This window comes from Rosa rugosa, chromosome 4 (assembly GCF_958449725.1).
Source record: "Rosa rugosa chromosome 4, drRosRugo1.1, whole genome shotgun sequence".
Taxonomy (NCBI): domain Eukaryota; kingdom Viridiplantae; phylum Streptophyta; class Magnoliopsida; order Rosales; family Rosaceae; genus Rosa; species Rosa rugosa.
This window is the reverse complement of record NC_084823.1, coordinates 47,586,771-47,655,571: the sequence shown is the minus strand read 5'-3', so window position 1 is coordinate 47,655,571 and position 68,801 is coordinate 47,586,771. Positions and strand designations below refer to the sequence as shown.

General features: G+C 38.6%; 9 protein-coding genes and 1 long non-coding RNA gene across 13 annotated transcripts in view; 6 read left to right on the top strand and 4 right to left on the bottom strand.

Moving 5' to 3' along the window:
* Positions 1-3,128: 3,128 nt before the first annotated feature.
* LOC133742584 (SUN domain-containing protein 5) lies at positions 3,129-6,186 on the bottom strand. The gene is made up of 4 exons (XM_062170270.1): positions 5,808-6,186; positions 3,772-5,123; positions 3,577-3,662; positions 3,129-3,484 (listed from the first exon to the last, which is right to left on the bottom strand). Exons 1-4 carry the CDS (start codon positions 6,022-6,024, stop codon positions 3,250-3,252), a joined length of 1,890 nt encoding a protein of 629 aa, XP_062026254.1. The 5' UTR covers positions 6,025-6,186; the 3' UTR covers positions 3,129-3,249.
* A 150-nt stretch (positions 6,187-6,336) lies between these two features.
* On the bottom strand, positions 6,337-11,622 carry LOC133742583 (probable inactive ATP-dependent zinc metalloprotease FTSHI 1, chloroplastic). Its single transcript, XM_062170269.1, has 15 exons — positions 10,733-11,622; positions 10,567-10,651; positions 9,743-10,177; positions 9,583-9,636; positions 9,420-9,485; positions 9,192-9,287; positions 8,986-9,114; positions 8,701-8,753; positions 8,420-8,615; positions 8,081-8,195; positions 7,735-8,009; positions 7,320-7,403; positions 7,121-7,233; positions 6,791-7,040; positions 6,337-6,687 (listed from the first exon to the last, which is right to left on the bottom strand). The coding sequence occupies exons 1-15, from the start codon at positions 11,416-11,418 to the stop codon at positions 6,499-6,501; spliced, it is 2,826 nt and encodes a 941-aa protein (XP_062026253.1). The 5' UTR covers positions 11,419-11,622; the 3' UTR covers positions 6,337-6,498.
* A 5,676-nt stretch (positions 11,623-17,298) lies between these two features.
* LOC133742585 (E3 ubiquitin-protein ligase SINAT3-like) lies at positions 17,299-19,467 on the top strand. Its single transcript, XM_062170271.1, has 3 exons — positions 17,299-17,750; positions 18,214-18,600; positions 18,987-19,467. The coding sequence occupies exons 1-3, from the start codon at positions 17,553-17,555 to the stop codon at positions 19,311-19,313; spliced, it is 912 nt and encodes a 303-aa protein (XP_062026255.1). The 5' UTR covers positions 17,299-17,552; the 3' UTR covers positions 19,314-19,467.
* Positions 19,468-19,866: 399 nt separating this feature from the next.
* Positions 19,867-28,673, bottom strand: LOC133742582 (uncharacterized protein At4g10930). Its single transcript, XM_062170268.1, has 15 exons — positions 28,518-28,673; positions 28,256-28,364; positions 27,933-28,024; positions 27,420-27,510; positions 27,123-27,172; positions 26,849-26,918; positions 26,310-26,419; positions 26,172-26,237; positions 25,060-25,598; positions 24,856-24,939; positions 24,642-24,717; positions 22,449-23,718; positions 22,285-22,359; positions 20,414-21,523; positions 19,867-20,233 (listed from the first exon to the last, which is right to left on the bottom strand). Exons 2-15 carry the CDS (start codon positions 28,325-28,327, stop codon positions 20,009-20,011), a joined length of 3,930 nt encoding a protein of 1,309 aa, XP_062026252.1. The 5' UTR covers positions 28,328-28,364; positions 28,518-28,673; the 3' UTR covers positions 19,867-20,008.
* An 841-nt stretch (positions 28,674-29,514) lies between these two features.
* Positions 29,515-30,827, bottom strand: LOC133742536 (uncharacterized). Its single transcript, XR_009862612.1, has 4 exons — positions 30,742-30,827; positions 30,415-30,589; positions 30,128-30,196; positions 29,515-29,829 (listed from the first exon to the last, which is right to left on the bottom strand). It is a non-coding gene; the product is annotated as an uncharacterized LOC133742536 (long non-coding RNA).
* Positions 30,828-31,602: 775 nt separating this feature from the next.
* LOC133744926 (uncharacterized) lies at positions 31,603-33,031 on the top strand. The gene is made up of 3 exons (XM_062172949.1): positions 31,603-31,993; positions 32,082-32,861; positions 33,021-33,031. The coding sequence occupies exons 1-3, from the start codon at positions 31,603-31,605 to the stop codon at positions 33,029-33,031; spliced, it is 1,182 nt and encodes a 393-aa protein (XP_062028933.1).
* Positions 33,032-41,944: 8,913 nt separating this feature from the next.
* On the top strand, positions 41,945-45,166 carry LOC133743938 (calcineurin B-like protein 7). 4 transcript variants are annotated; one of them, XM_062172022.1, is made up of 10 exons: positions 41,975-42,034; positions 42,578-42,650; positions 42,776-42,906; positions 43,013-43,095; positions 43,311-43,370; positions 43,570-43,678; positions 43,834-43,886; positions 44,220-44,300; positions 44,379-44,491; positions 44,783-45,166. In XM_062172022.1, the coding sequence occupies exons 3-10, from the start codon at positions 42,807-42,809 to the stop codon at positions 44,835-44,837; spliced, it is 654 nt and encodes a 217-aa protein (XP_062028006.1). In that variant the 5' UTR covers positions 41,975-42,034; positions 42,578-42,650; positions 42,776-42,806; the 3' UTR covers positions 44,838-45,166. The 4 variants fall into 4 exon arrangements, with proteins under 4 accessions (XP_062028007.1, XP_062028006.1, XP_062028009.1 ...); XM_062172024.1 differs by lacking the exon at positions 41,975-42,034 and adding an exon at positions 42,053-42,458; XM_062172023.1 differs by lacking the exon at positions 42,578-42,650 and having other exon boundaries at positions 41,945-42,034.
* Positions 45,167-48,091: 2,925 nt separating this feature from the next.
* Positions 48,092-49,930, top strand: LOC133706567 (uncharacterized). The gene is made up of 2 exons (XM_062132100.1): positions 48,092-48,137; positions 48,809-49,930. Exon 2 carries the CDS (start codon positions 48,819-48,821, stop codon positions 49,713-49,715), a length of 897 nt encoding a protein of 298 aa, XP_061988084.1. The 5' UTR covers positions 48,092-48,137; positions 48,809-48,818; the 3' UTR covers positions 49,716-49,930.
* A 3,958-nt stretch (positions 49,931-53,888) lies between these two features.
* On the top strand, positions 53,889-55,825 carry LOC133743939 (calcineurin B-like protein 7). Its single transcript, XM_062172026.1, has 8 exons — positions 53,889-54,166; positions 54,292-54,374; positions 54,553-54,612; positions 54,714-54,822; positions 54,903-54,955; positions 55,124-55,204; positions 55,302-55,414; positions 55,535-55,825. The coding sequence occupies exons 1-8, from the start codon at positions 54,097-54,099 to the stop codon at positions 55,599-55,601; spliced, it is 636 nt and encodes a 211-aa protein (XP_062028010.1). The 5' UTR covers positions 53,889-54,096; the 3' UTR covers positions 55,602-55,825.
* Positions 55,826-67,486: 11,661 nt separating this feature from the next.
* The window catches only part of LOC133743937 (uncharacterized), a 2,286-nt gene continuing 971 nt past the window's right edge, over positions 67,487-68,801 (top strand). Inside the window, exons 1-2 of the mRNA XM_062172021.1 lie at positions 67,487-67,537; positions 68,621-68,801. The exon at positions 68,621-68,801 is cut by the window's right edge and continues 971 nt beyond it. Coding sequence (XP_062028005.1) covers positions 68,631-68,801 — 171 coding nt within the window. The 5' untranslated portion in view covers positions 67,487-67,537; positions 68,621-68,630. The remainder of the gene's footprint in view (positions 67,538-68,620) is intronic.

The window sequence follows — 68,801 nt, the reverse complement described above, 5'->3', positions numbered from 1 at the left end:
AGGCACATTTCACTAAGCCTTCTTGCAGGGCACCTGGATTTTCCCCAGGAGCTTTGGTAGTTTGTTTCATTGGTGGTCTCAAGGAGGATATAAGGGTGGATGTGCGAGCTTTGAATCCCAAAACATTGTTGGAAGCTTATGAATTGGCAAAAATCTACGAAGAAAAGTATGTTGGTCACAAGCATCAGTTCAGGTCAGCTGCTGCAAAATTGGTACCAACTATCAGCAGACCTGCCAATAACACTTCTCTTACCCCCAAGTCGAGTACAAGAACCCCCTTGGTGGTCAACAACAATGAGTTGGGACATAAGAAATTAACTCAGGCCGAGTATCAAGAAGGAAGAGCTAAGAACTTATGTTTCTTTTGTGAAGAACCTTTTAAGCCTGCTCATAATTGTCAGAAGGTAAGAGCATTTCTCATTGAAGTATGTTCAGGAGATGAGGGAAATAAGGATAACAATACAATTGATGTTACAGAAGAGTTAGTCTCTGATCTCAACAAATTGGATGAGCCCTTGATTCAATTGCATGCTGTGTTAGGTGAACATTCTGAAACAATGCAGCTAAAGGGAGAAGTAGGCCACAAGAGGCAAGTACACGTTCTGATAGATTCGGGAGCAAGTCATAACTTCATTCACCCTTCAGTTTTAAAAAGGGGTAAGTTGCTTTATGGTTCAAAGTAGGGGTGGGCGCGGGTCGGGCCGGCTCGGTTTTGGGCCCAACCTGAGTTCGACCCGCATTGATCGGTTGGGCTAAAATTTGGACCTACAACTGTTTTATAATGGACTGGGCCGACATATTCGGGTTACTTGAATTTTCAGTTCGGCCCGGTGCAGTTTCGGTGTTTGTTGGCGACTGTGGCGCTGTGCAGAACTGCAGATCGAAGGCAGGTTGAAGGTCGGCGTTGTGCTGATCGAAGGTCGAAGGCTGAAGGTTGGGCTCGACGTTGTGCAGGTCGGCATCGTTGTTAGGCGGCCTTGGTCTCGTTGGTCGGCGGCTGTGAGAGGGTCGTTTGAGTCTAGACCCGAGAGAGATGAGAACCCGAGAGAGAGATTAGGGTTTTCTTGAGAGGAATCAGGTACAATAGATTTTATGTGCAATGTGATTGCATCCAATGAGAATTCGACAACTAATTTAAATAAAAACTAATGTTAATTTAAATAAAAATTAAAGGATTAAATACTTGTTACTCCTCAAACTTTTACCTGAAAAACAGTTCAGTCCCTCGCCTTTTAAATTAAACTGGATAGTCCTTATTCTCTCTAATTCTCACACAACAGGTCCAAAATGATCCAAAATGACTATTATACCCCTCATTTCCTCATTTTATTTTATTTTTTTATTTTTTTCTCTATTTTTTAAGTTTTTCTCCCCTTTTTTTATACTCTCTCTCTCTCCCCCTCCTTCCTACGAGCTTGACTGTACCCATTTATTCTCCCCTAAAACTCTCTCAGCTTTCTCTCTCGCCGGAGCCATTCTCGGCCTTGGATCGGAGCTCAACAGTAGGATGGGGAGGTTGGGGTGAGGATTCAAAAGTAGGATGGCTGATGTTTGCTGGGTCGAGTGATGGTGGCAGCGTGGCGAGGCGGTGGCCGGAAGTCGAAGAAAACATGAGCAGAGGCGTCGAAGTTTAGAGGCGAGCCTGTGGAGGCTGGGATCTATGCCATGCATCGATCCTGCCTGGGCTTGAGTCACCTTCGACCCATCTTTCTTTTGGTGGTGGCGGTGTTTTGAGTGGCGGCCGGACGCCGCACTTTCTGGCGTAAACCCTTTTTTTTTTTTTTTTCTCGATCTTCAATCCTGGGTTTGCTAGTGGAGTTGGGGAGGTTGGGGTGGAGCTGACTTCAAGAGCAGCTTGTCGAGATTAATCAACCTCAATTAGAGCCTTGGACCTATCAAAATCTGAGCCAGGCGACGTAATTTGGCAGGGGCTTGGCGGTGAGGAAGGCGTAGTGGTGGGGATGGGTGCCGTCGAGGAGTGCGGCGTTGTTTTGAGTGGAGTGGCATGGCCCATCAGAGAATGGGGCAGGGCTGTCGCTGCGGAAAGAGAAGAGATGGGTCGCCGTCTGTGGATGAACTCGAAGTCGGATATGAATTGAGAGAGAGAGAGAGAGAGAGCTAGAAAAAAGGAAAAAAGAAAAAAAATAAAAAAAGAGAAAAAAAATATTAAAAAAAGGAAAAAAAAAGAGAAAAATAATATAAAAAAGAAGTGAGGGTATTATAGTCATTTTGGACCTGTTTTGAACCATTTATGTGAGAATTAGAGAGAATAAAGACTATCCAGTTTAATTTAAAAGGCGAGGAACTGAACTGTTTTTCAGGGAAAAGTTTGAGGAGTAACAAGTATTTAATCCAAAAAAGAATTAATTGGGTATTAGGGAAAAAATGGGAAGAAATCTGCTGTCCCTAATACCCTGTGCCAAATCTGTCCCCATGCATTCATTGGTCCATAAAGATTAAGAAAATATTTTCTTAATCTTTTGTTCCATATTTTATTCTTTGTGGACCAATGAATGCATGGGGACTGGTTTGGCACAGTATTTTTGGGGACAGCAGATTTCATCCCTCGATCCCTTAGAGTGTTTTGGGTAAATGAGGTTAAAAAACTGTTGGTAGAGCAAGTGGGCAATTTTTAAGCTGAAATTGGGTAAATGATCATTTCCCATTAGAATAACTTAAAATCGTACATTTATTTTTAGCCGTGAGATTTACTTATCCCTCAAAAGTCAAAATCTATCACCTAAGTGAGTATGCCTCTCTGTTATTGTGAAGAATTTTAGGTATTGTCCAAATTAATTTGGAACACCTTTCTAAACTCTATGATTTCGGTGTTGTAGACTTGTAGTAACATGATGAGAACCGTTCACTCTTTAAATCACCAAAAATCATGTGTAAATGTTCACTAAAACACATATGATATCATATAGTCATCCAACTAATGTTGTAGATTGCTTTGCAACAGCTATCATTCTTTTGATGAACTATCCATTTGTACAACTAGGATGACTATAATGATTAAGTGATTTTCAATTTTGATTAATTTTAACAGGTACGATCTTTAAAAGACTATTTCCAAAATGCTTATACGAGCACTTCCACAGTTCCTGGAGTAGTCCAAAGTCCAGAAAAATTATAAATAAAGAACACATGGAACTTTTTGATAATACCATTCTTCTATACAAAATCTATAATCATACAGCTTCCACAAAACCTATGCTACTGCTCCAATTTGCACTAAAGGAAGAGAAACTAGCTATATATCAAAGTTATGAATATTGTCATACTGCTGCTAACAATGACTAAAACCCAACCTCTACTTTTCCTGCATCCGTTGTCAGGCTGAGAGGTTCTGAAAAATGTCAAAATTTGAAATGAAACTAGCTGGAGGATCGCGAAGCACAAAAAGAAAAGACTAACTGCTAAAATAGCAAGCTCTTTGCTTTCAAGACTGGCTTGATCATTTACAACCTTTTCAAAATCTAATCTGCAGAAACACAAATTTGATATAGTCGGTCAAAATATGAAGCAACAACTGTTGTGAAGAAATATACTGAAAAGTTGAGACATATTTCTAACCTCAACAAGTTATTTTCCCTGACCAATGCATTCAATTGAGACGAGACAGCAGCTTTCCATAGTTCAAGGTCACTCATTTGTTTTTCCTGAAGAATTTGAAGGATGATAAGCAACCAAGCATCATATGACCAAAGCTTCAGTTCCCAAAAAGTATTGTATCAATTGTATGTAATAAAGGAAAGAAAAATGAAGTACCATAGTTTCCTTCCATTGCATGAGATCTTTAATCTCCATTTTGCTTTGCTCCAACAGCAATGATATTCTTAATATCTCTTTACCAAGCTCTGGCAAAACATCGCCTTGTCTTCGGTTCAATTCTTTGATAAACTCCTCCAGCACGGACAAGTTCAGCTCAAGTGACCGCACCTTCTGCATCAAAATCTTCAGAACAGAATCACCAGGAATTCTTCCATTTGGCTGCTGCCTAACTGTCATAACCGGATCAGGAATCTTGTTAGTAGTTACTGAATTCTTGGAAGCATCTGAATTGGCTCGTTGCGCTTCTTCAGTGTTTTGTATCCCTACAGCTGCACCAATCCCATTTTGACTATCGCTGCTTGTTTTCCGGTCAGTTGGACCAACCTCTTCCTTTGTAGAAGATATTACAGTTGCATTAGGCTCTGGCAACTTGTTGGTTGCAGATTCTGCAGACTCCACAATGAGATCTTCAAGCATTCTTTCGATTGCATTAATACCATACACCTCTAGAACACTAAGTGTGCAGTAAAACTCTGCTCCATAGTGGCTTAGTAAATCCAACTTTAGGTATCTCACCCATTTGGGTTCAGGAAGCTTAAAGGTTTGAGCATGCTTACTATTAGCAGCAACAAAGCTACCCAGCGGTGACCATGCTTCTGTTGGATAGCTTAAACTGCCAGACAATTTAAATTCCTTGAAATTAGAAGAGTAGTGCTCAAAATTTGCAATTTTGACAGCATCTACCAGAGTCTCCTCTGCGAGCTCAATTATAACAAACTTTCCCTCTACGGAACAAGGGTTTCTGAGGTATTTATCGTGATCCTTGCCTAATATGTTACTTGCTCCTTTTGCTTCCTTGTTGTGAGACACCACCTTTGCCCCCTTGGATTCCGAGGCATAGTTGTACTCCGTTCCATCAGGTTCGAGCCCATGGGTAATGTTAACAAGCTGACTAGGCATTACACGGTCTTTCTCTTGCTTTGTTATGTTTCGAAATTCATCAAGATTGAGATAGGTAGAGTGAGAAGTTCTATTCACACATTGTCCTGGACAGTTTCTGTTATGCTCTTCTTGTTCTTGGTTGAGTTCACAGACCAAACTGCTATAACCCAAAACTCTCCAAACTATCTTCTCTAATCCATTTGTCTCCGGCAGTGAGTACTTCGAAACTGGCAAGTTGTGACCAACAGCAGTACCATTACAACTTTCAGACGAATTATAATCTAAAAGCATCCCATTTGTCTTATTTTCGCCTCCATTTGCCACAAATGAATATGCATGCTCACCATGCTTACCCTTGTAAACACCAGGACAATGTGTAGTTCTGTTACTCGGACCTGAAATATTCCCTGAAAGAGGATCTAGTTAATTCAATTCTTCCCGAATAAATAGACCAGGGTAAAAGCTGGAATGCCATTTAATAGCTTATCCCCCAAAATCACCAATCCAAAAAACTAAATGGTGATTCCTATAAGAATTGTCACTCATCCCAGCTACAATATAAGATTTGGTAAAATCATCATCATTTCTCCGAATGAAGGCACCAGAAGAGATTTTTCACAACCGGATACCAGTAAAGGAAGCCATCAAATGAACTATAGCATAAGAGTTGCATACCAGAAAACCAAGAGACCAGATATATAAAAGAAGAAAAATAAGAAAATCTACATGAGATTGTAAACCCCATATAATCTCTAGAGATCATTCTCACTGAATAAAGAAAAAAGCATTCAAAACCAAACTGTGAATTGGAACACTTAATTTCACCTATCTAGTAGTGTCCAGAACAATGTCAGCCATCTACTGAGCTAATTACAGCCATGTGACATAGGCATGTTATTATAATACCATTTTCTAAAGCCATTGATTTGCAACATTGCAAGATTAAAGGCTTCAGCTTTCTCTAACGATTTGATGCAAAACTTCTATATGGGTTTGCTAGGAAACTCAAAACTGCAAATTGGGTATTTAAAAACTAGAATCTAGAGAGTGAAAAAAAGAGCCAAAACCCAGTAAGTGAATGAAGAAAGTACCTCCATTGCCATGGCCAAGACCAAGCTTAGAGTAGAACAAGACAACAAGACACCAGAGAGAGAAGATCAAAGACAGAGAGAGCTCATAGAAGCTCTTCCCTTTATTGTTGTTGTAGTGGTTGCTGCTCTTGTTGTTTTTGTCTCCTTTGTCCTTGGTGTCAGAGTTGTCGTTGCTTTGGATTTTGATATGTAAGGAACCGTGGCGAGGCTTCTTCATCTCTCTCTCATGTTCTGAACAGCCAAACGAGAGAATGAGAATGAGAATGAGAATGAGGAATAGGGGCTTTCTTTTCCTTAGGAATTGGATCCCCCCAAAAAAGTCGTGTCTGATTTTTGTGGCTAGAACACTCCTAGTGTTGCGGAAACTGCTTTCTCCCGTTTAAGGCCGCATGAAAAATAGAATCAAGTTTAATTTTAGGTCTCAATCTTTTTTTTTTTTTTACTAAGGTTTCAAAGTTTTATGATCCAACGGCCACTGCAACAGTTTGTGTGGTTTGGATGAGCCACCTGCCCCAATTAATAAGGAAAATTGTAAATGTGAGACTAATCTCATTACTTTGTTGGTCAACAAAATTTTTCAACAAGTACATTTATACTATTATAGCCTTGTAGCTTATGGGGGTGCACCAAAAATTACAGGATGTGAATCTCATTCATTGTGTTCCAAGGGAAATGGAGCCTCGTGGATTGTTTATAAGGTTTCGCCTTTTTGGCGGGTTGGAAGGGCAAACCGTAACTCACGTTTCTCTTCCTGTTTCATGAAGTCCAGGCTACCAGGATTTTCTTCCTCTAATAAAAGTTTCACGGGTGTTTGGGGAGGATACTTGTTCAGTATAAAATCAATTTCTTCACCGCTGATTTCCTTGTGTTCGAGAAGAACCTGAAATGAAAGTCAGTAAAGCCTGTTAATACCGGTGCTTCAGTGACAACCGACCAAGTGTTCAAAAATATCAGAAATGCAGCTGGAAAGTTTGCATGCTTACTTTCACGGTTTTAAGCAAGGCTGCATGATGCCGCTTTAGCAAAGAAAGCGTTTTTTCATACATGCTCTCTACCAGCTCTTCAGTCCTTTGTGCAACCTGATCATCTAAATTGAAGTTCACTGGTGGTTCAATCAGGCCATAGTCATCGTACAATGATCCCTCAAAGTCCAGACGAGGGCCGACAAACTTGGGTTTCTTCCTCCAAGGGGGTGGCTCTCCATGTATGACCATTGGATTCTCCAAATTCCAACTAAAGGAGACAATTAGACCATTACAACATCACCGAAGCAAAAAGCTAAAGAAAAAAATGTACGTGGACAAGGGACTAACACAGTTAAGATTTTACGAGCAAGCCAAGATGCATCAGCAAGGTAGTCAACTGATGCCCTTGATGTGTCCCGTCCATATATGACCTCTTCAGCAGCCCTCCCTCCAAGTAAAACCTGCATAAAATAAAATTTAAAATAACATATTCAAAACAAAGAAAGGATGCAGTATAAAGAGATTAAAAGATACAAAATTAGCTAACCTGAAGGCGATGCAACAATTGTGGCCGACGCTCAAACATGTATGCTTCATCATCAAGACGATCAAATACAACTTGCGACAGTGTCTGGACAAATTACTTGACAAATTTAGACCATAAGTGGAGCAGATATACCAGTCAAATACTTCTATCAACATTATATCAAAGAAGCCACTACATACAACTAATATCAAAGTAAATCTAAAAAGACAACTTGCATGTTTGAAGCAATTTTAATTTGTCGTGTTTGAAATCATAAAGTGTTCCCCAATATGCCAATGCGCATCAACACAGCAACAAATCAACAATGAACCACATAACAATGGCTATTCCATCAGAAAGTGGTGAAACAAAGTAACAAAAACTTGGAAATCAGTCTCTAAACAAAAAGAAGAAGATGAAGAAGCAGAAAGAGCACCTGGCCACGAGGAATGATTGAAATGCGATCACAGGACTCAACTTCTGCATTCTCATATTGCCTAAGCAGGTGAGAAGTCAATGCAACTCCAACTTCAGTAGTAGCTCGACGGCATTGTCCCTGATGACCCAAATCGATTCCAACCCGTTTCGGTCCTACTGTAAGTCTATCAACTGCATCATCCAAGTCTGACCGATAAATTGAATCATGCCCCTTCCTTACTGCAACAAGTGCAGCCTCTTGGACCAGCTGTGCCAACTTTGCCCCCGTCCATCCTGATAAATAGCGAATTGGATTCAGGCATTCAAATAGCAAAGTCTACGGAACCCCAAAGATGGATGCATACCAGGTAAGTTCAATGCATAGCTGGACAAATCAACAGATTCTGACATTTTAACTTTGCTTGCATGGATTTTTAAAATCTCCAATCTTCCCTTTGGACCAGGAGGACGAATCTTTATCTGTAGAGTAGAACCAAAGAACAATGAGTTGCTAGATTTCATTCAACAGTTCTGACAAATATAAGAGCAGGGCATGCCAATTCTGACATGCTTTACAATCTACTCACTAGTTCATTACAAGTCAGTCGACTCTCCATTATAGATATGTAAGAAAAAGAATTAAATTATATTAACAGTGGCCCAGGTTGAGTTTTAATAGTTACTACTAAGAAAGAGAAACAAACCTTGCGATCAAAACGACCTGGACGTAGAAGTGCAGGGTCTAGCAAATCCCGGCGATTTGTAGCAGCTAAGAAGATAACACCTTTACCAGTATCAAACCCATCAAGTTCTATTAAGAGCTGGTTTAGTGTAGTTTCCCTCTCTTGAGTGGCTGCATTATACAGTTGGTCGCCGGATTCTTTGAAAATCCCTTGACGCCTGAGATACAGCGAAAAATACATATCATTACGTTTACAGGCATCCAGATTAAAGTTATGTTTCTCATAAAGCGAAATATGCACACCTGGTAGCCAATGCATCAATTTCATCAATGAAAATAACTGATGGTTTGTTCACCTGCACCAAGGACAATAACAACCGCAGCGAGGAAAATATACCATTAAAGTTTAAACAATGTTCATGATAAAGGAGCATGACTCGTTTCTCAGTAACACATTAAGATAATAGGGGGTAAGCCTGTGTGGTTAACCCCATAGTGTCCCCACAAATCAGTTGCCACATTAAAGTTACACTAAAGGAATGCAATCACAATTAACAGTATTCAACTACAAATGGGAAGTAAGATCACCTTGGCTCTTTTGAATAGATCTCTAATACGAGCAGACCCAACACCAACTAAAACTTCAACAAACTCAGATCCTGCCATTTGGTAAAATGGAACACCAGCCTCCCCGGCTATGGCTTTAGCAACCAAGGTCTGAAAACAGGATAGAAAACTGAATAATTACTACAGTGTAATATTACACACATTAAACATATGGGCAGATACCACACCTTGCCACATCCAGGTGGGCCCTCTAAAAGAACTCCATGAGGAGGCTTTATTCCCATTTTATCAAACAGTTCTGGGTTCTTCAAGTACTTCACCAACTACACAGCAGAATATCATATATATTAACAAGTTTTCATTTTGCATCATGGGTTTATAGCTACTAACTTAAGACTGAGGACAAATGGCAATGTACAAGCAATTCATTCTCAAAGATTAGTGATTAAGAATACCTCCTGGAGTTCCTCTACTGCTTCATCAATCCCTGCCACATCACCAAACTTGACTCCAGTTGATCCCTACAACATATCAATATAATATACAATTATAAGAACCTTGTGATGAACTTCTACAAAATAAGAAAGTTGCACAAATCAGTAGCTATTAGAAACTAACATCAACACGAGCTTCTGCTTTAGACCGTGAAAAATCAATCCCTTGCCACAGATCCTACAAAATTAAGTGCTCTTAGTCATCAAATGCACTGCATAAAATAAGGCAAGGGATTAATGCAGATGAAACAAGGCAAGAAATTGCAGAGATAATGCAGCATTACCCACTTCCTGAAGTTCTTAGGTCTTCTTGAGAGTGTGAAACGGACAAGAAGGACCATAGTCAAAAGGACAATTGTAATTGGCTTTAACATCTCAAGGCTGGCAGAGACACCACCAAAAGTGTAAAAATCATATAATTTAGAGAAAATTCCTCCATCACTGAAAAAATCAACCATATTTTCCCATACTCTCTCCAAAATACCAAAGACGAGACCAAGAAAAAGCCTGATAAACGGCTTGACTATAGGCCACACAACATATACAGTTGACACAAACACGAAACTGGTAACAGCAAATACTGCAGACGCCAGGAATCCTCCAACAACAACTGCAGCAGCAACCATTAAGGCTGTTACCACTCCAAGCTCTACCATCATTCTGCTCGATATGGAAGACGCCACCGGATGAGGGTACTGTGGTAAGCTTCCAACGGAAGACTGCAGCAGCAGAATCAAACCATAAGGAAAGCTTAGCAATTTATATGAATGAAAAGAAAGCAGATTTGTTCGACTCTTTAAATCATTCATATGGTTCCAAGTCTATGCCATCAGTACATTGTGTTCTATAATACAAACCTCAAGTCCGGAACATATACAAGAATAGATATGGTCCCACAAATTGAAGTCTAAGGAAACAGAAATTCTAGAACCAGATGATTCGAATTCACAATTCAGCCTAAACAATTGGAAATTCAATGCAGCCATGATCACCATTCCGAGCACTAATACCAGAACCTTTAACTGAAACGGGACTACATATGAGACACTATAATTGCACACCACGAAAATAATTAACTAAGCTCAGAAGAGTTCAAAGAGTTGATCACCGTGGTATGTCTTTCTATCACATATCTTGGACCCGTATACTCCTCCAAAAGAGCCAGAGCTTCACCCTCATCCAGCCTCATTGCCCTAAAATATTATAAACCATATCACTAAACAACCACAAAAACGCATTACTCTTCAAGTAACAAAATGATCAGTCAACTATACCATTTGGTTCTATGCAAGCTCTTCTCTCCTGGGATCTCCTTCAAATCAACAATGAAATCCCTGGACCCATAAGAAGCACCCTTAACTTCCTTAGAAGTCAACAAGTCAACCTTATCATTCTTCATAGCTTTCTGAAAATCCTCAAAGCTCATCTTGGGCAATGCCTCCAAACTCTTCTCAAATTCATCTTCCTCCGGCAACTCCGTTCCGAAAATTTGCTCAGGCACATAGAGCTTCCCCTTGTACTCCCTCAAAATATCATTCAAAAACACAGCCTCCTCATTCTTCTTCACTCCACTACCACTTTGAGCCTCACCGCTCTGTCTCTTCAGCTCTGCCTTATTGAAATTCAACCTCTTTGCCAAGAGTTCAGCAAAACCCACATTGGATTTCTTGCTCAAACTCTCTTTTTCCTTCAAAGTATAAAACTTTTCACCAATCAAGTACCTGGGTTCAATCTGGCTTGGGTTCTCCTTCAAGACCCTGGTCACAAAATCATCGTCAGGGGCTTTGCTAGCGTCACCGGACAGTGAGCAGAGGACGGTGAGTGACCGGCGAGGGAAAGCTGGCTGCTTTTGAATTCTTGTTATCAAATTGAGGTGCTTTGAGTGAGCTAGAGATTTGAAGTGGCTGTGGGGTTTGGGAATGTAAAGCCTGGGTGAGTTTAGAATGTCAATGGATGCCATTGCTGGGAAGATAGAGAAAACATGAGCAATTGGGGTGTGGTTTAGATGGAAATGTGGGAATTTGTGCTCATGTTTTGTTAGGGTTTAATCACATTCAAGGGTTTATGATGAGACTTATCGCTCCTGCATTTGTGTTGTGGGAATTTGAGCTGAAACTTGAAAGTTTGCGACTTTGAGAGCTCCAGTTGTGTTTCAGTGTTATCCGAAGCGGGTTTGGTTTATCACTATAAGGGCACGTTTACTTATTTGGAAGGAAAGAGAATGATTACGGGGTAAAAACATTCCTGCGTTTACTAACACATAAAGGAATCGGAATGATTCCGGGTAAAAGAAATCCTGCGTTTACTAACACATGAAGGAATCGGAATGGATGTAGGTCCCACCTCCTTATCAGGAATCGATTCCTGAATATTCAGGAATTCGATTACGAAGGGGGGAGATGGGTTTATGAATCATTCCTCCGGAATCAATACCGATTCCTTTCTTCTCCCATTCCACTTGTCTCCGATTCATGATTATTTTCTATTCAAAGTAAGTAAACGTGCCATAAGGGTCTGACAAATGAACCAGTGTTACAATCTGAATGGAGCCCAAAGGCCCAAAAAGAAGAGAAGGGAGGTAACCTGGTAGGACAATAGTTGTATTTGCCCAGTTTGGCGACGACCTTTCGACGGTAAAATAAGATTTTATTATTGGTGAGATTAAGACCATTTGAATAGAAATGAAGTTTTGCATGGTCTAACACATTGAGAGGTGTCATGAGGGGCACCCGTTGAGTACAGTAGCATGCCACAACATGCTAAACCTTGTTTAAACCATTTATTCTTGAAATAATAAGCTCACCATTAGTAAAGCATGATTTTTAGAACATCTTCTAATTGACGGAACACCAAAACCTCGAAAGATTTTTTTTTTTAAATGAATTTTTAAAAAATCGTAATACAACACTGCATTGTTATTTTTGAGTTCTATAAGTTCCTGACATTCTTATAAATTATTATTTACACAAACATTCAGATTATTACGAACAATCAAAACTAGGGGTCTGAGAGCACGAGCGACAATAGCTGTCTGAGAGCACGAGTTGATATTCCATCCCTGTCCGGCAGCGTGCCCTCTTGTCGTCGTCGGACTGACCTCGTCGGCCCGTGAGGGTCTGGAGTAAGCTGGATCTCTCAATCGACATCCTTGTCTGCATCGGGGGTCTTTGGTGCTAGTGTGCAGATTAGGATAAGGGGAAATCACAGTGGCTGTCGAGATTTGGGCTGTTCATCGCTGGCCTCATCAGCAAAGGGGATGGGCGGCGCGACTCCGGAGGCTGCTGGGTGGTGGAGGGCTCGTGGCGGCGCGACGTTGCACTGATCGATCTGGTTCGATCTGGATTGGATCTATTGGATTTGATCTGGTGAAGGGGCTGGTTGATAGTAGCGTGCATCCACGGCGCAAGGGTGTTTCCGGCATGGTGGTGGTGGCGGTCTGGAGTTTCAGGCGAGGCGGCGCTGGTGGTCATTCGCCGGCGGCGACCGGTGGTGGATTGGGCCAGGCTTGGCTGGCAATGTGCAATTCTCTTGCTTCCTGTATTAAGGCTTGGGCTAGGGCTCCCTTTCTGGGCCCAGTCTGGGCTACCTATTTTATTTTTGTTGTTCGCTTTATTTTCAGCAGCTGTTTCATTATGTCGCGTCTTTGGCGTGTAATAAATCTCTACACTTGTTGTGTAAGACTAGTCGGGTCTTGTGCCTGTGTATGCACTCAATGTGCCTTGTCTGCTCTAGGTAGGCGGCGTTTTTTTTTGCTTTGTCAAATGGTCGCTACTGCCTAGTGGCAGGATGAGACTAAGTGTCGTCAGATTTATTTTTCGGCGGCAACATCGGAGGAAAGCTGTGCTAAAGCTGGTAATTATGCTATGTTGTAATCGGGTTACATATCAAGTTATATTTCCGCTATGTCACTGCTATGTTAAAGCAAATGGAGTAGCTAATTGTGCACTCTTTGCTAGTTGGTGCTTGTTAGAATACAAGTCTCCTGTAGAGATTTCTGATATTATTTCAGAAAAAACTCTAGATGCTTATTGTAATCAGGGGTTTAGGCTCAATGTCCCCCCCTTGTATTTGACAGTTTCATTAATCAAGGCTTGAGGGCAGCCGCACCAGCCCTGTATCTCAAAAAAAAAAAAAAATTATTATATAAGGGTGGAAGAATTTTTGTGAGAAAATAAGAACATGCAATTTTTGTATTTTGTTAGAATACATGTATTTTGTAGAGACTCCTGATATTATTTCGGGATGTTCTCTAAGTGCTTACTGTAATCAGGGGTTTAGGCTCAATGTCTTCCCTTATATTCGGCAGTTTCATTAATTAAGGCTTGAGGGCAGCCGCACCAGCCATTCTTTTAAGAGAAATTTTATTCACACATTTCTAAATACTAAATACACATCCCTTTTTTTACACACCTAACATCAGATTTTATGAGTACATCAAATTACTAAATGAGACATTAAAAATGAGAGAGGATCCTCTCTTGACCTAATTTTTCACCTAAGCTTCCTAACCTTTTCATCATCATAAATCACCACATATCCAATAACACATCTAACGGTCTAAGATTTCACCTGTCTTTGTCTTTTGTCCGTTCAACTGCAAATTCAACTCCAGCTTGAGGACCTTATAGGATCTGTGTGAATCGGTCCGATCAACAAGAAAAGTGATGATAAATTACACTACTATGCGGTAACAAATTCTTCTGTGCGGTAACAAATTTGCAAAATATAAAAGGATGACAATCATAAATAATGGGTTATTTGAGATTGCAATCAAATACAAGTTTCAATCTCTATTCATTAATAAAAACCAACAGAGTTTTTCAAACTAGGGAATCCATTCAAGCTAACAAGCAGAAGATAATTATTTCTGAACATAATGGTCTTGGTGGTGTGAAAACCAAAGAACCAGATCCGGAAAAATAATCAGATTGAGAGAGAGAGAGAGAGAGGATGCAGAAGAAGAAGAAGATAGGAATTAGAATGTTTTGATCTTGTTTCAGCCGTAGGATTAAGCTCCAAGATGGTATAAAAAAAATTGGGATGTGTATTTAGTGAATTGGTGGGTGTATGTGAATGAGGATAGTTTAGGAAGTTTGGGGTTGTGTTTCTAGTAAAATGTTAAAATAAAAAAGTAATTAGATGGTGTATTAAGTAGGGAATGTGTATCTAGTATTTAGCAATGTGTGAATAAAATTTCTCTTCTTTCTAGAAAAAAAAACATGCAATTTCTGTTTAAAATCGTGATCTTGGATTTTTTTTTTAAGTTTTTTTTTTTTTTAGGAAACTATGGGGCTTTAGTATCTGCAAAATTGGGACATGAGCTATAGTAGTCATTAGTCAGTTTACAGTTTTTAAAGTTTCTATTTTTTGTACCTCGAAAATAAATAAATAATTTTATATTTAATGTTATGGATTACTATTTAGAGCCTAGGTCATGTAAAAATAAAACAATCGGTTGTGTTTGTTACGTGGGACTATTATCCCCCATCTTATTTCCTATAATAGTCTAGGACTCTTCTAACCTGGGATATGCTATGTTAATACCTGATCCATGTTTGGTACTGCTTAGGACTAAAGAGCAGAATAGTCAAAATAGTCCTATCCCATGTTTGTTTGTGTATTGGACTAAAAGTTGGTAATTTGTAGAAACATGAACGATTTTCAACAAAGATTCTTCTTCAAAGCTGGTCCATACACGCCTTGACTTCCCTTGCTCTGTATTTTCATCACCACTTTCCATTTTCTGCAAAAAAAATCAACATCTCATGGTTAAAGAAGCATAAATATGATCAACCAAATGCAATTCATTTCTGGTTCCAATTTAGTTTCCACTCACTATCAACTTTTCTTCTTTCCAAAACTAATCCTAATCTCAACAGAATATTTTACTTTTTTTCTTAGGCAAACTGCACATTTTCTCTCCTACTCTGCAATGTTCCCAGTTTAACAAACTGCCACCCATAATTGATCAATTTTAAATACATGCTATGTGACTATGTCCATGTTCAGTGTGAGCTTTCAACTGCAACAATAATTTGCAATGCAATGCCAAAGCAAACAGAAGAAACAATGCAAATAAACTAATAAAGTACCCAGAAAACTGAATTAGAATAAGGGCAAGTATATCAATCCCACTAAAAATATCAACCATCCAGAAATTGTATCCCTCACAAGTCACAATCCATAAAGAGGAACTAATTCCTATTATCTCTTTTCTTTCTTTTTAGACAAGACAATAAATTAAATAAATGAAAGTTACAAGTATTATGAGATCGAGAAAGTCTAGATTTCCAAACTTGCTATCCATATTCGAATGACCAAGATTTATAAAGACATCAACAATAAAGTTTGTCTCGGATGTGCATAAACCGAATTAAATCAAAAGAGTGAGTATCATCAGTCATCTAATCTTTTTACGCCAACCATTTGTGTTTTCAGAGACTATCAAGAAAAGAAGCCAACATGATACATGTGTTCAGCCCAACAAAATCCAACAGAAAACTTGTAAACTAATTATCCAATGCAACAGAAAAACTATCCATTTTTCTGGTGGAAGACAGCAACAGGAGTATTATAAAGACTAGTTTTTCAGATGCGGGTTCATATCAAAACACTAATCTTATATTTCAATAGTCATGTACAAGAAAGAAGATGACGATATCCCAATAAACCGTGAAAATTGAAAAGCCAAAAGGCACCTTTCGTATTATAATCTGGTTAAAATAGAGATCATTAAGGTCTGGAGCGTATAATATATATGAAAGATTCATAGCAATTACCACATCATGCACAAAGGTTGATAGCAAACCAGAAGGTCCATAGTTTAATGATATATGATCTAGAGCAGCAAAGGCATAGACAAAATAACAAACAACCAAAGAAGAAGATAAAAACACAGACGTTGTTAAAAGAAAGAAAAAACCCAGAATTGATCAACATCCAAAATCAATGAAAACAACCAACCAAAGAAGAAGATAAAAACACAGATGTTGTTAAAAGAAAAAAAAAAGCCCAGTCTTGAAATTGATCAATTCTTAGCAAATCAAGCTGCCCAGACACCAATTGTTACAACCTATAAACAATTGTTAATAGAAAATCAATCCATAGTCTTTAATTTAACAAATCACAGTAGATACATGAGAAGAAGAAGCTAGACGGGGTCGAAGGGAAGAGGGAATTAGAATCAAAGCAAAAGGAGCATGACAGAGAAAATAAATTGAACCTGGAAGTTCAAGGAGGATGATGCGCGATGGAGAGTGGAGAGACGAGGCTGAAGCGCGAAAGAGATGGAGAGACGAGGCTGAAGCGCGCGAAAGGGAAGGAGAGACTAATGCGTTGTTGAAGCTCGTGCTTCCACAGTCCGATGAGATTTGGGGGTTCTATGTAAGAAGGTCGGGAGCTGATGCAGGGACTCTCTAATCTCATTTAATTGAGTCCTCATGTGTGCCAAACGTGAGATGAGAGTATTATTTTCTTATATAAGTTACTCCAATCCAGTCCAGTCCCACGTAACAAACATAGCCAATATATTAGATGCACCGGAAAATTCCTGTTGGAATTGCATTATACCAATCCAAATATACAAGTTGTTTTCATACTCATTTTTCTCACAGGATCCTCATACATTCAATACACATTAACACAATGAAAAGTTTCAAAGTTCACATTTTGAAACAAGAGGGATCGATTAGCAATAATGTTGTTCTTATCTTCTTCTTCTTTTGCTGTTAGGACTTAGGAGGTAGGTATTAGGTAATAATTTTCAAATAGGTGCAGTTGGTCCTTGTTTTGAGTATTAACTGCATTAATACCAGTCGAGTAGGGGAGAGACATTTATATTTTAGGCCAGTACGATGGCGACTGGTCTGTCTCCTTCAGCAAATACTACCAAGAAAGACAGCTCTGCTCCCTGTTCCTTTTCCTTTACTCTCTTCTGGGTACAATCAAACCTCATTCAATTCACTTACCAAGAAGCCTGACTAACAATTAAAGCAAGAGACAAGGAAGAGTCACACTAGTACTATAAACTAGTTCTCTCCACTCTTGTATGGCTCATTCATACCTGCAGTGCATGAGTTATTAAGGCTATTAGCAATGGAGGATGATGGTGTGGAATGTTTGTCAACCTGTGATGGGATCTATAAGGAACACATTTATCACCGCCGCCTCTGCCGCCGCCGTCGTCACCACCGTCTTTCATTGGCCTCCGCCAATAAGTCTCGGGCAACAAACCTCCATGAACTTCTGCAATGCCCTGTCTGCACAAACTCTATGTACCCACCAATCAATCAGGTCTGTTCATGTTCATTATCTGGTTTTGGGTAGAATCACATTAAACATGTTTTTGGGTAGGATCATTATTGCTTTTAGCTGATCTGGAGTGTGTTTTGGGTTCAAATGTAAATCTTTGATGTATAATTCCTTACTGAAAGTTATGACTCTTTCTTGGAGATGAAGTAGAGAAAATGCAGCTAGGAATCATAATCATTTCCTTGTTCGTAAAGAAAGAGTCTTTATGGATTTGGTTTTCGATTTGAAGAGTTTTGTGGGTAAAATGTGAATTGATGTTGTGAGTTTTGGGTTTCAAACCCTAGTTGTTAGGGAATGGATCAACAATGCTTGTCAACTCATCTAAGTGAACTACTTTCGAGATGATGCGCATGCCACTACTAGAGTTATTTTGATTCACTTCTACTTAAATTAATTGGAACTTGGAAGTAGTTGATTGAGGTCTAGGTTGTGTTAATTTCTGCAGTGCCTAAATGGGCACACTCTGTGCTCCATTTGCAAATCGAAAGTAAAGAACTGCTGCCCAACTTGTAGAGAACAACTTGGAGACATCAGATGTCTGGCATTAGAGAAAGTCGCGGAGTCACTGAAACTTCCTTGCAAGTATTGCTCTTTGGGATGCATGGAGATCTTTCTTTACTACAAGAAAGTTAAGCATGAGGCTAAGTGTGACTTCAGACCATACAATTGCCCCTACCCTGGATCTGTGTGCTCAGCAACCGGGGATATTGCTTTTCTGGTTGACCATCTGATAGTTGATCACAAGGTTGATATGCACAATGCATGCAGCTTTGATCATCTTTATGTTAAGTCCACTCCCTGGGAGACAGAAAATGAAGCCAAGATGCTTATGGTAAGTGGAGTTTCACTTTTTAATTTGATTTTGTGTTATTTTTTTGGTCAATTTGAAGGTATCAAACCAGTGGCCTGTCCTAATCCAAACTCATTATCCACACTCCCTGAATACTTGGGCTAACCCCAGCGTTCTGATATTGTTTTGTTGATTCTGCTATAAGAATTCTTAAGACTTGTGAAGACCTCTCTAACTATATAGGCTTGCTAAACTTTTTGACATATTCTTTGGCTATTTTCGTTACTGAAATCTAGGTACTTTGAATCTGATTTATTGTTGTTAGCCAACTAGTTAATACTCTGAATGAATGAGTACTGTAGAGTAAAAGTGATATTGAAGCGCTTTACCTAGATGCTGATCACCTTCACTATCTTCATATTTGCTAGGTATTTAACTGTTACAGCCATTACTTCTGCCTGCATTTTGAAGCCTTCCAGCTGGGCATTGCACCAGTTTACATTGCATTTCTCCGTTTCATGGGCAATGCGGTTGAAGCCCGAACCTTCAGCTACAGACTGGAGGTTGGAGCACATGGAAGGAAACTAATATGGGAAGGAACCCCTCGGAGCATACGTGAGAGCCATCAGAAGGTAAGGGATAGCCATGACGGTCTCATAATCCAGCGTAACATGGCACTCTTTTTTTCCACTGGAGAAAGGAAGGAGTTCAAGCTTCGGGTCACCGGACAGATATGGAAGACCGAGAGCACCTAGATTAGAGCATCTCGAACCCTTTGCTGTCACATATGTTCATTGCTTCTTTTTGCATGTGTCAAATTTTGGTGTTGTTTGTCGAACGCATATGAATTCTGGATAGGTATGCTCACCACTGAGCTAAAGTTCATGGACGATAGCAGTTTTGTGGGTGTTCGTATTCAAATTGTGCAGAGAAGAGGTGTGGTAAATTTTGCAGATTATTTATTTTCAGTGAATAGGGAAATGCACTTCAAGACAAGGAGGCCAAATAGGACTTGCCAGGATGGCGGTCCATGACTGATTCTAGTGATACGATTGGATTTTCTGCTGAATTTGAGTTTGCAGAGTCCACTAGACATTGCTCCATCGTTATTAAGCAATTAATTCACTTTTACATTGCATAATTCAATAAAAACCATTAATTATACCATATTTATGGTAAGCCCCAATTTCTTATCATTTGATAGTAGTCAAAGTCCTGGATTTCTTATCCACTCCACACTTCAATCATAGCATTTGGTTCCATGAGGTTTTCAGAATGGCCCGACTCCTGGTCACCTATATCGAAATGTCATGCACAATAATCTGTGTATTGATATTGATGTTGAGGGCCTGTACTATGCCTTTCATGAGTTAATAACCATTACGATCCACATATTACAACCAGAAGAGTGGAAGCTCTGAATAATCGAAGAGCTGAAAGATGACCACCGTTATAAAGGGTCACCTTTCTCCTTCTTTTGGGACGTCTCAACATACTGCTCTGCAAGTTTCTTCACCTTCTCCCCTTCTTTGATTAGGAAACTTGCGCTCTTGGCTTTAGAATGGTATTTCATGACTTTCTCAGTTGTTTTCGCCACAGCCCACTTATATTGTTCAGTTGTAATCACACCGCTCTTGCATAGTGGTCTGATATGCTCTTTGATGTAGGCTTCAACCTGTAGAGGATTGGAATGACAGGTTAGTCGAAATCACGTATTGGGGAAGAAAACCAGCTTTTAACTCCCAATAAGTCACATAAAGTTCACACATAGTAAAATGTTTTCAGATGCATCTGAAGAATGACAAAAGAACAATGTAAAAGATATATGATTTAGGGAAAGGGTGCTGGGAGAAACCTTCTTGGATATAGAATTGATGCTGTTGGACTGATCTTTTGAATCCGTATTAGATTTCTTCTTCCTTTCACCACTTCCATCTGGTTGGGAATGGTTTGTTGAATCTTCTCCACCAGAGGAAGTGCAACCAAGACTAGCAACTGATATATTTTTTCCATGGTTCTCATTACCAGATGGAGATGTTATTTCTTCGGTTGGCTTTGGTCCACAACTTTCATTCTCTTTTGGATAGTTGTCTTTAACCAAACCTGCATCTATTGATGCATATAGAATTTCTGATGCTCCTGGAAATTCCTTGATCAGTGGTTCTTTATCTGGTCCATATAATTCTTCACATTCTGCAACAGAAAGCTCTTCACCTTCTTTACCAAATATGGATTCCAATGGAACACAAGACTTGTCAGTCTCACACTCCCTGGTTGAATTTTCCAGACCTGAATGAGTATCATTCTCGAGCATGCAGGAAGAATCTTTTTGTACTTCAACCACCTTCTCAGTACTGCCAAGATCTAAAGTATGATTAGTTGTTTCAGGCTGAAAAGTAGAGAAAACAACTCTAATTTTTGATGCCCCTTCCTCTGGTTGTACATTAGAGACTTTTGTAGCAGTGGCACCAATATAGTCTTCATCTTCCAAATTATACTCAAAATCACCATAGATGTCCAGATCTGGATTTTCATCCATTTCAAATACATTATCAGGCCCCTCCTCTCTGATATCTAATGAGGGATCATCTTCTTCAGCAGGAACTTCCATATTGGAACGTGGACTGTTTGGAGGAGAATCGGACAGAAGACCAGCATTTCTCAGTGCTTCTTCAGTTACAGGATCAGTTGAAGGTTCATGCACAGCTTCCCCTGATCTATCAGCATGGACTGAAGATGGGGAGGAACTAAGAACTGGGGTTCCACTAGCTTTGTTACCTTTTGAAAGATGCAAAATCTCCTGGGAACATAGATTCAGATACACTAGCTTGCTGTTTGACCTATCCGCAATCTCCTTTTCTATATTAATTGCATCTGCAACAGCTAACTCCGTGTTCGCAGTTCTACGAATCACCGGCAGATTAGCTTTCCTCAGCAAGTGCTCTGTCAGACGGTATAGCTGCGTCTGCACAATTGAAATTCAGAAAAATCCAAACCAAGAAAAACATGATGGTGTTGAAAAAGAAACTATTACAAGTTTTACCAAAGTATCATAAGAAAGTGATTTTCACATTTGCTGAGGAGAAACTGTCACGATCCAGAGGAACTTCAACCCTTTACAGGTGTCTTTGACAGGTGTGTTGGATTTGAGTTAAAATAAGGTGTATTCGGGTAATGATGAAAATGGCATAAGTTTCAGAAACTCAATTTCCTGGAGTTCATTAATCTTAGGTTTACAGTTAATGGATCTATTCTAAGCAATAAATTCAAACCTATTTATAAATAAATAAACCATATAACAGACTATAATTGTGGCAATCAATTCCAGTTCTAGGGCTCAAATTCATGAAACCATACAGCCCAAGTTAAATTTGAAATATTGTTTTATAATTTTTATATGTTGAGGAGTTGGTCTACTTGGACGTAGTAGCCTTTAAAGATTTAAGTGATGACTACATTGTCATAGGATTGACATAGAGGTTGAAGCAGTATGTACGTGCTCAGTGAATCACCCCTCATGCAGGATTATGAAATAGGGTGAAAGGTCCTTTATGGAAGTTTAAACCACTTATACCTTTCTAAATTTGCGTTAAAGCCTGGGAAAACACCTTTTTTTTAGTCATTCAGAGCACATTTCCATGTTTAAAATCTTTTAGTAAAGCGAAAGATAATTAATTAGACATACAGCACATATCCATCTCGGTTACTAGAAGGGGAACTTCATACCTGCCTCACTGACATTGGAACTTTATTGTGATGACTGGGCGACAAAACTGGTTTCATGTCTACTGGTAACTGAGCCTGCTCACAGCAACCACAAAATAGGATTATATCACCAGGAGAACCAAACAGCATAAATGAAAGGTTTTAATAGTAGTGTTACTACATACTAGCAAAGGGTAATTTCCTTTGAGCACAGAGTTGCCTTCTTGTTTTTCGTTTGTTGTGTTCCTGCCTGTACCACTCATTTTCCGGGCAAGAACCTCCAGAGCCCATTTCCTTTTATCAACTTTTATATCACCAGTTTTATCAACTACATCCTTCTTGGTTTTCAATTTAGAACCACCAGATGAAGAAACCAAGGACCCTTCTGAGTGTCTATCTTCATGTCCTTTGTTAGAAGCAGCACTATTGTCTGAGCTTGGAGAATCGTTTTTATTCCCATTAGTTTCTAATAAAGGAACCCCAACTTTTGATGAAACCTTAGTCGTTTCTGAGGAAGTCGAAGTGACATTATCAAGAGAAGGCTTTGAACACAGTTCCATTGTGGTGAGTTGTTTATCATTCTGCTCAGAATTACCAGCAGCTTTAAGAGCTAGAAGAGGCTTAATATTATCTTTCCTTGGAAATACAGACGTATCTGCTAAATACAACCTGGAAAGAATTGGACTTGTGGACTGCGTATCAGACTCATGCTTTGTATCTGAACCCTGTGAACTCCCATTGAGAAGGCCAAGAACTGACTTTAAAGTCTCAATCTTTTCAGGCTCTCCAATGCAACGATGCTTCCAAAATTCAATTTGACAGTCCCGGTCCCATGCACGTTTTCGTCTTCCATTGGATGTTCCATAGATTTTCTTTGTTAAATTCTCGCGTACTTTTCCCTTCTCCAACATTGACTTCCTTGCCTTCAGTGCTAACTGTGATAGCTTCTTTACAGGTTCAGTTTTAGATCCTGCTAGAGCTGCCCTAAAGGCATCAAGAAGCTTTGGATCAAACTGGTTTTCACCAATATCTTTTGAAGATTTGTTGCGGACAGCTTCTCTTATTTCCTTTCTTAGTCTCTGAACAACCATAGATGATTCCTTGTCCTCAGCATCTCTCCTCATTATCTTTTTAACTCTCAAACTAGCCATTGAATCTTGTTCTTCTGATGATTTGACAGATTTAGGGCCCGCAAGCCCCTTGGAAGACTTACGGTTTGTGGTTCGAACAATGCTCAATATTTCAGAAGTAGGGTTCAGTACAGGATGACATTTTAACTCGCTATCTTTGGGAACTACAGTCAGGCTGGAGCCATTTCCAGAGTCTGAAAGACATGCTTTGGCTTGGTCCTTGGAAGCAATCTGTTGAATCTTCTCCCCATCTCTGATTTTCTTTACAGCAACTTTGTTCTTAAGCTTAGGGTTTGTATCTCTATCATCAGCACTAACGCCATCACTATCATTTAAAAAAAAAAAAAAACCAAGAAGGTGAACTAAAAGTCAGAACTTATATTCTACATGGCATGAATAAACCCATAAAAAGTTTCAGTTAAATTACGATCTTTCAGGCAATTGACAACAAGCATATAAAACACAACTTCGAGATTTGCACACTTTGTTCAACCATTTGAATTCACTTATGCAGACATTTTCTCTAATGTTTCAAAAATATCTTTGATATTTTACTAATGAGGTTAAGCTGAATATAAGGGCTATTGGGGAAAATCCCATAGGAATGCAGAAATTCAAAACTGAGTTTTGCGTGAATGCTTGTGATGTAGCATAATAGGTTTATGTATCCATCTTTAATAAATATTGTTCATGGATTTAGCGGTTCGTGTACATTCTCTAGTCCTATCAGTTTATTCAAACTACAAATAAAAACATCCAGTGAGTTCTTAAGTCTATCTTTTGTTTTCCTATTTTTCCCTTGAAGTTCAAGGTCCTTCTAGAGAGAATTTCTCTACAACCCTTAGTTTTCTGAGGAACCTACATTAGCTTGTCTACAAAAAACAATTATTTGACACCCCTAAATCCCTGGTTCAATTTTATTAACACCCCACCATGAATGTATTGGTATTAGCAAGCTTAGTAACCACCATAACAGAACCAAACAAGATATAAAGAGGAGATATTCCCTATAAAACCCAAAATCTACTACAAACCCCCAAAATGAACCAAGGATTTCTATGGAGAAAAAGAAAACAATAATCCAACAAAACTTAGGAAAACTAGAGTGGCACTGTGGCAGTTACACAATTGATGCTGGGAGATTATGACACGAGGATAGCAGTAACAAAACCTGAGGCAACATAGTTATGAGCATTAAGTGCGGAAAACCGTATAAGAATCAACGGATATATTTGGGTGACATGAGACCTGCAATCTGTGCGTTTTCTCTTTCCACCAGTCATGGCAGGAGCATCTGAACTAGCATCCGGTACAATCCTGTCAGCTGGAAACAGTTTAACAATGAGGTAATGTGCATGAGTGGCTGTGGAACTGATTCAGTGAAACATTTATTTCCCTCCCCCCACCCAAGAAGAAAATAAAAATAAAAAAAGGAACAATGAAGCCTTAAACAACTTCATACCTTTTGGCAAATATTCTTCTGAAGGATTATGCTGCTTCAGATCTTTAGTGTCGTGGTGTTCAGTTCCGGTACTATTCGTGTCAACTAGAGGCACATTAAAATCAAGATGAGTTGAACACGTACAGCATATGAAAACTTCAAATTCAGGCAATCCCAATCGTGAAATTATTCATCCTTTGTAAAAGTCAAAATAAGTAAAATTACCTGACAAAAACGAACCCCCACATAACCCAAGATTTAGACCCATATTGGATTGGCTGTCAGATAGTTTTTTACTAATATGTGATTCATTAAGCTTCCCCGAAGAACTTTTGAGGCCATCAAAGCTACAGAGGTCATTCATTGATTCACCAGTACTCGACTTAACCTGCTTATGTGCTAAAGCATTTGAAGGTAAACTGAAGGAGGTATCACAGGATAGGGACAGTTCTAATTCCTGTGCTTCCAATTTAATAGTTTTCACCCCTGAAGGTATTTCCGACTCGTGGCGATCTTCAGAAGCTGATACCAGTGATTCAGTTTCAAAGCCCTTGCCAACTTCAACGTTTGGCAAAATGCTCTGACCTGAATCTCCAACCATTGAGACTACAACAGCTGTGTCACCAGTATCAACAGAAGATACAGACACCTTTCTTGAAAAAGTATCCTCAGTCAAAGAATCACTATTTTCAAGATCATACTGGCCGTTAGACCTCTGTATTGAACCTACATCTGAGTTTTGTGGCATTTCACCGACTACACATCTACAAAAAAAAAAAAAAACACAAATTAGAATTGATAATTACAGAAGTAAATAATCAACACAATCAAAGAACTTAAAAAAAGAGGAGACCTATAAAAGGAGAAAATATAATAATCCAAGCAATGTCTCTTCATCTTAAGGAGCATAAATAAGGATCATTAAAGCTGCACTACTCAGTCAGAGAATATTATGCACATATCTATATATACTTGGTAGTAATTGTAAAAGATAGAGGGTTCTCTTTTTCCCCAAGTGATACAAGATGGCTAATCATCATCTTATTTGATTATATATAAGTTGACAAACTGAAGCTAGGTATCTAGTTAACATTACAAAAGAAAGGACCCACAACCTATCTGTTACCATTGAACATATTATTCTACTTTGATTTTAGAGGTAAGGTTCTGCACATACATGTCAAATGCTTATTGATTAAATGATATAAAATGGAGCTTTAAGAAAAAACTTCACAAACTAAACTTAGCAAAGGAACAGTTGGACCAAAAAAATGATTAGCAAAGAAACTAAAAGTGCAATATGAATGAACAAAATAACCATCTCTTATGTAACTAACCTGGGGCATAACCATGTATTCTCAGATGTGCTTTCAGGATCAAACCCCACACAGAAAGCATGGTACCTGAGACAAGTTTTCATAAATCATATATCTATGTGAGAGTTTTTAACAAAACCACACTGATTGCTCATTTACCATAAGTCGCATGAATCACAGGCAATTGATGTATCAAGACTGGAATCCTCCTCCATCTTTGCTGATCCACTTCGAACCTTGCAACCATCTCCATCCAAGCAGATAACTGACTGCACCATGATAAAGTACAAAACATACAATATCAGACGATAAAAGTTGAGAGATAGGCTTGAAATAAAAATGTGAAAAACACAAAACTCTTGAGTTAAGTTTTGTGCTATTACTTTAGAATCACACTAATCTTAAATCATCTTCTTCTTTATTTTTAGATTCTTTTTTCTTCTTTACAACATTGCTTTACTTGATAGAGCAAAGCAGTAGCTCTGGAGCACAGATTGATGCATGCACTTAGAAGTTGGAACGAAATAAGCACTAAGGGAACCAACAAAAGAAGCATGACTCTTAGCCTCTTAGGTCATATTAACACGTGAAATCATCTTGATAACACTGGTGGGAGAGGACAGCGATCTAACAAAAACCCAAGGAAGAAAATATAACAAATGAAAGATCTTATAAATAATAAATGTAAAGATAATTACGTTTTCATCAATATAGTATGATGGAAATGAGACAGTGTTATTCATCCCTTCAACACTCCAATCATCATCTCTGCAGAAATGAACATGGAAATTAGTCTGTGGTAAACCTAGCAACTCTAAAACAGTACAAAACCTTGAATGCCATAATCATAAGGACACCAAAGAAATAGTATGGGCAGCAACCAACTGCTAATGATTTCTGAGTCGTATACAAGTGCAATCAATTCACTCTCACCAATATACTTAAACACGTTATTCTTAATTGCAAAAGTACCTGGAAGATGGATCATCATCCACTTTGTTGCTCCCAACAGTATCATATACCTTCATAATAAAATCAATCTTACAAGCTTCAGCACTAGTTTGCATTGACATTAAATAAACTTTTCAAATAAAGCCTTCAAAAATAATTGCCATTCTCCAAGAAAAAGGTACATATAGAAAATATTCTGTGTAGAAATCAAAAGAACTGTGCTTTGCAACTAGTGGCACATTAATATCACTAAATCAATGACAACACTAAGAATACTAACATCATAGTGAGAGAATATCATTTACTTGCACAACTCACCGGAACACATGTGATCACTTGAAATTCGTTCTGGCAAAGCGGGCAAAGATTTGTAATAGTGGCCCAATTGTCGATGCATGCAAAACAAAACCTGAAAAAAGCATGATGAACCCCCATGTCAGAAAAAAGGTTTCTCTGTCAAATAGGAGAATAATATACGGAAAAGATGCCGTCATTTATATTGAATCACTAATATACCTTGTAGTTTTCACTATTGATATTCATGGATAATGAAAGTTAAACAACCAAAAAAAAAAAATTTCAAATTAGAGGCTACAGTTCCACTAATCCTATGTGACTGCCAGGACATTAGTAATGAAAGTAGAAAAGCTCATCATCAGGTAACTCTTGTAATCCCAAAATAAAATAAAACAGTACATTTCAAAAAAACACATAAAATGATTCTTAATCAAAACTAAGCACTAAATATACTTCTAAAACGTCAACAGAATTTTCTTGCCCAGAACCAAAAGGTTGACAATTTAATCTCGAAAGGCACTCTTAACCGCATACCAGTGGTGGCAGCAATCCAGAACACCCCTATCGATAATGGTATCCATGCAAATCCCACACGTTTCATTTTCGCCCTCCAAAACAGGATTGTCCTGCACAGATAGTATGCAAATCCCAATAGCTCAATCTCAAACACATAGCAAATCAAGTAACTGAAATCCATATACACAATTCAACATTATCCATAAGCTTTCAAATTAACATCATTTATCCACAGTTGTTCAAAATAATTAAACACATTTCGCATTATAGAATCATTCCTTCAGCAAAAATCGAACTACTTGCTACAGCTCAATTAAACAAAACGAACTTGAAAAGCTTACATTGTGATAATTCTCGTTAACTCCAAAAGCATCTTCTTCTTGAATTCCACTTGCTACTAAATTCACTTCCATTGCGTCAAAAATTGAGCTCACGGCTTCCAATCAAGACCTTAAAGAGCAAAAATTGTGTTGAAAAATTACAGAAAAATTTGATCTTGAGGAATTTGGAGATCAGCCGGGTGATGATGAAAATAACCAGAATCGTGAAGGGCAAAAAGGGAAACGGGGAAATAGAGAGACGGCGGAGGAGAGGAGATGCTACCTGTGAAGGAGAGGGAGCACCATTTTTCTGGGTTGAGCGAAGCGAATGATCAGACGCCAGCGGCAGCAAGTTCCCAACTCGGAAGAGCACTGGCTTCGGAACGCTGCGTTTTGATTTGTGATCATAGTATAATAAGCGTTTCCATATGGTTTGGTTTTCCGCCTAATAAAATTAGGTTTTATTTTTTATTTTTTTTTAAATACGAGATAAAAACTTTCTCAAAAAAATATTAAAAAAAGTAAGAGATACAAGATGAAAAATTGAAAATAGAAAAAACCATTCAAGAGTTGGGACGAATGTAAAATTTATGTTGCTAACTAGCAACAAACCGTTTCGTGAAGGGAAATTAGTCTTCGAGGGGGCGGGTTGAGGGATCCTTCTTGGGAAGCAAATTCCTAAACAAAAACCATAATAATAAAAGGCCAAGTAGACTGTAGTCTTTATAGTTTTGGAATAATAATTAAAAAAAGGCGAAGTCGACTGTAGACTACCTTATAATTTTAGCAAATTTTACTACATTTTCGTGATTTCTTCTTTTCGTTCATGTTACGGTAAAACACTCTCGCGCGAGCTGAAAAACCAAAAGCCCTAGCCTCCTTTTTCTCTCTGGTTTTCTGTAGCGCGCATGTCATTCAGAAATAGCCTCCATGGCCTCTATGACCGCGCCACTTGCTTTAACTTTGTTGTTGCATGATAAGGAAGAACCAGTTGATTTCGAAAATCTTATAAAACAATGCAAATAGTTTGTGGCCGGCGTAGCAATCTTATTTGGTTGCCCGTCTGAATATTTGTAAGGCTTTTAACCACCAATCCTTTATAGGTTCATTTCATACGATGTGGAGGCTGTCTGGAACACTCAATATGCAGGTGCACTACTAGAAATTTCCTCATTCCACACTGATCTGAATTAGTCCCCATTGTCCCAATACACACTGATAAGAATGGGTAATCTCATTAGCCACTATGCAGCCACTAATGAAGAATCAGTCCCCTCTATTGCAGGTGCTATTGGGACAATACACACTGATAAAACAACAGTGGAATAACTTCATCCAATGCAAAGTCAGAATCTAAATCCACACTGATATTAGTGGCTTTGGAATGCCACTGTTATCAGTGGCAAATTTATGAGGTTGGATTAAAAAAATAAGGTGCCAATTGGCACCTCTACATTCTTGTATTGTACTCTGTACTATATTTTAAAATGTATCATACAATAAATATACTAACTAAGAATTTACAGTTGCACCCATCAAAATACAAACATCAAGACTATTCATCCCACAGCTGCAACTCCTTTGATACGGACAGCCTGCACATTATATCAGGCAGTTAGTTCTTATTTTGACAATTACACAGACCAACATCTCAACATATAAAAGACATTACAGTGAAGCTAGAGGTGTCTCTTTGGTTCTGAACATGTAGCATGCAAGGATATAATATATCACTTATATATTACAGAAATTTAGTATTCGAATAAACATAACTACATTGAAAAAAGAGGTATAAAAAACTGATGAGGGATAGCAGTGCATATCTACATACACACTTCCAATTTCGAACCCTTCTGGTCATGAAAACAATTTGTAGAAAACATAGGAAAATACCTCAGAGCCACACGATATTTCTGACCCAACTTCTCAAGCTCTGCCATTACAATCTGATACAAGGAGTGCCTGTATATTTAAAAGACAGATAAACTTAGAGAAAAATAAACCCCAAAAAAAAAAATGTAACATTCCCATGCAATTTGTATCAAAACTGACAGTCCCATGCATTATCTATCAAAACTAACATTGCCAATTTCTCTGAATCATTCTTGTTATAAAGCTATACATTCATAACCAATTCCTAAGAAACACTAAACATTAATACAAGTAACTCTAAGACTCACACTTTGCATGTGGGCAGTCCATCATTCCCTTCTCTAAATGCCAGCAGAAAGTGAACAAAAAACAATTATATTGCCCAATACAGAAAATTGTAACGAGCTATCGCTTACACATGAAACAATCTGCACGCACCTCTTCTTTGAATAAAGCCTTCAGCAAGAAGGATATGACTTGAAGCTGGATATCTATGAGAAAGAGTTAGAGATCGTTGAGCTCAATAAGAAGTAGTGCTACTTGCTAAGAAAAAAAAAAGAAAAAGTAAAGTAGTTGTGCTACATGGTGCGCAAGGTTTCAGAGATAAAGCATACTAATGAAGATAAAGCATTGACCTTTGAAGTGTCCCAATACTTAGCCTTCTCAAGATATATGGCATTGCTCAACTCTCTACATTGAAACTAAATTTCATTTGTTGAACATAGTTACCCTTCATATCTGCATTGACACAATACAACTTTTATTGATCAACTCAAATAGAATCTAAATCCTTTAAAAGCCAGAATAGCGTCCAACAAGTCTACAATATGCACGACTCAAGCTGCTAACAAACTAAAGCTTCTTACTCAAAGGTGGAATAGGTGAGAAAATGATCAGAGAAACGGTCATCCGAGGCTGCAAAACCAGAACAAAACAATTAGAATGAAACCAAAGCAGATGAGATATGGTAGCTGTCAACTGAGATCCGAATTCAAAATCAACCAGAGTTACCCATTAACTTATTCAAACTATGTTTAGAAACATAGTGATTAACTAATAATTATGCATATACATATCTCTCTCTCTCTCACTCTCTCTATATATATATATACACACACACACACTATTTATGAAGCACTAAATGCAATAGATCTTTCCTTTCCTTACCTTTTGTAGAATCCTCCAAAACTCATTTACATTTCACTCTATTACAGACTCCAATGAGCATTCATGTTTCTAATTAAAGATCACATAATACAAGCATATTAACTTAACAGGAAAATACCTTCCATGCAAGCTAAACTCCTGCCAAAATAATAGGTAGGTGTGGCCGGCACAAGAACTTCTTCGCCTGCCATTCGTAAAACAATTTTGAGAGAATTTTACAAAATAATAGGTAGGTGTGAATAGGTAGGTGTGGCTCGGGGACACGGATTTCTGTTTGGTTTGACCCTTGGCTCCCCAGACTGTATTCTTTTCGGCCTTACTCGAACGTGATGGAAGGACTGGAGGACTTGACGGTGGCTGACTTGATTGATCCGGACTCAAAGGACTGGATGGTAGACTGGCTGGAAGAGTTATTCTTTGCTGATGAAGTTGAAATGATTCGTAAAATCCCTCTCAGCTTGCGAAATCCAGAAGACCAGTTGATTTGGCACTTTGACAAACGTGGTTTGTACTCGGTGAAGAGTGGGTATCATGTAGCGAGATGTGTTGCCTCATTATCCTCTCATGTCTCTACGTCTAGTTCACAGGGAGATAAAGACTTGTGGAGACGAGTTTGGCACGCTAGAGTACAACCAAAGGTGCGAAACTTTGTGTGGAGACTTGTCAAGAATATTGTGCCTACAAAGGTTAATTTGTGTAGGAGGGTGAACTTGGATGATCGTATATGTCCTTTCTGCAGATGTGAGAATGAGACTACGTTGCATGTGTTTAAGGAATGCAATGTGATTGCATGCATGTGGCTTTTCAGCTCCCTTGGGCTGCGAGCTAGGAACCATATATGCCATTAATTCCATGAAAGAATGGGTATTGGATATGCTGGATGTCCTAAACAAAAGCCAGGTTGACATTTTCTTCATGCTACTATGGGCTATATGGTCTGAACGAAACAAATTGGTCTGGAATGGCGGTACTTTCAATCCCATGCACACCGTTACGTGGTCAATGCATTTACTGTCAGAGTACCAGCGTTGTCATCCTGAGAAAAGCTCACACAAGAGCCCTAGAGGAGCTACAGCTAAATGGGTGTTTCCTCCGCGTGGGAGACTTAAAATAAATGTTGATGGTGCCTACAAGAGTAATGCAGGGAGTGGAGGAATAGGGGTAGTAGTCCGGGATGATATGGGTATTTTCCGAGGGGCTTGGTCCAGAAAGATACCTTATATGTGCTCGGCTTTCCATGGCGAAGCGGAGGCCTGTAGGGCTGGATTGCTTATGGCAATACATCAAGGTTGGAAGCAGGTGGAACTGGAAACCGACTGCGCTATCCTAGTTACTGCCCTTAACCAGCAAATGGAGGATAACTCTGAGGTTAGTCGGATTCTCGATGATTGTAAGAATTATTTACATGATTTTGATTGGATTAGAGTTCGACATGTGTATCGTGAAGCAAATAGTGTGGCGAATAGGTTGGCACACTTTGCTAGTCTAGATCATGTTGTGGATCTTTGTTTAGATGAGGCTCCTGCTTTTATACAGGACGTTCTCTATGAGGATAATTGTAACGCAACTATGCTTGCTCGGGGTTCCGGTATTACGTCCCCCCCGATGCAGCAAAATTTATTTAATAATATAAATAACGGGCGTGGGGCTGAGCCTCCCAGTTAGGCTGGGTTCCAAACCCCAATTCAAAAAAAAAAAAAAATCATATACAAACTAAATATCAGAATACTTATATCTAATACTTTAGATAATTGTTAGACTCTAAAAGTAATTAAAAATGAAGAAAGAAGATAATCTACAATCCCTTAAATATTAATTCCACATTTAAAGTCATAACACCAAATCATACATTCTTTATGATTTAATAAGAAAGCTGGAAACTAATTTCAAACTGTACAAACTTGCAGCAAACATAGATGGCATCAGGAAAAAAAAATGAACAATAAATTTACCAAATAACAGTTGAAGTTGAAGTTGAAGTCCAATCTATCTCCAAGAGAATTTGTTTTGCTACAAAAACAACCCTATAAATAAGCACACTCACAAGGAATATCAATGCAATCCTGCAAAATCCAAAGCATTTGGTAAATAAATTACACACGCAATGCACAAACAGTACTAGTTCAGATCCATTCACAGTTCTAAAGCAGCAACAAAGCTCAAAGCTCTACCTTACTATATAAAAAACACTATCCATAGTACTCCAAGGTATAACTTTAGCAAACTAAGGTTTCAGATTGGAATAGCAAGCACAAATAATGAGTTCATTTTTTTTTTATAACATATAATTATATAGATAAAAATATAAAATGTATTAGAAGAGCAGATATACTCAAAATATAGATAAAATGTTCAACAAGAAATCAAAAATGAGTTCTTAGAAAGCTGAAAAACAACCAAACTGCAAAACAGCAACAGTCAACCACATATTCAAACTCACTGCCATTAAGTAACCAAAACTGCAATTCAAACAATCAAACCCAAACTGCAATTCAGAGTCAAAAGACTCAAAACACAAACCCAAACTACAAAACTCAGCCAAACTGCAAGTCTGCAATTTAGAGTCAAAACACATATACAAACTGCAATTCATGAATCACAAACCCAGAAGCATCAAAACAACCAAACTCAATACATCAAAACTGCCTAATTCATGAATGACAAACCCAGAAGCATAAAGCATATTCATTATTCATTAAATCCAACACGCCTAATCAACCAAACTCAATATATCTAATTCAAGGCAGTAACTTACCCAGTTCAATTTCTGAATCGCACCAAGAACTCGAAGGCAACCAGTTGAAGACTTGAAGGTGAGGCTGACGAGCTCGATACTTCAAAATGAAAACCCAGAAATTCATGAAAGAGTGAGAAATCATGGAGGGAATTAAAACCCACAACAAATCGATTCAAAAATCAAGACCAAGAAATTCAACTTACCCAGAAATTGAAGACTTCTCAATCGGACGAAGGCGAGGCTGGAGCTGGAGCTAGAGAGGAGTCAGAGGACAGAGGAGAGCCAGAGGGGGCAAAACAGAGCCAGAGAGCGGCGACTTCGTCGTTTTAAAATTTGAACCCAGACGTCGTTTAAATAATTTGATAAATAGAAAAAGAGAGTACCTTTCTACGAAGATATTCATCGGGGATGTCGAACTCTTCCGATCTCGTCGGCCCTATACCCGACCTAAGCTTCGGCCGAGAATGGTCTGGATCCAGAAGACGGTGTTGACGAACCCATCACTTGTTGATAGCGCCGGTGATGACGACTTCCATATCGAACCGTTTGGTGTCTTGATCGGTGTCTGATCTGGTCATATCGGAGTTCGATCTATGTGCGATGGAGGAAGAGAGGCGGAAGAGAGAGAAAGAGGAACTGACGAAGGGAAAAGTGAGGGCGTGAGGCTATCAGAAAGTGTTTATATCGCGTTAGGGTTCTTGACTTATAGCCAAAACGACGTCGCACTTACCTCTTTAGTTTTTGACACCGATGATATTTGGAATAATAATATGTTAGGGTCACTATTGTCATTAAAATAATAATATGTTACATGTACTGTATACATTAGACACTGATGATCAGTGACATTCAAAAACAAACCCACTGACTGTTTATATCAGTGTGAAACTATTCATTTATCACACTGAAGATTTTTAGTGGCAAAAAAAGAGGTGCTAATGGGGAAATTTCTAGTAGTGGTGGGAGGTTCTGTTCACCTTCTTTGAGTCTAGTGACGTTAAGCGTATCAAAAAGGGAAGGGAGTCGTAGAATTTCAACCGCGCGCGAGCTGGTGGTACCTAATAACTATGATGGATTCTCTCCCATCTCTTAAGGTGTCATTAAATTATGTTTGAATCGGGGTTCGAGTTCTTAGGCTCCCCCTAGCATACGCTACCATTTCCACTGTTTCTCTTATCGGCGAAACGTTGGGAGCGGTGATCGATATCGATCGTAGGAACATCTGTGACTGCCGTTGTCCGGTAAGGGTGGGGATCTACGGACTTAAAGGATCCGATGAGGAAGGTCAGAAGGTTTAGGGTTTCTCTGGACGAGACTGTTTCTCCTTAAACCATGTGGGGGCGTTATGCCCTTTGCAGATGTAGTTGAATGGTGAGCTGAAATTGGAGCCTTAGAAACGGATCGGAGCAAGGCAGCAATGGTTACTCTGCCTCCACTGGTGTTTAGGGAAAATGTGCCGCCATCGCTGTCTGTTCCTTTTCTACAGCCTAGCAACTTCTTTTGGGCTGTGGGACCAAAGAAATCTGTGGCCATCAAGACAGTGAAGGAGAGGCCGGTTGCGGCGAGGGATCTTCCATGCATCACGAGTGTGCGCAAGAATAAAGAGGAAGAGGTAGAGGTCGAACCAAAGAAAAGCAGGTTTGCTTTACTTCAGAGTCGGTAGCTTCTACTCTTGCTGTTGACGACTTTGGGACTAACCTGGAAGGAAGCTGGGCTACTAGATGTGCAAGTGAAGCTGGCAGGGGAGGAGAAAAAAGATAGAGGCAGGCCCCGAGGTAGGAGGAACAAACCAAAGGAGACAGAGGCGGGGAGTGAACCATACGCTCCTTTAGCTAACCCAACTGCTTCTTCAATGGCAGTAGGGGGAGTAATGTGACAATTTAGAGAGTTGGAATGTCATGGTACATGCTTTGGCTTCGTGACAGGCTTCTTGAGGAATGAAGAGCAATTTGTACAACAATTGCATTCTTAGGCAAGTTGTTCTTTTGTTTTCCTTGAGTGCTCGAGGCATGTAATATGACGCATTTTGCTTTATTTGCATTCAGGGTTAGTTAGGCACTTTGAATAAGTGAGCAGGTATTTCTTGATCGAATGAATCTTACTATCTAGGGTGCATTGCCCCGATTAGGCCGAAAAAGTACAACACTAATGTTGCTTTAGGGCTTAGGCTATGGTGATTGTTGTTGTAACATTTTAATATTTTGTTTATTATTGAAATTAAATTTGGGTGAAGTTATTGTGTGTTTAAATTCTGAATTTATTTTGAATTTTATTTTGTAACTCATGGTGTTTTATTTTGATTTATTTTGGGTTTTAATTTTTGTAACCTATGGCATTTGGTTACTACCCTATTAATTGTAGTAATTGTAGGGAGTGTCCTAAGAGCCTATAAATAGCACCATTTGTTGCATGCTAAAATACATCAAACTTTTACTCAACTATTCACCCATCAACCTTCTTTCCAAAATCCCCCAAAAGAGTCTTCTTTGAATTTTTTGGCCAGAGAAAGGTGTTCTTTTGGTGGAGCTTTGGGTTCCTCCAATTTGTGCAGATTGGTGTGAGCCATACAACTTGTTGTTGGGCTGTTGTATCCTGGATGGGACAAGTCAAGAGATTTCTGGTGCACCGGCATTGTTCCGCAGAGGGCTTGAATCTCCTTAAAGAGAGCGAGATACCCGCGCCTCAGCCTATTGTCAACAAGTTTCTCATATAGAAATTATAATTTTATTGTAATTTCACCAACAATTGTATTTTTCTAGCAGTGACTTTATGAAGTCGTTTGAATATATTATTCATTCTCAAAAAAAAAAAAAAAACTATCAAAAACTATCAATTACGGTATGAATACTTACAAAACGATTTTCATTGAAAAATATAGAGAATGAAGCTGCCATATGGTATTAAAGAGCAATTGATAAGGTCTCCGGCACTGCCAAATCATTGGAGTTAAATTTAATGGGATAGAGAATGTTGTAGTTTTTATTTTAGTTGACATAAAAAATATTTATCCATGTAAAGCTGAAAAGAGAAATCAATAAAGTGTGCTGATTGATGAATGACGATCAGACGATGTATACCAATGAAGGTTTTAGGCGTCAATGCTTGTCATGTCGGTTACCTTGATTTAGGGTTTGATAGGTGTAGGATTTTTTGCTTTTTGCATTTTTATTTTCTAGTTTGGTTTATTTTGTTTTTGTTAGCTCTGCTCTTTGCTAGCTAGTTTGTGCATCGAGATGTAATATGAGGAATTTTTGAATTTCTCTACCTTGACCAAGAGAGGTCGTTATTATTAATGGAACTTGATTCCGTTCCCCTCAAAGAAACCAAAGTAAAATGTATTACTTATTCCGTTTGTTCATGTTTCATCTTTTTCATAGCTATTTGTGTCAATTGCAATCTATATAAAATTATCCTTAAATATTACTTTCAAACTTTAATTATCTCTTTCTTATGATTTTTTTTTTTTATATTCATAAGGCCATTTCAAAGCCAAAAAACAATGAGACGTAACCACGAGCCCTCTAGTACAGCCCATATCCCTCTGGATGTTCCTCTGTTTGGTCACTATCTTCTCAAGCATCGGCTCCAAAGAGTGTGAAGACCAATATCTAAAGGCCAAATGAAGGAATTATTCCAAATATTCACAACCCAAACCCAATGGGATGTAAACATGAGCCGTCGAGTACAGTCCACGTCCCTCTAGATCCGAGCACGGGATATGGAGTTGACAATCATACTATATCTAATTATAATATGTGTATAGATATAGTCTAAAAGGTGCACGATCCTAATATGTGATAGTCGTACCATATTTAATATGTTAAATCAGTCAATATCTAATAATATGTATCTCTATCTATATGTATCTCTATCTAATCCATAGAGTTGCACAATCCTAAGCTGTGACATTCATGCCATATTTAAGTGAATGTAAAGATAAAACTAATATAACTTACCAACATATAAACAATAGGGGAAATGATCATTTATCCAATTTCAGCTTAAAAATTGCCCACTTGCTCCACTAACAGTTTTTCAACCCCGTTTTCCCAAAACACTCTAAAAGATTATTTCCTTAATACCCAATTAATTCTTTTTAATTCTTTTTTATTTATTTTTGAGACTTTTTTGCCCTCTCCTTCTTTCTCACTTAGAAAGAGAAGTCATCGGAGACCTTGCCGGACTCCGGTGACCAGTGGCCGGCCGCCGACTCCGGTGACCGGAATCCGGCGACCGTTCACCGGAATCCCTAATCCGGCTACCGAACTAGTGACCAGATTCCAGCGTCTGAATTTATTGCCCCCTAATAATACCCAGTAACCATATTATTGCCTTCCAATAATCATATTATTGCCCCCTAATAATACCCAATAATCATATTATTGCCCCCTAATAATCATATTATTGCCTCCCGGTAATCGTATCATTGCCTCCTAATAATCATATTATTGCCCCAATAATCATATTATTACCCTCCAATAATCATATTATTGCCCTAAAGTGAAATGCATAAACTCTCAAAACCAAAATGAATACAATACAGACACAATTGATCAATTTATATGTTCAATTGTACAAGTTCATTTTTTTTTTTTCCTTCCTTCCCCATTCTCGGGACTTTAAAAAAAAAAAAAAAAGTGATATGGGCACCCAGAAATTGCTCTTGGCACCCTCTGGAGTGTGAGGCCGGTGCAGGAGTGGTCGAGAAGGTTGTGTAAGGGGATCGGAATCCAGATGCAGTGCTCCGATGATGGCGGACATCCAAGTCGAGAATATCGACGTCGAAGCAGTGATCGAAGACGTGGTCGGGGGCGTCGACATGGGTCCTTGTGTGGGTGGGGAGCTTCATCTCGGAGTTGTTAGCAATGGAGCTGTTCTTCATGCTGTTGGGGAGCCAGAGGAACTGGAACGCCGTCAACGGAGTCAAATGCCGACATGTTGGGGAGGAGATCGAGGGCGAATGAGTCCCTATCGCGCGGTTTCTACTGTAGCGGTGGCTGATGTAGAAGATTTGGTCGTTTTCGTGGACTTCGTGGCGAGAGGGGATCAGGTTGGTGGCGGTGGCGCCGGAGGAGACGTCGACGGGGGTGGTGCCAGGAATGGAAGGGTAGGTTGTGGTGGCGTGGGAGATGGTGGCCTGAAGGGAGAAGAGGAGAAGGAGAAGGATTAGACCGTGACTGAGGGGAGTCGAGAGAGATAGAGAGAGAGTATGAGGGCAATACTGTCCATATATGTTAGATCGGATAAATGGGGTTAAAAAATTGTTAATGGAGCAAGTGGGCAATTTTTAGACTAAAATTGGATAAGTGGTCACGGCCCCCAGATAACAATCGTCACACTACCAACCGAAATCTAAGGAAACCCATTGATAGAGATTGCATGGAAAATATTAAGGTTATTCACATTTATCACATTGATGACATGGCGAGCTTTTCTTGGAAGGATGATGTGGAGAATCCTAAATCAAGTTGAAGATCAAGAAGTTGGCTTCCTTTCTAAGTTAAGGAGTCTCAATCCAAAAAGGAATGAAAGATGACTCAAGGATCAATATAAAAGGATAGGAAAACTATTAAGAAACTCTTACGCGCAAAATTCAATTAAGGAGATATGAGCAAGAACGTGAGAAGACTTCTCTGCTGTCGTTCTACTAGTCGACATAGTCACTTGACTAGTCGAACTCAACCTGAATCAATTCTTATTTTTGAGTTTTTTTCTTTATTCTTTTTAATGATGCTTAGTTTGTTTTTCATCCAAACTATGTGTAACTAAACATCTAGGACGTTAGAGGTTGTTGAAGCCCTAGACATGATTTCAATAGCTTTATGATACTTGATTCTATTTTATGTTTGTTGGATGAAAGTTGGTTTTCTAGTTTCTCATTGATGATTTCTATTTGCATATTCTTTGAGTGCATGCTTAGAATGTATGAATATGATCTATTGTTTTAAGCATGTAGATGACCACCTAATCAATGTATGAGAAACAACCAAGGAACATAGTGTGTGTGTGTGTGTATTATGCCAACTAAGAGAGTATCTAATACGGTTTTGACCTTAACACCCTAGGACGGTTTTGACCTTAACATCATAGGCTTAACTGTAGACATAGTCATCCAATTGTATGGAATTGAGTTAAGTAGATTGCTATTAATTTATTGTTTAGTGATGTAGACATTCCTTGGCTCATTTTTTGGACTGATATCTCACAATGTACTCTGGTATTGCTTTTATTCTTGTTTTTAATTAATTGTTTTGAAAACCAAAATCAAACCAAATCTTTTATGAAACATATAGTTATGATAATCCTTTGCGGGAGACCCTACTTTCCTAAACTATAATTGACATTCTTAAGTGGTAGTAGGAAAATAGTTGCAATAGAAATATCACATCATTTGTTCATGTTTGCAGCTTTTTCATGGCATTTGTGCCAACTACAATCTACAAAAAATTATCTTTAAGTGTTACTTTCAAACTTTAATTATCCCTTAAGTCACATGATTTTTTTTATTGTCTTAATAAAGCAAAAAAGGTGATTTTTTTGTCTATGACATATATATATATATAGCCCTTCTAGTGTTTGATCTCTTTTTTTTTGGTCATTTTAAGAGATCACTTATTAGACCAACTTTCGATCACATATCAGCATCTCGACTATTCAGTTTTTAGGTCTATATGAGTAGATCATTTATGTAAATTTTCAGTCAAATTGATAATCGTTAAGACATCCATAAGTGTGATTTACAATTATAAACATGAACGGTTCAAGTTGGACAAATTTGTCCATTGATTTAATTTAGTTTGATATCTTAATGATCATCAATTTGGCTGAAAATTTATAGAAGTAATCTATTCATGGAGACCTAAAAAATGAACGGTCGAGGTGCTGATATGTGATCGAAAAGTACTAAGTCCCATAAAGGAACCCTTAAAATGATTAAAAAAAAAAAAAATCCTTTAGTGAAAGGCCATATATATATATATATATACGATCCTGATCACATGGTCAGCTACTGACCATGGATCATTTGGTCACTGACCGTTCGATTGAGATCGGACGGTTGACAGCTAAGTAATGAAATCTGAGATGAGAGCTGTCAACCGTCCGATCTAAATCGAACGGTCAGTGACCAAATGATCCATGGTCAGTAGCTGACCATGTGATCATGACTGTATATATATATATGTATGGGGTAATTTTCAAACTGTTTTTTTATTTTCAAGATTAATTTTATTCGTTGCAAGTTGCATGACTAATCATATGGTTGGTGAATTAACATGTGACGATCATTAACAAGACAATCATCACATGATTTTCTAAAAGGAAATAAAGGAGAAGTTTAGCCATTTCAAAAGTTAAAGATCGTATGCGCGAAAACAGATCCACCATTTATGATCTTTTCACTGTTCTAAGATTTGTATAAAAATATACAAAAAATATAATAATTGTTTACCTAGTTGTACGGGCCATCTGTAAAGAGGAACCGAGATGGCCCACATGATCTAAGGCTGCTACTTCAAGCCCGCATCGCACGGCGCACGCAAGATTTGATTTGCCAGATTTGGTATTAAAATCATAGTAGTTCTTTTTTTTTTTTTTTGAGAAAAGGGCGGTGCGGCAGCCCTCAAGCCTTAGTAGCCAATCATAGTAGTTCTTACATTTTCCTATATCTTCTAAAATTACATCACCAAATTTTTTCATGTTCATATTTTATTGATACTTGGATCGAATAATTCTACCAGACTGCCGGACAAGCCAGGAGTGCCAGCATATCAGATTGTTTAATACCAGCTTCGAAAGCGACATTATATATATGAATAATATGATGACAGATAGGAGCAAGGTTTAATTACTTGAAGCTCGTGTAGTCAACCGTTGATTTTAAATATAGAAAATAAAAAAATAAAAAGGGTGGGAGGCAAAACGGAGAAAATGATGTTAGCTTTAGAAAACGATAACCAGGATATAGGTACATTTGACACCAGAAAAGCCAATAAGCAATAAGAAACAGCACTCACCCAGGTCAGGTCAGTTTCCCAAACCGAAATAACTAATCTGCAACCTTTTTCATGACTCATATATGTCACTTTTAGTAAAGTAGCTAGTATTACTTTTCTGAGTTGTGTTGGGAAGAAAATAGAAAATGGTTTGCATGTGGTGAGCTGAACCTGGTTGAGATTTCGGGTTGCTTCCATTTTCTTTGTTTCTTGGGGAAGATTGAATGGAAAGAAGATATCTGAAAATGATTTGTTTTTTGGGGGTTGGAAATTTCATGACTGTGAAAGCAGTAGTGCCTCTGTTTATTCTGGTTGACTCTTTGTTCATGTTATGTATAGGTGCTAGCTTTGAATCCATATACGTTCGTTAGGAATAATGAAATAGTTCCGTACTGGATTTTTATTGTTTTCCAACTTTCTTGCTAGATCTAGGCCTACATCAAAATGCAACCAGGTATCCAGATTGAGATCATGATCTTTTGATAGACTATTACCTGCTAATAGCTTTTGACTGAGGATTTGATTTCACCCCCATTTTTGGCAAATGGGTGCCTGAAATTTTTGAATTTGCAGAAGATTTGATCCTGGATAATAGTTTTAAGGGTCAATTCATTTTTATTTTCAACATGAAGAACTTGTAGGGCAGGTCAGATTCTCTCAATTTCTTGGTGTTGGGATTTTCTTTTGGCTTTTGTGAATGCTCAGATGAAACTACAAAGAATATACCTAAACATTTTTTTGATGCATTAGTTTTTCATTGGATGCTGGCAGATCAAGACTCTGATAATCTTTTATTGGAATCATGCCTCCTTTCATGAGCTGCTTTTGCTTCAAGAGTTCCAAAGTTGATAGACATAGGACTGGATATGAGGACCCTATTATCCTTGCTTCAGAAACTGCTTGTAAGTACAGAATTCAATAGTAGTAGCTTTGATTACTTATTACACGTTAGAACTACAAACTAGTTTGAAAGGTTTTTAAATTTCTAGCACTTCAATTACTTGGCAGTTACCGTAAATGAAGTGGAGGCCTTGTATGATCTGTTTAAGAAAATAAGCAATTCCATAATTAAAGATGGCCTTCTACACAAGGTACACTTCTAGCTAAGGTTTGCATTTTGAATCTTTTGATATGTTCCTTGAGATGACTTACTGTTTGATTCATTTTATCTTTGTTTGGTAAGGATTTACTGTTGGATATGAACTCTGAAAGCTATAGTTATACCTTGAAAGTCAAATTAGAATCTTTAACAATTCATTTTTTAAGAAGCCATGGCACTAAATGTTTGACATGACTATATGAACAGGAAGAATTCCAACTTGCACTATTTCAAAGCAGCAGTAAGCAGAATCTTTTTGCAGACAGGGTTGGTGTATTTTATATCATTCTTGATTTGCTTGAATTTATCTTTTAGATTTTCTTTTGGAGATCCTCAACAAATTAAGAGTAGGAAGTGTTACTCATTTGCCTAAGAAACTTTCACCAAGAATCTATTCAAGAATAAAGAAGTAACCCCAATTCAAAATGGAAGATCTATTCTAACACTTAGCATTATGTCATTGCAGGTATTTGATTTGTTTGATGTCAAGCGTAATGGGGTAATTGAATTTGGAGAATTCGTTCGGTCATTGAGCATTTTTCATCCAAATGCTTCTGAAGCAGACAAAATTTCATGTATGATCTTCAATTCCATATTGTGTTTTCTTCTCTTTTCTATTTTCTTTTGCTTGCATTTAGTGTGTGCAGAAGGGATTGTATTCTTCCCTACAATTAACTATCAATCATACTGTATGACTAGCTACTAAATAATGGAAGTATATACTTTGCAGTTGCATTTAGATTGTATGATCTACGACAGACGGGCTACATTGAGCGTGATGAGGTGAAAATCCGCTGCTATTTCTCCTCTTGATTGTAGTTCATGTAGTGTGACATAAGCTATTGTGCTGGTTTCCTACTTTTACATTGCTCCTTGAGTCCTTGTAAACGATAAATGCCATTAACATATGAAGTGATCCATCTTATTACATTCAAATAACAGTACACTGTTGATCTTTCTGAACATTTTGTGCAGAGTAAATTGTGATTCCGAAGAACTTATTTATCTAATAGGCTATATCCCATCATTCACATATTTCCACCTCTCTTGTTCATCTTTTAAAGAGATCTCATTTTTCTGTGTCTATACATGTTGTCTGCAATATTGCTGAGGCAGGTGAAGGAGATGGTGGTAGCCCTTTTAGGAGAATCAGAGCTGGAACTTACCAATGATGTTATCGAATCAATCATTGACAAGGTTCTGATCATTCTGGTCTTTGTTATATGTTGTATTTTACTTGTTATTCAACATCCTTAGCTTCATGTTTCTGTATAGACAATGATGGAGGCAGATTTAAAAGCAGATGGAAAAATTGATCAAGAAGAGTGGAAGGAATATGTGGCAAAGCATCCATCTCTTATAAGGAATATGACTCTTCCATATCTAAAGTGAGTCCTAAAAGGCTATATATTAATTTCACCAGCCCCGGTTTCATTTCTTACTTCTATTCGGCCATAGGCCATTTAGCTCTAATTTAATTGTCTGTTACATACACTTAACATGTAGCCATTCCTGAAATAAGAAATCTTATTTGGTAATTGGAGTATAGACGTCCTGATTAACCAGCAGCTGTCCAACTTATGAACTTCTGCAGTCATTTTTGGTCAACTTAATATGCTTACTCGAAATTACATGTTCATCAAAGTTTCAGAATCTCAAGTTTGTTTTCTGTTTTCTAGGGACATAACAATAGCATTTCCCAGCTTTGTGCTCAACACCGGAGTTCCAGATTAGATACGATTGCATGGTAAAGATAATAGACAGTAGCAAAGCCTTTTCTCCGTGGATGTCTCAACACATCTAGTAGTGAGGCTCCATGTGTAGAGCACAAAGATGATGGAAGGAACCAAAAGAAAGAGAAGTTTAATCCATAGCATAGCCTCCACGTTCAGCAGTATATGTTTTGATCAAGAGTTTCTGTAATTTAACTGTTTAATTTACATAAAATGTACATGTTAGTTTAGAACTTTAGATTGTTTATAGTCTACTGAAATTTGCTTTCCCAAACTCCGGTGAAAAGTTAATTGCTTTTCGTACTTTTCAATTGAAAAATATTCTTTCGATGTCCAAGAATTCAATATTTACCTTGGCTAAGAAGATGACAGTGTTAACCAGCGAGGCTGGTCCTGGGCTAAAGCGGATTAGGCTTGAGTTTATGACTCTCAACGTTGAGCCAATGAGCCTGAAAATATTTGAAAGGGATACATCTTTCCCAATAGTTCGTCGACAGAAGCTTCCCATAAAAGTTTAGAAGGATTGTACTTTCGCCGACGAATAAAGGATTGTACGAATATGGGAAGAAAAAATTTCCTTTCCTTTTATCAATCGTACAAAATCCTTTATCAACATTCAGGGAGAAATCTTCTTCCCGATCCTACAAACATAGGAAAGGAAAATATTTTCCTATTCCAAGCCCCCAAACTGCTGTAAATAGAAGTCTTTCGTAGTTTCATTGGTATAAGGTTAGCTAATATATACACATTGACCTGACGTCCACAACAAGTTACATACTGATACTCCACCGGACTCCGGCGAAGTCTCCCATGATTTCTTTCTCTTTCATTTTCTCTCTCTCTTTCTCTCTCTAAGTAACAAAGGAGTGAGGGTAAAATGGTATTAAAAAAAATTAAAAAACAAAAAAAAAAAATCTTAATGGGGTATTAGGGAAGACCTCCTTAGAGTGTTTTGGGTAAGAGGGAATTAAAAAAACTTAATGGGGTAACTGGGAAAAAAATCTCTAAAAATGGGGTAAATGGACAAAACCCCAAAAGAAATTTAAAATTTTATAAAAATATGGTTTTTTTTTTTTTTAACTTCTTCTATTTTGCTTATTTAGATGTAGATTTGAATTGTTTAAACTAAAATTATATGAGTTTATTAATTGATCAAGGAAATTATGTTCAACCTTATCCAATTATGGAAATAATTATTTTTAAGTTGAGTTGTTTTATTTTCTACTATTAAATTTACATCACACGGTTGTTGAATATAATTTCTTACTGACCAGGTAGCTTATAGAATTTTCTAAAAGTTTTTTTTTTATCAGAATTTTCTAAACGTTTTGTACCAATCCTTTTAGGATTGGATTATATGACATGAATAGGATTAAAAAAAAAAACCAACTTTATCTAAATTTTGAATCTAGAAAAGTAAGTTTGGGCTTTCACAAAAAGACAAAAAAGTAAGAGTTTGGTGTATATTTTTCTCAAAAGTTCAGTCACCGTCCCCAAACTATGCTGCCAAGGCCAATTTGATACCCGAACTCTCAAAAGTATCAATGTGATACCCAAACACGTATTTTGACATCAACGTGATACTTCCGTCAAAATTCTCTAACTGCTCCATTTGTTTGCTGACGTGGCAAGCACGTGGGTCCCATGTGATATTTTTATCAAGGGCAGAATGGTCTTTCACTAGAACTAATTAAAAAAAAAAAAAAAAACTGGATCGGTGCAACTACACACTCTCTCGACTCTCATTTTCCCCAAATCACCTGTGAGAGAGAGAGAGAGGCAATTCAATGTCGGACTTCATCCCCTGATGAGATGATCCTCCAAATTCGCTCAATCCCACTTCGAATCGGCCTATATGAACCAAACCCTAACCTGCTCACTCCTCCTTTCAATCTCCACCGAAACCGATCTGGGGTTTCTTGAATTCTCACTCCTCCTTTCAATCTCCACCGAAACCGATCTGGGGTTTCTTGAATTCGATCTGGGGAGGGTGATGTTTGGTAGATGTAACGCTCACCCATGGCTCGGAGATGGCGGTCCGGCGGCGGTCTGCAGATACCAGCGGGGCAGAACACTTGGTGGTCAAGCGGCGGTGGCCGTGGTGGGGATGGGCCAGGCTTGGCTGGAGGCTTATGGTCTTCCTCTTTCCTTGCAGCTCGCATCCCTAGAACTGGATCGGCTTCCCTTCGGAGACCGTACTTCCGCCGTAAAGCTTGCCTCCCCTTTAACCCGACCCGACTGCGACGTCTTGCTATTGGGCTCCTGCAATGGGCTCCGTTTCTCCCAAAAAGAAGATCGGTGAAAGAACGTGGGCAAGAGGTGTTGTTCTGCACTGATGCTACGCTGGGGGATTTGAGGAGTTGGTGTTGTAGTTGTTGTTATTTTTTTCCTTTTTTTTTTTTTTTTGCAATCTGAGATTGGTGCTCGCCGGATTGGAGTGCGTTGATGTCCGGATTGGGTGATTGAGGTATCAAGGTGTTATTGTAAACGAGAAGCTGCATTGGGTAATTGAGGACTACAATCCCGAGTTTGATGACGAGGAGGATCCTATTGTTGTCTTTGATTTGGAGATGGAGGAGTTTCGGAGACTGCGGCTTCCGTTTCCTAAGGTTGAAGGAGATGACAGTGTGAATTTCAGTGTTGCGGTTTATTGCAGTGAAGGGTGTCTGTGTCTATGGCTTTATGGAAGTCTTGCTGCCTCTGGTTATGTTGATTTTTGGGTCATGGAAAGGTATGGAGACAATGACTCGTGAGATGTTCTGCTGCAGAGTTGGAGTTGGTAAGGATTCGTGGACAAGAAGAGGAGGAGCGTGGTACCTATATGAATGAAGCCGAGCAAATGTTATGGACATGAATATATGATGATTTTATATGACCACAGTCTACTTTCGCTTGGGATGGGGAGAGAGATTGAAAGTCTGGAAAATAGAAAACCGGATCGATCGGCTTTACCGGCTCCGGCAGTAATAATGAAAGCAATATTGAAAAAAAAAATTAATTAACAAAAGAAAAGGGTAAATTGGTCATTTAACCTTTTTTTGGGATCCATGTGCTTGCCACGTCAGCAAACAAACGGAGCCGTTAGAGATTTTTGACGGAAGTATCACGTTGATGTCAAAATACATGTTTGGGTATCACATTGATACTTTTGAGAGTTCGGGTATCAAATTGGCCTTGGCAGCATAGTTTGGGGATGGTGACTGAATTTTTCTCTTTATGAGAATATTTTGGGGGGCTCGACAGCACGCACCCGACCTCATCAACAGACGCCATCCTCTGTACAATACTGTTGTTTTTCGATGTAAGTAGTGCTCCAATTTGTCTAATGATTTGCTTAGTTGATTTTTTGATTTGCTTTATTGGTTTGTTTATCTTCTTAATTTATCCAAGGCCTAAGAAACTCGAAGAAAATACAGTTTGTTTTGAATATAAATTCAAGGCCCCCATTAAATTGGGTGTGATAAAGGAGAAGAATTTACTTTGCTGTAGTTGAATTACTGTTGTATGTTCGTGGGTTCATTAGATAAATCTGGACTAATTGCTAGAATCAAGCCTCTTCCTCCCAGAGGGTTCTAGGACATGATGCCAAGATGAATTAAAACAATTGACAGTTTTTCCCAGGGGGTTGGAGGGTGTCAGTTTTATTGATTGACCCCTCTTTTTCCTATGCCAAACATCCGAGGAATTTCTTTCCTAATCTGCAAAATTTATCTTCTGCTGTTTGGAAGATTCTGACGGCAGCTTTTAGAAGCTGGGGAGCTATAGCTGCTTGTTAAATAATCCACACTAATTTGGATTTTGAGTACTTTCCAAAACTAAACATAAACATTTAAACATGTGCTAGGAGAAAGGCCTTTCCTTATTGATTTAAGGCTAACTAGCGGGCTATATATATATATATATATATATATATATAAGCACCTTGACTCTGATGACCACAACTAATAATTTTCATTCTCCACTTGATATCAGTTATTTGAGCATGTCCCCTGAGAGGCATTATTTTTGGAGTGGTGTCACAGATACACATCCAAGAGATCCAAGGTTAGCACCCGAAATTAAAATCCCACGCGGTGCGGACACAAAAATTAGACTTGGTTACTACAAGATATACGGACGAAGCTGGGTTGACGCTCCAGATGCCACCGTTTTTTATCCTGCAAAGCTCATAGCTCGTACACTACTTTTAGTTTCTCTCTCTGCTGTCAAAAAATCATCCAAAAGGCGTTATTATACCAAGCTGCTGGCCGAGCAACTTTTGAACATTGGTGTCCCGGGACATGAGCAGCCAGCTGTTCTTGAGAAACTATTTGGTGTGATTGATGTCACCGTCCCTGGGAGGCATATTATTGTGTTCTTAGGGGATGTGACCATCCACCTCTTGGACAATGCAAGTAATCTTGGCGCAGGGGATGTCACTCTACCCTTATGGATCAATGGAAAGTATACTGATGATCAGCAAATTATGCTTCAAAGGCTTACAATGGAATCCAGGTATGATGTCCCCAAGGTTACTCCTGCAACTAAATCTTCCATTGAGGACTTGGAGAAAGTGAGACTTGATAGTTTGGAAGTTACTGTTAGACAGATGCCATGTACTATTTGTATGGAGGGCCTTGATACCTCTGGTGATGTAAAAAAAGGGATTGATCATCAGCAGCATGTGATTGCTCGCTTGCCTTGCTTGCATATCTATCATGAAGATTGCATTGTCCAGTGGCTCAAGACTAACCACAGGTGTCCCTTGTGCCGATCCCCAATTGTGGAATTGCACAAGGCATCAAAACCCCCATTGAGGCTGCATTGGTCATTGCTCATGATGTCTGCAGTTGGTATGCTGACTGCTACACTCATTCCCAGATTGTTGAACCGGAGCTAAGGATGAAATATCAGCAAATCATTTATAATGCAGTGCTAGTGGCCATGTATTTGGCTTTTAAATTAGTCTTCAAAGCATTTGGATTTTCTGTAGATGGATGAAGATAGAATTTAACTTATGTTGTGTGTGTGTGTGTCTGTGTTTTATTACAACTTTCAAGTGTCTGTGGCAACTAAATGAAATTGATCTGAATAAACTTAGTGTTGAAGTTTTAATGGGGCATGAGAATACTTCTCTTGTGCAATCCAAGAGGGATCTTTTTCGTTTGTTAATTACTTCAATTATTAACAACAGTTTCTTATTCTTCGTTAGTCAAGGGAACTTTTGCTGGCAGGAGGTGCTGTTGATAGTATGGTTGATAATTATGTAGTTACGTACTACTGTAACTTGCATATGATCACGGTTTTTTTTTTTTTTCTTTCCTGGAGGTAGAGGGTTTTTCCTGTATAGTCCTGCTCCATGATCTTCTGGATTTCTCTGTATTGCACTAGTTTTTCAGGTTTTTGATGCTTGCTTGATTTCCTAACGCAAGGTTTTTAAAATTTCAAAACATTTCGTGTAGATGTAGTGCCATTGGCCATGTACTGGGCTGCTAAAATTGTTTCTTCAAAGCATTTGGATTTTCAAGAGTATATGCAAACAGATTTAAACTTTTTTATGCATGTATTGTTGGTATATACTGTTACTGTGAAATTGTGGAAATTGAGTAGAATTGATCTGAATAATGTAGTACTTTTAACTTGTTAAAAGCATGACAATACATCTCTTGGCCAATCATACAGGGATCTCTTTTGTTTGTTAATTGCTTCAGTTGCTACTAACAGTTTCTTATTCTTCCTTGGTGCATATCTCGTCAATGGTTGCTTTTGCTGCCAGGAGGTGCTCTTTTCTTTACTCTTTCCTTTGCAGTTGTCGGCTTGGATGTTGGTACTTAATTTACTACTGAAATTTGCACTTGTACGTGTGTGATCGCACTTCTAGTTTTTTCCAGGAGTTATGTGATGCTTGCAATTACAGGGCTTTTCCCCTCTATATTGAAGTGTAGTTCTGTGGCTTTGAATTGCAATGTGCGTGGTCTTACAAACGGAGTTGAAGAAGTATATATGGAAGCAGGTTAGGTTATAATTTCAGCATTTCAACTAGCAACTTGAATTTAAATTTAAAAAAAAAGAAAAACATACTATCAAATAAATGAAGTTACTTGTACCACCACTTGATTTGATTTACAGGCTACAAAAGTTTGTGAAAGCTATCTTGCTCAGCTGCAACAGTACAGGTATGATTCAAGAAATCGTTGTACCATGCTTATTCCAGTTAGTTATAATATCCAGTAAACTAACTTCGTTTTATATGAATCTTCATCTTATGGATATGGATATCTACTATTTACTATTTGTGAAAGCCTACCCACAATCTATGATTTTGCTCTCCATAAATTACAATGATAGTTCAGTTAATCTACATTACTGAACTTTGACATATCACATGATTGCTTCATAGCTTCTAAACATTTATTATTATGCATGATACACTGCTCAGCTCCAGAGCTCCTCATATTTTATTTCGGTCTTCATGATTGGTGTCTGAGTCTCTCCTCTATACAAATGGACTTCGAGCCCCATCTTAATGAAAATCTTAATTAGAATTCATATTAACATTATGTGAAAAGAGATTAAAAAAACCAATTAATTTTCCATATAATCCTAGCCAAAACCTCTTATACTCAATCCAATGCTAACCCAAAACGTATATGATTTTTAGTTTGGTTTCTATTTCTCAGGGACATTACCTATATCATTTCTCAGCTTTTTGCTCGACACTTGGTTCAAGATTAGCTATGATTCATTGCAAACATAACAGACACTTGCAGTGCCTTTTTCTCGATCACAGATGCAGAAGACATCAAGTGCTAGCCTCTGCAGAGCATAAAGTTGATGAGAGGAGCCAAAGGAAAAAAAAAAAAACCACTATAGATTATTCCATAGCATAGCTTCCGCATTCAGCACTCTAGTGTTTCACCGTGTGGGTTCTGTAACTGTTCACTTTTCGATAAAAAGTACATTATTATTAAACTAGATTGTTTATAACTTCAACTCTGGTAAAACCTCATTAGTAGCTCTATTATTTTCTTTCTGACTTGAAATACATATCATCAATAGATGTCCAAGCTAGAGCTCAATAATTTTTCCTTTGTTAAGAAGTGTCCACTGTTGGCACATTAACATAATCACGTAAGAAGATTTCATTTGACAGGAACTAGTTCTTTTTGTGTGTGTGTGTGTGGGGGTGTTTACAATGGAAGATATATTGATGATCGTCAAGGTATGTACGTACCTAAGGCTTGAAATGGAAGCCATGTATTCAGATGTCCCCATGCTTATTCGTGCTACTGAATCGTCCATTGAGAGCTCAGAGAAAGTGGGACTTGATAGTTTGAAAGATGCTGTTAGACAGATGCCATCTACTATTTGCATTGAGGGCCTTGATCACTTTGATGCTGCAGAAGAAGGGACTGATCATCATCAGCATATGATTGCTCGCTTGCCCTGCCCACATACTGACATACATGTCATGCAGATTGCAATCATTGCATTGTCCAGTGGCTCAAGACGAATTACGTGTGTCCCTTGCCGATCCCCAATTGTGGAAGTGGACAAGGACGAGCCACCAAAACCCCTATTGAGGCTGCATTGGCCTTTGCTCATGATGTCTGCGGTTGGTATGCTTACTGCTACGCTCATTCCCATATTGTTGAACCGGAGCTAAACATGAAAATATCAGCATATCATGCATAGTGCTGCCATTGTATATCCATGTATTTGGCAGTTTAATTAGTTTCTTCAAAGCGTTTGGTGTTTCAGAAGTAAAAGCAGACAGTACTAAACTTTTTTATGTGTGTCTGAGTGCGTGTTAGTTACAACTCTCCCTAGTTTCCGCTTCTGTGGAATTTAAGCTAAATCAGTTTGAATATACCTAGTTTTAAACTTGTTATGGTGCATGACAATACTTGCCTTGTGCAATCGAAGAAGGTTCTTTTTTTGTTTGTTACGTTTATTATTTCAATCACTACTAACATATATATGAAGCAGTCCCTTTTTTCTGCATTTCAGATGATACGCACTGTCAAAGAACAAATTTTCATGCACACAATTTGGTTCCAAATATATGTAGGCTATATGAAGCAGTCCATCTTTTTTGCATTTCTATATTTCCACATTATTTTGTTCAACTTTTAAACTTCAAAGGGATCTGATTTTTATACTGCATCTGATTGGTTTCTACCTATTTATGAATTTTCTTCCTTTTATTGCTATGAAAATCGAAGGTCAAGGAGATGGTGCCGGCCATCTGCACTTCTGAGATCAGATCTGGTACTTGCCGATGATTTTATCGAATCCTTTTTATTATTCTACACTTTGTGATATGTTGTATACTTATTCTATGTAATTGCTTCATGTTTCTATAGGGAGTAGGGACAATGATGGAGACACATTTACATGGAGATGGGAAAATTGATCAATAAAAGTGGAAGGAATATCCATCTCTTATAAGGAATATTATTTATTACTCGCAATAAATTAAACAACAAAAGTAATTAAAAGCTTTAAGTAAAAAAAACCGGCCTGGGCAGGGCCCAAAAAAGCCCAAGCCCAAGCCCAAGCACTACCCAACGATATAAGGGAGACCCGGCCCACTAGCCAAGTCCAGCACCGGCCCACCCAAGCCACCACCAACGTGCCACCACCCCTGCTGCACAACCACCGCCGTCGAACAGCCTCAGCCACTACGCCACCGTCCCCATCGTACCAGCAGAATGCAGCACACACCAAGACCACCAACCCACCCAACCTAAGAACTGGATAACAACCAGATCCAAGCCGAAGCAGGTAACCCAACCTTTGCCCCCCTAACTTTAGTGGTTAAAGGAATGTTGTAAAGAGAGTTGATTATGTGGTCAATTGAATAAGCTTCCATTCCGAAAGGCTCTACCGCCCAAAAAGAAGAACCAGATCCCAATTCCAAATTCAAATAGGAGACACCATGACCATCCATTATTATGGAATTTTTTTATCATCTTCAATCGAGGCACATGTGCACGTTACTTGGCACAAATTCGATATTCATTCCCCTAAATTGGTGAAACTGAAGATATTACGTATCAAAAACCCAATTACGGCCAAATTAGCATCTATCCATCTCCATTAAACAATACATCCTTTAGTTTTTATTAGGAACAAAACTCAGGCTCATAGGGGACAGAGAGTCATAAATATTTTCAAATTCAGAAGTTGAATGCTTCCCAATTTAGCCCCCCATTTTAAGTCACATTGTACACGTACATAAATCCAACAGCCTCTCACATTAGTACTGACAAAGCCTGATGGGCTGTGTCTGCATGAAGCAGAGACTTGAATGTGAAAACCCAACTGTTCTTGCTTCTCAAACCTATTGTAAGCTTCCAGTAATCTATTTTCGTTTGCAACTTATCAATTTTGGGTTCGTGTGACCTCATTATATTAGTTGGAATATACTTACATAAGAGTAATTCTTTGCATTACATCCTTGGGTTTTGCAGTTAAGGTGAATGAGATAGAAAATTTGTATGAGCTGTTCAGGAAGTTAAGCAGTTCTATAGTTGATGATGGGCTTATAAGCAAAGTACGTTTCATGTCGGTCGATCTTCTAGTCAGAAACCCTTAAATATATCGTATATATTGCTTCTCCATTTACTGCGCGCATTACAAGTTAATTATTAAATTGTTGTTTCAGTATTCAAATTGATAATTGAAGATTGACCTTCTAAATTATACTAATTTACATACATATAAGATTTCAGGAAGAGTTTCAGCTCGGATTGTTCAGGAACAGCAAAACACAGAGTCTCTTTGCAGACAGGGTGAGCTTCCTCCCTTACTTCAGTTTGACAATAACGTACAATTACCTTGAGCATGAGTGCTAAGTTCTAACAACTTAAGTAGGCCTTGTTTATCCCAATAGATCTTCGACATGTTTGATTCAAAGCACGACGGGGTAATAGAATTCGAAGAGTTTGTTAAATGTCTAAGTGTCTTCCACCCTGAAGCACCAAGAGCAGAAAAAGTGTCATGTATGCAATTTTGGATATTTTCATTTCACTATGTGTATTTGTTGTATCTTGACTTGACATGAACTGGTGTGGTGTGGCAGTTGCATTTCACTTGTATGATATATCGCAGACGGGATTCATTGAACGCGATGAGGTATCAAATATTCAAATCACACTTAAATTCTAGTTCCTAGTATTTCCTGATCGACTAGATAATAACATATATATCCGATCTTATTTCAAATTTTCAACATCAGGCATTTGATTTAATTAATAGATATACACATGAAGCACTCATGCTTTTGTACTTACATGTTGATAGGTCAAAGAAATAGTTATGGCGCTTCTGAAAGAGTCAGACTTGATCTTATCTGATGACATTGTTGAAGCCATTCTTGATAAGGTATTAAGCCATACAAGATGGTGCTAGCTATATCTAATCATTTATCTGTCTTGATAGTGGAAAAATTAAGTACACCTTTTGCTATTTCACTTCATAGACATTCAAGGAAGCGGATTTAAATGGAGATGGAAAGATTGATCTGGAAGAGTGGAACCAACTCGTGGATCAAAATCCATCCTTATTGAAGAACATGACAATTCCATACCTCAAGTAATTCCCCATTTAGTCCATATATTAACAGAATGTACTGCATGTACGTTCCATTTCATTACAACCATCACAAAGCTATGTTTAACTGTTTTTGTTGGTGTGATTTTTGATCTAATGCAGGGACATCACAACTGCTTTTCATAGTTTTGTGCTGAGATCAGACATTGAAGATGACACCAACTACTAATTCAGCTGACACACCCATTTGAGTGAATGTAATTAGCACCAGCAGACAAAATTCCAATGTATCTAGCTATGAGAACGAAAAAGAATCTTCGACTCATTTTAGAAAACGAAAAGAACCCATACGTAATTTTGGTCCTTCAAATATGGTAATATATATCCTGTAAATGACTTGATCGCATGAGATCATGAGAATGCATGATGATTAAGTTTCGATGGCAATGTTAATACTTTGATCACAAGGCATTAATGAGGATAGGTTCTATAGGATGGAAAAAATTTCTTGTGATTACGTTCTTAGACATTCCTTGTAAAATGTCTAGGTTCCTATACAAGATCGTCTCAAAAAATTAGTAAAATCGAAATGTACGTACATTATGTAAAAACCTATGACTAATCCAATTGTTAATGAATCCCAAGGTTGCCTTGTTCTTCTGAAATAAGGATTAGATTCAATTTCCGGATTATTGTGTCCAGTTTCACTTTGAGTAAGGATTGACACATACCATGTACAAGTACTCGAGAGTTTTATTATGGATTTTTACTAATGATCATATTTTGAACTACATCTCCTCCATTCTCCATTAGTTGTAAGTCTCATCAGTGCCATGCCTCCAGATAGGTTTTATGTTTGCACACTAGTGTCGCAAAGAGAACCATGTCGAACCCTCCCCATCTATTTTGGTACCAACATTAATTCCAATCCAATGGGTGTTCTACAAATCAGACCTATTACAACATCTCTATAGTCCCTCACCCTGGTTATCGTGACGGTCTACTATCTGAAAAGAGTAAGTATACGGAGTTCCTTGGTAGCTAGGAGACTTTCCTTGGGTGTCCCAGAAGATAGCCAGCGGGCTATCATTGTAGATATACTTGAGGTGCTTGAAGTGGCCGTCCCCAAGCTTCCTATTCTTGTGAACATTATCGAGGTCGGCCATGGCGTACGTAATTGGGTCAAATTTATTCCTGCAACTAAATCATCATTGAGAGCTTGGAGAAAGTGCGACTTGATAGTTTAGAACTAGAAGCTATTTCATCGACTTGTGTTATTTGTATGGAGGGCCTTGCAGAACGTGGTGTTGATCAACTGATTTATCGCTTGCCTTGCTCACACCTTTACCATGGAGCTTGCATTGTCGACGGGCTAGAAACGAGTCACTTGTGTCCCTCGTGGCTAGCACGATTTTAAAATCTTAATTTGAACAAATAAAAATTAATTTTATTTAACTATTTAGAAAATTAAAATAAATTAAGTTCTACAACGTTTTTCTTTCTTAATCTTAGCTTTTTTAAGATTAGTTTTCTAATAATTTTTTATATTCCACTATAAGAAAGAAAGAACGAAAAAAATAACTCAAAATATATTGTTTTTAGTATATTATTGTGAGATTAATCTTTATTAATATAATGAAGATTTAGTATCATATTATTCTTTCCTTCATTCTATAGTTGTATTATGATGAGATTAGTCTTTATTAATAAACATATATTTAATATTTAGAAAAAATACTTATGTTTTTTTTTTGACATAAAAAGGACTTCATTCATAGAGGTGAAAGCTACCTCAATTGATTACAATCATACTTTAGTACATCCTCCAGGAAATCCGGAGGTTTAATAAACCACATAGAGCCATGACTAGTTGCATAAGCTGCATTAGCCAAACAGTGAGCCACACGGTTACAAACCCGTGAAGTATGTTGCACTAAAATATCAGTTTTGTAGGTGAGTTCCTGACGAATATCATCAAGCAATCTTTCATCATTGACATAAGTGAATTGTGCATCAGCAATACGAGAAACTGCTTCCAGACAATCAGTTTCGATAATGACATTGCTAACCTGCATTGTAGCGACCAGCTTCAATCCCTCCTTTATAGCACACAACTCCACTTGTCGTGCAGAAGCAACAGCTAGAACTGGGGTAGCAAAAGCAGCACGAAAGTGACCTGCATCATCCCGTAAAACACATCCCACACTCCCCTGAGAAATACTTGGGAGGAAACTACCATCAACATTTAGTTTCCAAGTACCTATGCCTGCCGGTTTCCAGATTTGCTTCTGTTTTGGATTAACAGGTTTCGTCACCTGTTGTGCTTTGCCATATTCCTCCAGCCAAGCGAACGAGCTAAGTACCAAAGCCTCAGCCGACTGTTTGGTATTATTCCACAACATATTATTTCTATTCCTCCACAAAGCCCAAATGATCATGAGGAGTTTGGCAAATAACTCCTTCTTTAGATGCATAGCATGTTCGAAAAGCCACTCTTTAAAATTCATTCGATTCAATAAACGTCTTCCCAAATTAAACGGGGGTGCATTCAAAATGGCAGTTGCTATAGGGCATTCACAGAAAACATGGGAAGTGTCTTCGTATGCATGAGAACATAAAAGGCAATGAAGATCACCTGTGTAGCCTTTTGTACTGAGGTTTGCTCGTGTAGGAAGGAGATTTGAGCAAGCACGCCATGCACAAATTTGAACCTTTCCCGGTACTTTTGCCTTCCAAATCTTCTGCCATAACTCTGCATATGGATTACCCTGAGATGTAGAGGTCAATACTTGCTCTAACACTTTTGCCCTAGCAATCCAATAAGCAGTTTTTACAGAATAGAAACCTTTTTTTTCCGGACTCCAACAAGGTCTATCACATAAATTCCTTCTACTAAGAGGGATACAAAGCACTTTCTGAGCAACCTCAGGTGGGAATATGGCATGAACCGCAGCTGGGATCCACTGTCTTATGTTGGAATCAATCAAGTCCGAGACTAACTCAAACACACAACTTGGAGGTTTCTGAATCAAAAATTGATGGCAATCGGGAATCCATTTGTCCTTCCAAATATTTACTTGAGTACCATTGCCAATGCTCCACTGTATTCTAGCTTTCAGTACCGGCCTGCCACTTAAAATACTTCTCCAAGAGAAGGATGGAGAGTCCCCTAGTTCAGCTTCCCAAAAGGAGCAGGTGGGATAATATTTTGCCTTATACAGTCTTGCAATTAACGAGTGAGGATTGGACAACAATCTCCATCCTTGTTTTCCAAGCATAGCCAGATTGTATGCATAAATATTTTTGAACCCCATACCACCTTCTTGCTTTGTGAGACACAATCTCTCCCAACTCCTCCAATGTATCTTTCTCTTGTTATTTGTATCTCCCCAAAAGAATGATGCACAAAGTTGATGAATATCATCACAAAGAGCCTTTGGCAATAGGTAACAGTTCATTGCATACAATGGCATAGTCTGAGCCACTGCTTTAATAAGGATTTCTTTACCAGTTGCACTCAAGATCTTTGCCTTCCAACTGACCAGTTTTTTTGTTAATCTTTCTTTGATATAAGCAAAAATAGCTTACTTGGATCTTCCAACCCGCATAGGTAGTCCCAGATACTTGTCATGCTCCGTGACACATTGAACACCAAGAATAGAAGCTAATTCTTGTTTCCTGTCATCCATAACATTATTACTAAAGACAACACTGCTTTTCTGGAAGTTCACCTTCTGTCCTGAGGCCTTTTCATACGTATCCAGAATAAATTTGTATTGTACACATTCTGCAGTGGTCGTAGACCCAAATAAGATGCTGTCATCTGCAAAGAAAAGATGATGCAAAGTAGGTGCTTGAGGACACATAGTAAGCCCCTGAATAGTGTGTTGTTGCACAGCTCGGGAGATTAGGGCTGACAGCCCCTCACTACACAGTATGAATAGGTAAGGTGATAAAGGATCACCTTGTCTGATGCCCCTCGTAGGGGTAATTGTAGAAGAAGGCTCACCCTGAATGAGAATAGAATAGCTCACAGATGTCACAAATTTCATGATGATTTGAATCCAGTGATCGGCAAAACCCAACTTTGTCAGAATGGCAAATATAAAAGACCAGTCAAGTCGGTCATAAGCTTTAGAAATATCAAGCTTCAGAGAGAAAAAACCTTCCTCCTGATGTCTCAACTTATGCATGAAGTGTGCAGCCTCATTGGCTACTAGAGTATTATCCGAGATCAATCTACCCGGAACATAGGCACTCTGCAATGGGGACACAATTTCAGGAAGCCAGACTTTGAGTCTATTTGCTACAACTTTCGAGCTAATTCTGCAAATAACATTGCAGAGAGCTATAGGTCGAAAATGCATCGCTTCTTTGGGATCACTGATCTTTGGTATTAAGCATAGGTAGGTATAATTCGATTCGAACCACATATCCCCATGAGTAAGCAAATTTTTCACTGCCAGACAAACATCATGATTGACAATATCCCAATACTTTTGATAGAAAAAAGGAGACATACCATCTGGCCCCGGACTTTTGGATGGGTGCATTTGGAAAAGGGCTCGCTTGATCTCTTCATCTGTGTATGGGGCTACCAGCATTTCATTCATTTGATCTGTGACCTTACAGGGCGTAGCATCGATTACCATTTGCAAAGCATCCATATTGACACTTTCTGCTGAGAAGATTTTCTGAAAATATGACTTCAGTAACCTTTCAATGTCACACTGTTCAGATTGCCATGCATTGTTTTCATCTAACAGTCCTCTGATTGTATTCTTACTCATTCGATTGCTTGCCTTCCTATGAAAATAAGTAGTATTCCGATCGCCTTCTTTTAACCAAAGAGCACGAGACCTTTGCTTCCAATACTTCTCTTGGAGGGCAAGTAAGTGACTATATTGAACATGCAACAAACGTTGTTCTTCATACAGTTGGATAGAGTGAGGCTGCTTCATCAAGTCATTTAGCTTTTCCTGGATCACTCTCATCTCAATTTGTTGTTTGTTGAAATCAACACGATGCCATTCAACTAGCCTTTGCCCTACTGCCTTCGTTTTACTTCCAATTTGTTGTAGAACGTTTCCTGTTGTAGGCATTGCCGATTCCTGTTTGATTATGGTCAGACATTCCTCCCGACCGAACCAACTTTCTTCAAACCTAAAAGGTCTTTTAAACTTCCTCCGGCTCTGTGGTTCCTGGTATGCCTCAATGAGCAAAGGACAATGATCAGACTCTGATGGACTCATAGTGATAACCCGGCTGCATGGGAATTTATCTCGCCATTGTACCGTTTGAAAACCTCGATCAAGACGCTCCTTGGTGTATCTGTTTGACCATGTGAAACGACTACCAACGAAGCCCATATCACTGAACCCACATCCAGTCATGGTTCTTCTGAATTTTTCCATGGCAGCCAGTGCTCGGGGAGGCCCTCCCGACTTATCTTTTCTTACCATCACTTCGTTAAAATCACCTGCCATTAACCATGGCAATGAACAGACCTGGGCTGCTAGGGCATCAATCAGCTGCCATGTTCGATCTCGTCCTCCACGGGCAGCTACACCATATATGCCAGTAAAGCGCCAGATCTCGGTTCCTACCTTGCCTACCTCAACGTCTATATGGTTGGATGAATGGCTTCTCACATGTACATGAGTTTCCTCTGTCCACATGATGGCCAGGCCCTGTGAATCTTCCTCGTGAGCGACACAGAAGCTGTCCTTAAAACCAAGTCGCCTTGTGAGTGAGTCAATGGTACTCTTTTGGGCTAGGGTTTCAGAAAGAAAGATAAGGGTTGGTTTCTTCGCGAGCACGATATCCACTAGGGCTCGTTGGGTTTCAGCATTTACTATTCCTCTGCAGTTCCATACCAGTATGTTGCCTTGCAGCATCCCGGCAGATTTGGTACCACCGTAGTCGGCAGTTTTGGTGGCAGCGCACAGAAGATGGCGACGCCTTAGGGTTTACCTATCCATAATATTAGGAAAAAAAAAACTTATGTTAAGACAAGGATATAATGTTTTATTTCACTATTTTGACAACATAAAAGAAATAGCATTGGTGGAATTGTCATGAGATTTTAAATAAAGAGGTCTAATATTCAAATCTCATCATTGTAGTTTTTTAATATTTTTAAAAATAAAATGAAATTTTGTGTTTGTAACGGGCCGGCGCATAATATGTCGTGCTCGGGCCGAGCCAATGGGCCAATATTCCTAGGCCCAACCCGGCCCGTTATTCTAATGTGCTCGGCTCGTGCCTGGCCACTAACGGGCTTGGGCTATGCCGAGCCGCTTTTAAGCGTGCCGGGCCCGTGCCGTGCTCGTGCTTAGCGGCCCGTTTGCCACCTCTAATCTGAACAAAGCTTAAATTACGATATGTGTGATTATTATTACTATTGAGGATTCAACTCATTTATTTGTTCCTTCGCTCAGCATGTTTGGCAATCGTTGTCATGCTGTTTTGGTACTTCTTTACCAACTTATGGCTCAATTGGTGATTTATGGAGTATAATTGTTGGTAAACTGTTTTCTCCTCAACTAAAAAATTTATGGCTTGCGGGCTGTCTGTTTCCTTTCATGGCTATTTGGATTTTGGAAAACACGTAATAAACTTTGTTTTAATAATAAGAGGCCTTCTCTTATGCGTGTTTTCGCTCTATTAAATCTTTGTTGCGGTTTGCTGCTCCTCACTTGCCTGGATATTCCCGCGATGTGTTGGACTCTCAGTTGCTAGTGAGCTTGGGAATCCAACCAGTTTCTCACAAATCAGTTGCTCCGCAGTTTGTTCTTTGGCATCCCCTTATTTTTCCATGGATTAAGCTTAACACTAATGGGTTAGCTAAAGGTAATCCTAGTCCTGCAGCTTGTGGTGGTGTTTTTCGGGTTGCGAATGGTCAATATGTTGGAGGTTATTGTCAAGGTTTGGGTCAGCAATCAGCTTTCTTTGCGGAGTTAATGGGAGTTATAATTGGTATTGAGATTGCTTTTCGAATGGGTTGGCATTGTATTTGGTTGGAGAGTGATTCGACGAGTGTTCTTGCATGTATTTCCTCTACCTCATTTGAACCTCATTGGCCACTGCGCATTGCTTGGTTGAATTGTTTATCTCGCATTCAGTCAATGACATTTCACTGCTCTCATGTTCTTCGCGAAGGCAATTTTGTGGTAAATAGGTTAACAAATTTGGGTTTGGCTTCTTCGTCTCTGATTTGGCATGCCTCGCCTCCACCCGAGATCTCTCCATACTTGAGAATGGATGACCAGGGGTTCCCTTATTCTCGTGTTTCTTCTTGATGTTGATTTGGGCTCCCTAGAGTTTATTTCTTCTTTATTTCTCTGTTCCAAAGATGGAATTTTATTTTTTCCATCTTTTATTTCTTTCTCATGTCTATACTTTTGGAGTTTGGCTTTTGTCCTCCCTTCTCTATTTTGTATTTTGCTTTATTTTTATTTAAAAAAAGGGGGACGGGCGGTAGGCTCCTAGAGTGTGGTAGACCCTTCACCGGGTTTGAGGGTGAGATTTGTTCCCTAAATCGTCTACTTCCGATGAGCTAATATCGCCTCATCTCTTATTTAATTTAAAAAAAAAAAAAACTGCAAATAAAGTACTAAAATTAGTACAGTATCACTCTTCGGTTGTTGGCTTTGAGGGGTCAACCTTGGCTACTGAAGCATCAACGACGACTTCCCAGGTAACAATGGTCTCTGATGAGGCAGCATTAGCTACTGCAGGAGTAGTGGTGTCCGAGGTAGCAGCACTGGTACAGGTTGATTGAAAGGCATCAGCCACAAATATATATATGGCAATGGCTCCGGGTGGATCATAATGAATCCTCCATCGGTCTCAGCCTCAGGCACAACATCAACCCACGCCTTTATCGGCCAAATTGATAATCGTTAAGGCATCCACAAACAAAACGAACTCGGCCAGTTCCTCTCTTTGGTACGTTAAACTCAAAAACTATAGATGGTAGATCTAGATCTCCGATTGGGGGAAAAGATTACAACTTTCTGGGAAAAGAGGCCCCTGCCCAATAGAGAGATGACATCTTCTCCCACAAATCGAGATCATAAACTCCAGATCCAACTACAAGATTCTCCGAGGAAAACATCATGTTCTGGGCTTCTGAATTCGACTGGAGACAAGACACCTTCTTTAGACCTTATATACACTGCCAACTGACCCAAGGTTAGCGATATGCGTAGTTACTAAACTGCCCTTTAGATTTCGTTTTGTACTGCGAGATAACACGATTATTGTTGTAAATTACCCTTTAATATGTACTTAGTCAATGACAAGAATAAACAAAAATGTGTGTATTTACCCGAGATTGAATATTATCTTGGTAAATGTAAAAATCGCCGAGATTACCAAATTTTTTGGATAAATTTTCTCAGTTAATGTATTCCCATCCCGATAATCTGGGTGGGAAAAACTTCGACATTTTGTACATAGACAAAAAGTGTATGTAGAGTTGTAGCACACGCCCCCTCCACCCCAAAATATATAACCCTAATATACAGAAATTTTTCAAAAAGCTTGTCAGTCCACCTAATATATATATGTGACACATTCTTGTGATTGAATTTGAACCATGTCATTCCACTATCGGAAGGCTTGTCAGCTTTTCAAAAATTTATTGTTATAAATTAATACTTAACGCCGTCAAGTTGTCACTCATAACAATTTTTCACGATAGTAAAATTATGAACAACATTTGAAGAACTACCTTTGTTTTTCGTTTCTTTTTAGAGTGATGTTTTTTTTTTTTAGTAAAATGAGTTTAACCCTTTATTGAAATTGAAAGATTACAACGAGACGATGCAAAAAATGCTTAATAATGAAAATAAACAAGACAAAAGGAATATATGCAAAAATTGCATCTGAAATATAAGAAAATATGAATAAAGCAAGAGCAGCAATGTCAAAACGCATAGCTGATTTTACACTATGGATTGCAGTCGTGTAGTGAATTGAGTAGTCGGTGGTTTCACTACCCATGCAAATCCAATGCACGAACTGACAAAAGTCAATTCGGCGCAGAACCGAGGCAATCTTCCACATAAAGATCGAAGCCGGCCAAGGTTGTCGGAATATGGCCATGTTGGCAGACGATCTTTCACCAACAGATACCAAATACTTGGGTCCCGAATCCAATACCAGTAACGCACAAGAGCCCCAAGCCATCATTCTAGAAAATGACAAGCAGGCCAACAATGATAGTGGGGCGTAGTCCAAGGCCAAATCCCACCTGGATCCCAGATCAGGATCCAATTGCAAAAACCACCCGGATCACGATCCAGAACCTAATCTTGCAGCTCAGTTACCACCGCCGGCTCGACATCAAACCAGCCTGCAATTGTCGCACCTCCAACGAGCGCGAAGATGAAGCTCTAGCTCCGACGTCTGGCAACCCATCTAGCATGAAGCTTCCGACATCTCTACCCATATCCCTCAGTCCCCAACAATCTTCACCATTAGCTGCCGCCCAATCGAACCCAACAACCGAAACAGTTAACGCACTCCACTGTCCTGCCGTCTGAATCTACAAGACTTTCGCCGGTGACCAAAGGAAAACACCACGGAAGGAAGCCTTCGATGCCCAATCCTGGGATGAGACCGCCATCGACAAACCTCCTTGAACTTTTAGACGACCGGAAGATGGTTAGCCGCGTCATGTTTTTTTAAGAGTGATTCTAGTTGGATTTCTAAATTTGATATTTAAACATCTCTTACTTATTAAACTTTCAATTCACTTTTCTCAATACTTAAAAACTAAGTACACCTCCTTAATTTTACCAAAACATACTTGATGAATTAAATATGTACATATTTATTCAAAAAAAAAGGAAAAAAAATATGTACATTCAACAATTTGTTTTCTTTTTATTCTTATGATTAATATCAATTTTGGAGGTCTAACTAGAATCATCCTTCTTTTTGAACCCTTTATTTCTTATATATAAATTTTACTTACCTAAACTACAATTTTTCCTCAAGAAGCACCTCTACTTACTTAGGACAAGAGTCCGCCAGGTCATACTGTAACACACATGTATCAACAAACCACATTTTCATTCAATTTTGTCCCAAATCACCCTCGGGACCAGCCACTTGTATCAAAGTTGTATCAAAAGTATATCACAAAAACACATTTTCACTAAATTTTACATCAAATCAACCTCAGGACTTGAGCCCGCAATGTCATGTTGTATCACACTTGTATCAAAACTGTCTGTTGTGTTTATCACCAAAATACATTTTCATGAAACTTTTTCCCAAATCATCATTGGGTCCGGGCCCGCCACGTCATGTTGTATCAAAACTGTATGACACTTGTATCTAAGTTGTATGAAACATGTATCACAAAACACATTTTCACGCAATTTTGCACAAAATCACCATCAGGACTTGAGAGCTCACCACGTCATGTTGTACCACATATGTATCAAAGCTGTATTTAACGTTTATCACCAAAACACATATTCACTCAAATTTTGTCCCATATCACCCTTGCGCCCGCCCTACTACGTCATATTATATCAAAGTTGTATCACACATGTATCAAAACTGTATCAAGTATGTATCACAAGAACACATTTTCACTCAATTTTGTACTAATTCACCCTCGAGCTTGGGCCCGTCACATCATGTAGATACAAAGTTATACACATGTATCAAAACTGTATCAAATGTATATCACAAAAACACATTTTCACTCAATTTTGCACCAAATCACCCTCGAGCTTGGGCTCGCCACATCATGTAGATACAAAGTTGTACACATATGTATCAAAGCAGTATCAATTGTATATCACAAAAACACATTTTCACTCAATTTTGCATCAAATCACCCTCGAGACTCGGGCCATCATGTCATGCTATATCAAAAACTGTATCACACTTGTACCAAGTCTGTATCACCAAAGTTTGAAAAATCGCTAGGCGCTAGTCGGGCGGTGGCCAAGGGACTAGCGTCTAGGTGGTTTTGTATTTTTTAATTTTTTTTATAGCTTTTGTTTATATAATTAAAAATATATAAAGACTTTAAGAGTAATAAAATTGCATCTAGAATATTCAAATTTTTTTGGCATACAAATATACAAAAAAAAAAAAAAAAAAAACTCCCAAGCACAGCCCCTACCTCCTAATCCGCCTGGGTGCCCGCCTAAAATCCAAACACCTAGAGTCACTGATTCTTCATTAGTCGAGGCGGAGAGGCACAGCCCAACGCCTAGACGGCCTGGGCGGTCGAGTTTTAGAACATTGTGTATCACACGTATATCATCAAAATACATTTTCACTCAATTATGCCCCAAATCACCCTCTTGAGGTATGGGCTCGCCACGTATGATGTATCAAAATTATATATATATATATATATATATATATATATATATATATATATATATATATATATATATATATGATTTTTCTCAGGTAAGGATGTCCTTACCTAAGGTTTAGGTACGGATTTGGTGTTTTCACCCACTTTCCGATCACATTTTCACATCTTAACCATTCAGTTTTTAGGTCCTAATGTATAGATCACCTCTGCAAAATTTCAGCCAAATTGGTGATCGTTAAGGGGTCCAAAACTGCAATTTACACGAACGGACCGAATCTGTCGAACCGGAACCGTTCGTATTTATAATGGTAAATTGCAGTTTTTGATACCTTAAAGATCACCAAATTGGCTGAAATTTTGCAGAGGTGATCTATACATTAGGACCTAAAAACTGAACGGTTAAGATGTGAAAATGTGATCGGAAAGTGGGTGAAAACCGGAAATCAGTACCTAAGGCTAGGTAAGGATGTCCTTAGTGTAGCCGGACTATATATATATATATAATTTCACTCAATTTTGTATTTAATCACTCTTGGGTGAATTATATGAAAGTCTTGCTGCGAAAGACTGAAATATGGTTTTGGGCCTGATCCAAAAGGGGACTTGAGGCAAGAGCCCTAACTCGCCTCGACCCAGTTGCTACAATGACTGCTCCGATGTAACTGGGCAGAAACAATTTCCTTTTCTCCCCAATGTACCAAAAAAAAAAAATTTCCTTTTTCTCCGCTCCCTGGAAACAACCCCCCGCCCGCACCCCCCGGGTCTCTCTTCTCTGTGTATTATCACGAAGAAAACAATTGCCTCCATATGTTTTTTTTTTCTTCCTTTTTTAAAAGAAAATCAAAGGATTTCACTCCTACTCTCATTGTGATTCGAACCCATGACTTCGTCATTAGGTAGTGGGTGCTCTAACCACTGAGCTAACACCACTTCGTCATTAGGTAGTGGATTTCACTCCTACCCCCATTGCCTCCATAGTCAAACATGTCTAATGATTTGCTTAATTTCTTTATTGATGTCTCCGCTTGATTTGCCTATTAGGTTTGTTGAATTAGCGTTGCATAATTTCTTTCTTGTTTAAGGTTTTCACAGTGGATAGATTGTTGACGAGTTATCAGTTATGCTATTATGAAGAATAGATGATATATGTGTTGGTGATCCTTTTCCTCCTCCTAGGCTCCTAGTCCTCGGGATAGGGTGGTTCTGGATGTTTAGGATTGTGGGCTGTCATGTGAGGATGAAGGGAGTATATATTAGGGGGACAGAATTGATGTTTACAATTTTTAATAAGAGTAATCTATTTAGTCATGAAATTCACCTCTCTTTTCCCTTCTAGCAGGAATCTTTTTCCTCAATCCTGCACTTGCTAAACATCAACCTCTAATCTGCGACAAAAATAAGCTGCTTAATCTTTCGCTGTTTGGTCTTTTGTTTCAAGTTTTAGGAAAGCAGATTCTTTCCTTATTGACTAGGGTTTTCAGAGAGGGAGAGGGGGAGATTTTCTTCAAGTTTTAGGAAAGCAGATTCTTTCCTTATTGACTAGGGTTTCTTTTCAGAGAGGGAGAGGGGGAGAGAGAGAGAGAGAGAGAGAGAGAGAGAGAGAGAGAGAGAGAGAGAGAGGGAGGGAGGGAGAGAGGCCATTGGTTAGCTAGGTTTTCAAAAATTTCTTCTAATCTACCAATTTATTCTACCCAGTACGTATGCTTGTGATTTTGAGAGAGAGTTTCCTGAACCTTGTCGACAAGTTTTGTGTTTGTCTGTGCTGCCTTTTTCTTTATTGATTTAAAGGAATTTCTCAGTAAAATTTAGTTGATTTAACTACCTACATAAGCACATTGATCCTAACGACCTCTTTAAATTACTGATACTCTTCATTATACATTTAATATCAGTTATTTAATTATGTCCACCGAGAGGCGTTATTTTTCGAGCAGAGTGAGACAAACTCACCCAAGAGATCCAAGAACAGGACCTGGAATCAAAATCCCAAGGGGTGCAGACACAAGAATCAGTTTCAGATTCTGCAAGGTATTTGGACACAGCTGGATTGAGGCTCCAGACGCCACAGTTTTT

Excerpts from the sequence above, each read along its gene's own strand:
- LOC133743938 (XM_062172023.1), top strand. The coding sequence starts at position 42,807 with ATGCCTCCTTTCATGAGCTGCTTTTGCTTCAAGAGTTCCAAAGTTGAT. Across the intron at positions 42,907-43,012 it reads CCTTGCTTCAGAAACTGCTT|TTACCGTAAATGAAGTGGAG; the intron begins GTAAGTACAGAA and ends ATTACTTGGCAG. Across the intron at positions 43,096-43,310 it reads AAGATGGCCTTCTACACAAG|GAAGAATTCCAACTTGCACT; the intron begins GTACACTTCTAG and ends CTATATGAACAG.
- LOC133742584 (XM_062170270.1), bottom strand. The coding sequence starts at position 6,024 with ATGAAGAAGCCTCGCCACGGTTCCTTACATATCAAAATCCAAAGCAAC. Across the intron at positions 5,124-5,807 it reads TCTTGGCCATGGCAATGGAG|GGAATATTTCAGGTCCGAGT; the intron begins GTACTTTCTTCA and ends ATCCTCTTTCAG. Across the intron at positions 3,663-3,771 it reads TGCAATGGAAGGAAACTATG|GAAAAACAAATGAGTGACCT; the intron begins GTACTTCATTTT and ends CAAATTCTTCAG.
- LOC133743939 (XM_062172026.1), top strand. The coding sequence starts at position 54,097 with ATGGGCTGTGTCTGCATGAAGCAGAGACTTGAATGTGAAAACCCAACT. Across the intron at positions 54,375-54,552 it reads ATGATGGGCTTATAAGCAAA|GAAGAGTTTCAGCTCGGATT; the intron begins GTACGTTTCATG and ends ATAAGATTTCAG. Across the intron at positions 54,613-54,713 it reads AGAGTCTCTTTGCAGACAGG|ATCTTCGACATGTTTGATTC; the intron begins GTGAGCTTCCTC and ends TTATCCCAATAG.
- LOC133742583 (XM_062170269.1), bottom strand. The coding sequence starts at position 11,418 with ATGGCATCCATTGACATTCTAAACTCACCCAGGCTTTACATTCCCAAA. Across the intron at positions 10,652-10,732 it reads AGCTTGCATAGAACCAAATG|GGCAATGAGGCTGGATGAGG; the intron begins GTATAGTTGACT and ends ATAATATTTTAG. Across the intron at positions 9,115-9,191 it reads GCCCACCTGGATGTGGCAAG|ACCTTGGTTGCTAAAGCCAT; the intron begins GTGTGGTATCTG and ends TCCTGTTTTCAG.
- LOC133742582 (XM_062170268.1), bottom strand. The coding sequence starts at position 28,327 with ATGGAAGTGAATTTAGTAGCAAGTGGAATTCAAGAAGAAGATGCTTTT. Across the intron at positions 24,940-25,059 it reads TGGGGGTTCGTTTTTGTCAG|TTGACACGAATAGTACCGGA; the intron begins GTAATTTTACTT and ends ATGTGCCTCTAG. Across the intron at positions 20,234-20,413 it reads TCAATTCTATATCCAAGAAG|GTTGAAGCCTACATCAAAGA; the intron begins GTTTCTCCCAGC and ends AATCCTCTACAG.
- LOC133742585 (XM_062170271.1), top strand. The coding sequence starts at position 17,553 with ATGGAGGATGATGGTGTGGAATGTTTGTCAACCTGTGATGGGATCTAT. Across the intron at positions 17,751-18,213 it reads TGTACCCACCAATCAATCAG|TGCCTAAATGGGCACACTCT; the intron begins GTCTGTTCATGT and ends TAATTTCTGCAG. Across the intron at positions 18,601-18,986 it reads ATGAAGCCAAGATGCTTATG|GTATTTAACTGTTACAGCCA; the intron begins GTAAGTGGAGTT and ends CATATTTGCTAG.
- LOC133706567 (XM_062132100.1), top strand. The coding sequence starts at position 48,819 with ATGTCCCCTGAGAGGCATTATTTTTGGAGTGGTGTCACAGATACACAT.
- LOC133744926 (XM_062172949.1), top strand. The coding sequence starts at position 31,603 with ATGGAAGGACTGGAGGACTTGACGGTGGCTGACTTGATTGATCCGGAC. Across the intron at positions 31,994-32,081 it reads GAGGGTGAACTTGGATGATC|CTCCCTTGGGCTGCGAGCTA; the intron begins GTATATGTCCTT and ends GTGGCTTTTCAG.